The sequence below is a fragment of the Lygodium microphyllum genome, chromosome 3, assembly GCF_053477565.2.
Source record: "Lygodium microphyllum isolate KBCC chromosome 3, Lygodium_microphyllum_v1.1.10, whole genome shotgun sequence".
Lineage (NCBI taxonomy): Eukaryota > Viridiplantae > Streptophyta > Polypodiopsida > Schizaeales > Lygodiaceae > Lygodium > Lygodium microphyllum.
The window spans coordinates 105,067,664-105,139,752 of record NC_141137.1 but is presented as its reverse complement, the minus strand read 5'-3'; the positions used below and the strand labels follow the sequence as shown (position 1 = coordinate 105,139,752).

General features: G+C 41.5%; 1 protein-coding gene across 3 annotated transcripts; it reads right to left on the bottom strand.

The window, feature by feature from the left end:
• Positions 1–19,842: 19,842 nt before the first annotated feature.
• On the bottom strand, positions 19,843–65,461 carry LOC148038705 (WD repeat-containing protein 26 homolog). 3 transcript variants are annotated; one of them, XM_087674449.1, is made up of 6 exons: positions 65,193–65,461; positions 64,728–64,824; positions 63,794–64,638; positions 21,974–22,075; positions 20,596–21,222; positions 19,843–20,236 (listed from the first exon to the last, which is right to left on the bottom strand). In XM_087674449.1, the coding sequence occupies exons 3-6, from the start codon at positions 64,577–64,579 to the stop codon at positions 19,997–19,999; spliced, it is 1,755 nt and encodes a 584-aa protein (XP_087530575.1). In that variant the 5' UTR covers positions 64,580–64,638; positions 64,728–64,824; positions 65,193–65,461; the 3' UTR covers positions 19,843–19,996. The 3 variants fall into 3 exon arrangements, with proteins under 3 accessions (XP_087530575.1, XP_087530576.1, XP_087530570.1); XM_087674450.1 differs by having other exon boundaries at positions 64,728–64,815; XM_087674444.1 differs by lacking the exon at positions 64,728–64,824.
• Positions 65,462–72,089: the final 6,628 nt, after the last annotated feature.

The window sequence follows — 72,089 nt, the reverse complement described above, 5'->3', positions numbered from 1 at the left end:
AGAAATGCAAGGGCAAAGTATTACGAAGATGTGTTGTAGAAGAAAAGACTGGAATCGTGCTGAAAGCATGCCATGACAAGCCCTGTGGTGGACACTTTGCAAGAGAAGCGACAGCCAGAAAGGACTTGCTTGTAGGATATTGGTCGACCCTCCACAAGGATGCCTATGACCACTGCAAACATTGTGATGCTTGTCAATGAATGGAAAAGCCTACCAAATCCAGTGCCATGCCGCTACAACCTATCCTTTCCCTGAAGCCATTCGAGAAATGGAGAATTGATTTCATAGGCCCTATTGATCCACCAACCAGAAGGAAACATAACATATACATCTTGGTCTATATGGGCTACATGACCATGTGGTGTGAAACCAAAGCTCTGAAGTAGGATGATGGGAATAGTGTGGCCATGTTCCTGTACGAGAACATCATCACCCATTTTGGAAATCCCCTAGAGCTTATAAAGTGACAGAGGTACTCACTTCCTTAATAACAAGATTATAGAAGAATTAATGGATACGCCATCATAAGTCCACACCCTATTACCCCAAAGGCCAATGGCCAAATCAAAGTTACCAATCGCATCCTCTGTTCAATTCTGACAAGAATGATTGTTGCACATCATCATGATTGGGACGATCGACTTATAGAGACCCTCTGGGTGTACACAACCTCCCATAAAGCTTCTATAGAACAAACCCCTTTCCAACTAATGCATGGAACAGAAGCGGTCTTTCCTGTTGAACTCAAGCTACCCTCTTTACACGTGGCTATTAAAGAACACTTGGGAGATGATGAGTCCTTGCAATGCCATCTCTTGTATCTGGAATGTCTTGATGAGACTCGCAGGATGGCTCTATAGTGCATGGAAGCCATGCAATCTCATAGAAAGGCCTATCATGAGAACTTCATCAAGCAGAAGGAGTTCAAGGAAGGTGACTTAATCCTAGCCTATTATTCATAATTTTGCAAGTTTCCAAGCAAACTTCAACAATGATGGATGGGCTTCTATAAGGTACTTGCCGTCAATCCTAATGGTTATGTCCAAATCCAGACAGTCCATGCTTCGGATGATCCCTTCCTGATTAATAGGTATCACCTCAAGATGTATTACCCTCCCTAGGGATCCTGACAATCACTGTCAATAGCTCCCTCATTCCTTGCATGATGATCGTTATGGCTTTACCTGAAGCTCTTGATAACCGTTTTGCTGATCCTAATGATGTGGCTTTGTTCTGTTAGCCCCTCATAGTCACCTTCCCCCTCTTCTTACCTTCCTCTCCGTCTGATGTAGCAAAGTTGGCGAGGATGGTTCTGATACATAGCATTCCTATCATTCTCCCACCATTATATATATATATATATATATATATATAATGGTGGGAGAAAATGACTTCGGTCCCTGTCATGCCAACTTATTCTTCGAGAAATGGTGGAAACACCCTAGGGAGTAGAGCAAAAGAAAAAAAATAAATAATAATAATAACAAAACTATTATGGGAGAAAAGAAAGAAATTCCATGTCATAACAAGCCTCATTCCAAGAAAAGGTGGCACACACCCTTGGACGGGAAGGTGGCTGTGGAAAAGGTATTCTATTAAGAACTTAAGTGGGGGACGCATCCTTGTGCGGTCCACTTTTTGCATATCCTCATGGAAATATCCCTATCGGACGATTTAAGCATACCATGTCCTAGTCTTGCCCTAATGGGGTCCCTTCTGTACCCACCCATCCTCTTTTCAACCCATCTTGGGGTTGTTCCTTGTCGGTTTGCCTTTCTCCTTTGTTTTACCACTTTTCCATGTGAACGGATTCTGCATTCACCAAACTTAAAATCTAACCTTGCATCCCTATTTTTCCTTTGAACTGGCTTGTTTCTATTTTTATAGCCCTCCTTTTCGAGCCACGGATCATGTGTTATTAATTTTTGAAGAATTTTCTATCCATTTAATGTGTTTCCATGAGAATGCATCTTTTTCGCTTCAGAACAATGATCTAATGTGATAGCCCTAACCTACACTTTCCTTGGGACATTTTTCCTTTTTATTGCCCATCATTCCAATGTTTGGTTTGTCTGTTATTAATTTTCATGTAATTTCGAGAATTCTCGTGTATGTTTTTGACCTTTTCTGCGTGAACTTGCCTTAAATCCCCCCCCCGGGAATTTAATTTTAATTGAATAGACCTATCCAGCTTAGTCCCCTACATGATTTTCCTTTTTCCCCCATCCTGATCTGGTCTACTGATTTTATTTTATTAATTTTTTGTGCATTTTTGTGCTCTTTTTTCCACGTGAACGCCCATTCATGCTACCGAAAATGCATTTTTTTACCTAACAATCCTATCCCATAAGTTTGCCCTAACATTTTCTCTTTTCATTGCCCTCCATTCCAATCCATGAATTTTTTCGTATTAATTTTTGACTCTCTTTTCGTTGGTATTTTTATCATTTTTCCCATGCAAAGGCACTCTACCATCCCCGGAATTGCATTCGATCTTACCTATCCTGTTTGACATCTTCCTGGGAACATTTTTCATGTTCACCTCACTGGGGTTTTGCCTAATGGATCTTTCTATATTAATTTTTCTTTATAGTTTCAAAAGTATTTTTTCAATTTTTCCCATGTGAACGAGTGATATCCCTGTCGGAATTGCATCCTCATTTTATAGCCTATCCGACATGTCATTCTGCACACTTTTCCTTCTTTTTGCATTTCATTTCGATGGCCAAATTTTTCAGAATTACTTTTTCAATGAATTTATGTTCCAATATTACACATGTTTACGCTTGAACATCCCCACTTACGGCTTCTAGAGCATGTCAACACGTCCATCATACTGTCCTCCACCCACGTGTGTTCCCACACGCCCTCTCAATCCCTAGAATGCAATTTTTTTTACCCGCACACGCGGGCAAGAGGGGGACACCAACGGTCATTTAATTCCAAATTTTTAAAAAAAAGACACACCAACCAACCAAAACAAAAAAAAAAACACACAAAAAATGCCAAACAAAAAAATAGCCCAAAAAAAAAAACACAAATACAACCACCCCACCATGACCCCCCCCCCCCCCCCCCCGGATTTCTATCCCCCTCGCCCGTGCCACTTCCCACCTCCCACCCCCCCCCCCCCCCCGCCCCCATGATAAACCTGCACTCGTTACGCACTCAACACGGCACAGAAGGGTAACACGATATATGAGCTCAAGGTATACTCTTGTATTATTCAATCCAAAAAGTGAGACAACATAGACACATCCCAGGACTATACCCTCGTGACGCTGCACATAAGAGGGTTCACCACTGGGTATAGGGAATCACACGTAGAGTGGAAACAAGGCAAGGCTTTGAGTCACTACTACTCCCTATATAGGTGCATTCGGTAGCAACGGCATGGTACAGCTACAAAGCCCTTACACTCACCCCCGCTTCTTGGATTGCTGTCCTCAACAATCTAAGGGTAGCGTTTGTTATTTGACTCATCCGGGGTCTTAACACAGCTTTTCCTAGAAAGCTGGTCAGTGTCTGCCAGTCTAAGGGGACCGTGGGGTTTTAACACAGTCTATACTATCAAACTGGCGAGTGTCTGCCGCACTAGGACTTGGGGGTCTTAACACAGCCTTTTCTAGCAAGCTAGTCAGTGTCTACCCATCTAGACTGGAAAATTGGGGCTTTGTTTTTGGAGGTATTTGATGATTGTTACCATGCGGGTCCACCCTCGACTCGATTACATTTAAGGAGTGGAGGCACGTTGGGGTCTATGATTGAGAACCGCATTGTTTTTGGTTTTTTGGAGAGGCTCAAGGGTCGTTGGAAGGGGCAGGGGTGTTCTCCTTGAGCCAAAGGGTGAAGGCATCTTTCCGCGTTCACGGGCCTCCGCTTTTGAGATCCAAGTGGCCTCCTCGAGTGGACGCCCGCGCCACTTGGTGAGGTATTCGGGGAAGCCTCTTTTTTCCTGGCATCGGAGGAATGCTTCCACTTCGAAGGGACTGTTGGAATGGAGCATTGGTACGCGACGTCCCCATTGGTTGTCGGGATAGAACATGCGCAGAAGACGAGCATGAAATGCATTATGAACACAAACACTGTCTGGCAGGTCCAATTTGTAGGTGACTTCGTTCAACACTTGAGTGATTCAGTAGGGTCCATAGTAGCGGTGGTTGAACTTGGGGGTCATGTTTTTGGGAAGTGACATATTCTTAGAGCTAACTAGGACCATGTCTCCTTTGGCGAATAGTACAGCCTTTCTCTTCTTGTTTGCTTGCTCAGTCATGGTGATATTGCTCTGCTCGAGGCTTTGCTTAGCTGTTGCATTTCGATCTCTCCATTTCTTCAGGAATTCTTATGCATCTTGATCTTCTGCTTTGGCCGCTCCGGATGCTAAGGCCAGTTGGGTAATGACTTCTTTTCCTGTGGCTAACTCAAAGGGAGTGTACCCCGTTGCGGAGTGGATGGAGCTATTATAGTGGAATTCCAAGACATCAAGGTACAAGGCCCAATCTTTCTGGTCCACTCGGGCATAGCTTCGGAGATAGTCTTCGATGCCTTGGTTGACTCGTTCTGTCTGTCCATCTGTCTCTGGGTGGAAGGATGATGAGAATATCAATTTTGTTTCCAAGGTCTTGAAAAGTTCCTTCCACATGTTGCTCATGAATCTTCCATCTCTATCTGATACAATGGCCATTGGTAAACCATGAAGTTTGAATACATGTGTGAAGAAGAGACGTGCTACCTCCTTGGCATTTAGTGGTGGTTTGGCCGGGATGAAGTGGGCCTGTTTGGAAAAATAGTCCACCACTACAAAGATGATTGTGTACCCATGGGACTCAGGTAGTTCCACAATGAAGTCCATGCTGATGACGTCCCATGGGCGGTTGGATACCGGTAATGGTTGTAGTAGTCCTGTTGGTCTTGATCGTGGTGCTTGACCGGTTGGCAAGTGGGGCAAGTTTTGATGTAGTCTATTACTTCTTCCTTCATATTTGGCCAAAAGAGCTGCTTCCTAAGGGCCTCCAAGGTTTTGCTTTGCCCTTTGTGGCCTCTGATTTTGCCATCATGTATCTCATGCAGGATGAGTTTCTTCAACTCCAAATTGTTGGGGATATACAATCTCTTGCCTAAAAATAGGATACCCTCCTCTAAGGTGTACACACATTCCATGTGGGGTCTTCTCTGCTTCCACATCTCTGATTATCTTGTGCATTTCTTGATCTTGCTCTAGAGCCTCTTGTGCATTTCTTGATCTTGCTCTAGAGCCTCTTTGACTAGTTCTATGAAGTTGCTGTGCTGACCACACTAACAGCTTTCAAGTCAGCTTTCCGGCTCAAGGCATCTGCTATCTTGTTAGTGGATCCGGGCTTGTGCTTAATCTCCAGGTCGAATTCTGCTAGGAAGTCTAGCCAACAGGCTTGCTTTGCCGATAACTTGGGTTGAGATTCGAAGTATTTGAGGGAGATATTGTCGGTGAAGACTATTGTATGCTTGTCTTGAACATAGTGCTTCCATTTTCTAAGGCAGTGGATGACTGCCAACATTTCCTTCTCATGTATGCTTCACCTTGTTTCAGTATCGGTAAATTTCTTTGACTCATAAGCAATGGGGTGACCTTTCTGTACCAATACACCTCCTATGCCATAGTCGGATGCATCTATAGAGATTTCAAAGGGTCTAGTGAAATTCAGCACCCTTAGGATGGGAGTTTGGCTCATGCACTTCTTCATTTGCTCAAAGGCTTCCTGTTGTGTGTTCCCCCATGTAAAAGAGTGATCTTCTTTGGTGAGGTGGGAGAGGGGGGCAGTGATGAGGCTGTAATCTTTGATGAATCTCCAACAAAATATTGTGAAGCCGAGGAACTCCCACACTTCTCTTACAGTTTTTAGTACAGGCCATCTTTTGACAGCTTCCACTTTCTTGGGATCCACTTTGATTCCATCTGCTCCTACAATAAAGCCTAAGAACTCCAACTCTTTCACTGCGATCTCACATTTTTCAGGCTTGGCATAGAACTGATGCTGCCGCAGTTTCTCAAAAACTCGGCATAAGTGTTGCTTGTGCTCTTCTAAGGTTTTGATGTAGACTAGGAGGTCATCTATGTAGATAATGAAAAATATATCTATCTCCGGTCTAAAGACTCCATCCATGAGGCCACAAAATGTGCCTGGCCCATTGCTTAGGCCGAATCCTAATACTAACCACTCAAAACTACCATATCGAGTGCGAAAGGCTATTTTTGGGATATCTTCTTCGGTTATGTGGATTTGGTGGTATCCTGATCTAAGATCAATACGGCTAAAGTACTTGGCCCCGTGCAGTCTATCTAAGAGGTCTTCCACTAGGGGCATGGGGTATTTGTTTTTTATGGTGATTTTGTTAAGGGCCCTATAATCTACACAGAGTCTAATCCCCCATCCTTCTTCTTTACAAATAACACTAGGGCACCAAAGGGGGATTTGCTAGAGCGAATGAACCCTTGTTCTTCTAGTTCATGTAGTTGCTTCTTCAATTCCATGAGCTCGGTGTGGTTCATGCGATAGGGAGCTCGGGCCAGTGGGGCAGACCCTGGGATCAGCTCAATTTTGTGATCCACATCTCGCCTGGGTGGTAGACCCTTGGGTAGCTCGGCTGGCATTACATCTTTGAATTATTCAAGTATTTCTGCCACCTCTGTATTCATGTTCTGTTGTTTGGGTTTCTTGCCATTTTCTTCTCCTTCAATTGGTCGGATCATACACAGATAGGCCATATCTCCTTGTTTGACTGATTTTTCGACCTGCTTGGCACTACATGTCATGATACGTGGCCTGATAACAGTCCCTTGGACCAGTGCATTTTGGGTCTGGCCTTTTGATTGGGTTATAGTTGGCTTCACTATTTGGCATGATACTCCTGGCTTATTCTCCTTCATTTGCACTTTGATTGGGGTCCTGCCAGGTAGTTGCATTCTTTCACATGGTACTCTGATGCCTTCTCCTTGCATATCTAGCATCATTTCATTTACACCTTTACCAAACATAGCAATGACATACTTGTCATAGAATTCCAAGCCCAATATCACTTCAAAATCATCCATGGGGATTACTAAGAAGTTGAGTTTTGCTTTCCACTTGTCGGCTTCTACTTGGATTGCAAAGACTTGTTTCACTTCCTTGGCTTCTCCTTGTGCGAATGTTACTATTAATCCTTCTCGAGCCTTCAATAGTCTTAATCCATGTTTTGTTGCACACCCTGATATCATGAAGTTGTGTGTTGCTCCTGTGTCCACCATGATAGGTTGGTTTCCTTTGCCCACTCGGCCTGGTGAACTGCCGCTACTCTAGCTGCCATGCATTGGGGTCGGGCGCTAACTGTCCCTACCCTTGGGTGGTCCATGCTTTCCTCACTTCCATTTGGGATTTTTTGGATGCACGGTGGTTGTGGTTCTTCTCCTCCATATGCGGTAGTTGCATTCACCCTTGATCCACTTGATGAAGCTGTATCTTCTATTGGGCATCTGTTTTAGTAGTGTGGACCCCCGCATCTCAAGCATCTAATTCTGACGGACGGGGCTCGAGGTCTCCACCAGGATGTATTTGATCCTGCGGGCTCATACGATGTGCTAGGGGTTGGCTTGTAGTGATTGTTTCCCCATCTTCCTGCTGCTCCTCTTGGTACTAAGGCAGTTTGTGACACGGCCATGGTGGTGGTGGTGTTTTGGCTCCTTGTATGTGTGATTGCCCCTCTAGGGGCATTGGGCCTTTGGTTCCATGAGTTGTTGTTGTTGAAGGTGTTGTTGAAGTTGTTGTTGTTGAACCTATTTTGGTTCCCCTGTGATGTTCTTCTACCTTCCAGGTCCACTAGTTTTTCGGCCATTCTCATGGCTTCTGCTAAGCTTGTTGGCTCTTGTCTCTCCACATCTCTTCTAGCCCATTCTTGCATCCCAAACAAAAATCCATGTAATTGTGTCTATATCCATGTTTGGTAGCTGCAGCATGATCTGCCTATATTTACTGACATAATCTGTCATCTTCCCCTGTGTTTGCTTGAGGTTCCTCCATTCATCTCTCACTTTGAATTTTTCCATCTTTGGAATGAAGTAGTCCTTCAATTCTTCCTGGAGTTCTTCCCACGAAAAGATGGTATGGCCCTGCTCTTGTTCCAGCAGGTACCAACTGGCAGCATTCTCCTCCAAGTAAATGGCTGCCACCTCCGCCCTCTTGTCTTCAGTTATTCGTGAATACTTTAAGTACCTATCCACCTTTGCGATCCATTTCTTCAGAACCAACCCATCTCTCTCTCCCTTATACTTGGCTGGTTGGGGCATCTTGAATTTTCCATAATCATCTTCTGAACTATCACTATCTTCCTCCTCTTTACGGTTGTACTTCTTCTCCTTCTTCTTGTCTTTCTTTTTACTTCCTAATTCTACTACTTTCTCCTTCTCTTTCCTTGTATCTTGCGCCCTTCTAGATGTCTCCTCTCTACCCATTCTATCCATCTCCTCTTGCATTCTGTGTCTTTTCTCCTCTTCTTGTTGTTGTATCACCCATTCTCTATAGCCCTGCTCCACTTCTAGTTTTTTCTTCCTTTCTTCCTCCTCTTCCTTCATCTACATGTTCCTCCATATTGACTCCAGCATGCCTGACATACCATCTAATTGTCTTTCTAGTCCGGCCACCTTCTCCTCTTGGGCCACTCTCCATTCTTTCCCTCTACTCTTCTTCCTCTCCTCCATTGTTGGGAGGGTGGCATTCTCCCTTTTGTCCTCCATGTGGTTGGTGGTGGTGTCGACGCGGGGAAGCCGCGTTTCGCCTATGGTGGTGTGGGTCGTGCCGCGGGGAAGCCGCGTCACGTCTTCAGATAGTGGGGTGTCAAGGTTGGGGCGTCACGTCGGGGGCCGACGCATCGAGGGGCGACGCGACGTGGGGCAACACGATGCGGGGCATCACACTGTGGGTCATTACGACTTCAATCTCTTCGGGGCACTGGATCTTTCCTCCTACTTCCGTGAGCACTCCTTTACTCCGAGCAAGAGTCGCTCTGATACCAAGTGTGATAAACTTGCACTCGTTACGCACTCAACACAGCACAGAAACGTAACACAATATATGAGCTCAAGGTATACTCTTGTATTATTCAATCCAAAAAGCGGGACAACATAGACACATCCCAAGACTACACCCTCGTGACGCCACACATAAGAGGGTTCACCATTGGGTAGAAATCACACGTAGAGTGGAAACAAGGCAGGGCTTTGAGTCACTACTACTCCCTATATAGCTGCATTCGGTAGCAATGGCATGGTATAGCTACAAAGCCCTTACACCCCCCCCCCCCCCGATTTCTACTTCCCTCGCCCGTGCCACTTCCCACCTCCCCCCTTTCCTCCCCCTCCCCCCTCACCCACCTGCATCCTCTATCCCCCTCCCCTCCTCTTTCCCCTTCCTCCTCCCCCGTTCTTCCTCCCTCCCTCTCCTTCCTCTCCCTCCTCCCCAACTACCTCCGCCGCAAACCGCTGCCAGCAACGCCCATGGGCCCTCCATGTCCGCCATCCCGACCCACCTGAAGTGCCGTCCCAGTCCACCCGAATTGTCGCCCGCCACGTCATCTTCCGTCATTGCCCGTCGCAGTCGCCTCACCTGCCAGACACCTTGCCCCAAGGAAGTGCCAGCTGCCATGGTCGTGGTTGTTGCCACCGTTGACCCAGGTGCCACTGCCAAATCCCACTACCCACCGCCTAGCATGGCCTTCCTCTCCTCCCTCACGCCTCCTCTCCCCCCAGCACCTCCTCCCTCTCCACACCACCTTCCATGTCCCTCCCCCCCCCCCCCCCCTCAAGCCTGCCCACCATTGCCCCCTATCCCTCCCTAACTACATCCTACCCACACCCACCGCCGAGCTACCTACGCCCGCCACCCATCCCTCAAGTACCCAACCCCCTCTAAATTTTTAATTTATTTTTTAATTAAAAAATAATTTAAAAACACTTAAATTACCTTCAATTCAATATATATATATATATATATATATATATATATATATATATATATATATATATCTCTCTCTCTCTCTCTCTCTCTCTCTCTCTCTCTCTCTCTCTCTCTCTCTCTCTCTCTCTCTCTCTCTCTCTCTCTCTCTCTCTCTCTCTCTCTCTCTCTCTCTCTCTCTCTCTCTCTCTCTCTCTCTCTCTCTCTCAATTTTTTCCCATTCAAATCTCTTGTTTTAAAATGAAAACAAAAACAAACCCCACAAACAAAACTTATTACTAATCCCACCAACCCTTCTTTCTTCCTCTCCCCACCTTTTGTTTTCGGCCCATGCGTCTCTTCATCCATCTTCTGCACGTGACCACTCGTTTCCTCTGTGTCATGCGCGTGTGTTTGCCTTCTTAGGCCTTGTTCGCATGCGTGGTTGTACATCTCGTGACCAATGTTCGTGATTGCAGTTGTACACGCACGAGGATGCGCGTGTAGTTTTTCCATGGGGTGACAATCTAGTTGATATTCACATGCAGCTGACACACAATCCGAGTAGATTTTTTTGATTTTTTAAATCTTTCAAAATTGAAAAACACTTTTAAAAACACGTGAAAACTTTCAAAAATCCATTAAAATGCCAAATAAATCTAAAAGAAGTCTAAAATTTTTCTTGAATTAATCTATCACTTTCTAAACATTTTCAAAAAATTTCTCAGCTAAACATGTTAACAAAAAATTAGAAAATAATTAAAAACCTTTAAATTCATAAAAATGTATCCAAATATGCTTGAAAAATGGTTTTAAAAATCAAAAAAATCATATTCACTTTCCTTTATATTTTTGGATCACTTGCATGGATTGTGCATGGACTGAAATAATCAAAATTAATTGGGAACCAATTAATTGTATAAGAAACCCTTATTAAATGTGTAAATTCTTTGAAATTTTCTTTTCCACTTTGAAAATTGCTAGAAAAAATCTTAAAATTTTTTAAAAATGTATTGGAACTTTGTGCTTAGCTTTCAATCCACATTGATGAATTTTTTAAAAATATTAATCTAACATTCATATCCAAATTTATTAATATTGGCAAACTTTTTCAACACGTTGGATTTTCTTGTTGGATTACATTGTGGTTGCATCATCTCCATTACTGATAGCACATTCAGACTGTACTTACATACACACCCCTCCCATGTATTTCTTTTCTTTTCTTTTTACTACCCCAAAATCCACAATTAATTATTAAAAGAAATCACAATCACCACGTTTTTCATGTGCATTTGCGCCACACATATACATTTTTTAATTAAAATTAACACACCATTCACTTAGCACACATCATGTGCTATATTCACATTTAATCTTAATTAAAAATGAACTAGCCCCATCACCAAAAAGCACGCACTAGTAAAAAAGCCCCCAACATACAATTAATTTTTAATAAATGAATTTGCATTTAGAGAGCCTTAGTCAAGATTTGAAGTCCGAGTTACGCTAAAAGCACCATTTCTAACTCAATAATTTTTAAATAAATTATAACAAAAAATCGTTGTTTTCTTTTTAAGGTTTATTACCTAATAAAATTTTACCCATTATTAATAATTTTATTAAAATTAATCCTTCATTATATTTATTTCCCCTACAATGCACATTTTCCTTTTTAATGAGCGTGCTTCGTGGGGATGCAAACGGTGGGGTTTTTTCTAGTTCCTCTTATTGATGATGGTCAATAGTTCGAGTGTCATATCGGTATGGTCAACTCTTATATGATTCTATATTTTTTTGTTTTTCTCATGTTGGCGAGTCGGGGTACAATATGTATTTTTCTTTTTCTTTCTACATGATATGGGGATTCAAGGTGTTTGTTTATCTACATCACATGAAGCTTTCGTCCGCACATGTATAGAGGCCATGCCGGATTTTTCCTAGGATGTGGATTGCTTTGGTTAGTTATTCAGTCGATCAAGTCGTGTGAGTTTATTATGATCAATATCTTATCTATCTTATCCTATTGTTTTACAAGCATTCATTGTGACTGTATGTGTGTGTGGTGTATGTGTGTAACCCATCTAAATGGCACCTCGAACCCCTCCCCCAATCCAATATGTGCCTTTAATATCACATGATTATTCATTGTTGCTAGATTCAAACCTTGTTGCGAAAGCGGATTTATCCAAGTTTGTGGTCCTTTCCTTACCACATGTTCTAGATGATCCTGACATCTGTGAGTTCCTACTCCTCCAATTCCAATTACAATTCCTACTCAATCTTGCAGCACAATGCATGCCTCTCTTCAAATGCCAAACCTTTTCAGAGCCCATAGGGATGGTATGCTGGACATTTCTATTCCCTCTGGTGCAACGCCTGGTAACAGGAGATACCATTCCTATTTTGTGCAAGGATATCTAGAATTCAATTGAACTTTCAGTTACTACCTCTATCCAGTAGCTTTCTTCTTCTTTTTATGAAGAAGTTCAGTAGTATAAGGAGGAGCTATATAAAGCTAATATTGAGTCAACTTTTATTCAAGAGAAATTTTCTGGCCTCTCTATACAAATGGAGCAGCAAACTAAGGTCATGGATACACAAAAATATGAAATCTCTACTTTGACAGCTCAATTGGTAGAAACTCAGTCCCAAGTTGTTATTGTAACAAAGGAGAGGGATAGGTTACAAAAGGAGGTTTAAGAGATGACAGCTCTGATAGTTGCCCAAACAAAGAAGCTTCAATCCATTACAGTTATCCTAGACCATAACAATGCTTAGATTCAGCAACTCAAGGATCAGTTGGCTCAGTCTCGCTCTTCTTCATAAAGTCCTATGCAACCAGTTCCTTCTTTGTCCCTTGTTGCAAACTTAGCAGTTCTTCAAAGACAAGCCACATTATGCCCTTTGTTCTAGGCCAAGGTGGTCATCATTTGAGTAGTTCCAGGAAATAGGGATATTTCCAAAGTGATATGGATCCATGTTTATACAAGAAAAAGGCTCGTGATAGCAGCCTTATATTTTTGACCCTCTACATGGATGATATTTTATTATTATTAGAAGTGCTCATGATGAGTTGGATGCCTTGAAAGGTCAGCTCAAGAAGAGCTTTGATGAAGGACATGGGATAGGCCTCACATATTTTTGGGATGTGTATTGTACGTGATCGCTCTAAGGGGCTTCTCTACTTGTCACAAAAGAAGTACATCTAGAAGGTCCTTGAGCGATTTCATGTACAAGATATTAAGCCTACTGGATTTCCTTTACCTTCTCACGTGAAGGCTAGTTAGGCCGATTGTCCACTGTTTGATGAGCAAAAGGCTGAGATGGCCAAGATCCCTTATGCATCCACAGTGGGCAATTTAATATATGCCACAATAGTTACTCACCCTAACATAGCATTTGCAATGGCACCATGTGATTCATGCTATAGAATCAAACCGACGCCACTAAGAGCGACTAGTTTAGAAGGTTGAAGTGAAGGAGAAGGAGCAAGAATTCGAGCAAGCAAACAATTAGTAAGAAAATCTCCCATTCTTTCTCTCTTTCCCTTAAATATCTATGGAGGCGCTGGAAGCAGGGTGGAGCAAAAAAGTTGGTGAGCAAGCAAAACAATGTATATCTAAAGTCATTTTGAGCCATGTTTTAGCTCCACATAGTTGTAGACAACAATTTTAGAGCATATTGTAATTTCAACTATGTCGGCTATTCTCTAGTGCACATGTTACACATTTCAAATCTATAAGTTCTAAGGTGTTTACCAATACATAAACACAAGGTTTATATGCAAACAAGTTGCATATTGTATATATTATTGAGCAATCAATGAAAAAGGGTACCCGCTTTATTATTATGCACATTTTTTGAAGGGTTGTAAAAGTTTTACTTGTTTTTTAATACATATCGGATGAGAACTATAAAAATCCAATCATTGAGAAGCTAGATAAGAACAACTACTCATCATGGAAGTTTCATGGGACGAACTTTCTCATTGGAAAATGTATTTACACATTTGTTTTAGGTGAAGAAAAAAAATCAAAGCTAAGTAATCTTAAAATTGTAAAAAAATTAAATGTATTAAAAGATAAAAAGATAATGTATTGGTTATCTACAACCATTGATAACACTATACTAGGACACGTAAAAAATATAGAAAAACTTCACATGCATCTTTGACAACATTTGAGAATATGTTTTCAATAAATACAAAGACACAGAAGATTCAACTCAAGTAAGAGTTAAATACCTTGAACAAAGAAAATATGTATGTAAATGAGTATGTTTTGAAGGTGAAAAGCATTACGAATGCCTTAGCAGCTATTGATGCAATTCCTAATGATGATAATTTGGTCTCATCTCCTTTGGGTGGTCTCAATAATAAAAACGTTTAAAAATCTTTTGTTACTTATATATATATATATATATATATATATATATATATATATATATGTATGTATGTATGAAAGCCCTTTCTAAATTTTGACAAGCTAGTCTTTCTTTTGATCACTAAAAAGATCAACATGCAAGGTGAATCATCTGAAAGAAGTAATAGATAGATCCAAGCATTCAAGTTCAAGTAGGGCATGCAGAAAATTCTCTTCAAGAGACCCTAGTATGGGCCATGCTAGTGATAGCTTGACAAAACAAGTTAAATCAACAATTTGATGATATACGAATTGCTGAAAGTTGTGGTAGTTCTAGGGACAAGGGGAGCTCTAGAGAAAGCGATGGATGGTAGAATATAGAAGTTCAAGAAATTTTGATATTGTCTAACACTATTGTGGGAGAACATGTCATATTGGAGCCTATTGTTTTGATAAGGATGACATAGACATTCCCATTGGCAAGTTGCAGCAAGGAAATTATGCATTATCTTCAAGACAGAAAGATGATAAAATGAGCATTTGTTTGCCATATAGCATATGATAATATTTCTTTAAAAAAGTATACATATAATGATGTATGGTATGTTGATTTTGGTGCATCTAATCATATGACTAGCCATGATGAATAGTTTGGAGAGATAGAGTTACAAAGTCCAAGTTATGTAGGGAGAGGTGATTCGTATCATCTGATTTTACATATTGAAAAGGTTTCCTTACCCTTGCATGATGCTCAGACATTGTGTTTGTTAAATGTTTTACATATAACATCCATCACAAAGAATTTCGTATCTATAGGTCAAATGGTGGAGCAAGGGCTATAGGTTATATTTATTGCAAAGGGCAGTTTTGTTGAAGACTTTAATAATAAGTGTAGGTTGATTGCAAAAGGAAGTAGATTTGGTCGCATGTTTACCTTGGATGCTAAAATTTTTGTTATAAATATTGCTATATTAGCTAAATGCAAAGATGTTGTAGACATTAAAATATGGTACCGACATATTGGATATGTAAATCTACAAAGGCCGAAATTACTACAATCCAAAGGGTTGGTTATAGGTTTGCCTACATTCAAAGTTACAAAATTAGATAAGGTTTGTGAAGTATGTCAGTTTGGTAAGCAAGCAAGACAAAGTTTTCACATTACAGAGATGCAAGTAAGAATATACTTAATATTGTGCATACAAATGTTTGGGGGACTATCCAAAATGTATCTCATGATAATAGTAAGTATTTTGTTAAATTCATGGATGATTGCTCTAGGAAACTCTAAATATATTTCATGCAAGAAAATAGTGAAATATTTGAGAACTTCAAAAATTTCAATGTTATTGTTGAAATTAAAAAATGCTTGAAAGTTAAGTGCTTAATATCAAATGGAGGGGGAGAATATTTTTCAAATGAGTTTAGTGATTTTTTTACGTCTCATTGGATAAAGTAACTATTTACATGTAGGTACATCCCACAACAAAATGGGGTTGCCGAAAGAAAAAATATATATATTGTAGAAGTTACACAAGTATTTATGGCTGAAAAGAGTATGGCTGAAAAGAGTATCCCTAAATATTTTTCATCTAAGGTTATTCATACTAGTATCTACATTATGAACAAGATTCCCAGCACTAGTTAATGATATGACTCGTGAAGAATGTTTTATAGGCAAGAAACTTAATGTAACATACTTAAAGTGTTTGGTTGTATTGCATATTTTCATGTGCTTGATTAGCTAATGAAAATATCGAACCCAAAGGCAAAATATATATTTTCACTGGATACTCTATTGAGCAAAAAGAGTATTATTATCATAATCCTATTACTGGTGAGTTTCAAAGCATGAATGTTATTTTTTATGAGATAAGCAATTGCTATGCATATAGTGAACATGCGTTGGATAATATTGATGATTACGATAGTCATGTGCATTAAAAAAGTAGGAATCGCTTACTCTTAATGGTCCAACAACATCATCTAATAATAGATCTATAGTCAATCCTTAGTTTGGGAGGCTAAGGAGCAATCCCATATCTTCATATGCGTCTGTTAGTGTATTAGGTAATGACAAGGGAAAGAAGAAAGTGTTTAATGGTAATAATGCGTTTACTAGTCATGTGGTTCTTAATGGAGACTCTAGTGGTTCAAGGAGTTTGGATGATGAGCTTGGTATTCCTTCAATCAAGACACTAGATGTACAAAGATCATATAATGATGTAAAGGCCCCATTGAGTGACCTAGTGATTTATGCAAGTCTAATAGAGTATGATAACATGTTAGAATATTTGGTTTTGAGGGTTATGCAGCTCACTATTATGCCTATATAGTAAAGGTAGTTGAGGATGCAAGGTCCACTTATTTTGATAAGTCTATTGGTCATGCTCATTGGGGTGCATCAATGGATGTGAAGATGATTGCATTAGAGACCAACATGACTTGGGATCTAGTAGAGTTTTTCAAATACAAGAAAGCTACTATTTGTAAGTGGATATATAAAATAAAACATAATATAGATTGCTCTATTTGCAAACAGAACCAGACTAATTGCAAAATACTATGCACATACACATGGCATAGATTAGAAAGAGACGTACAATCTTGTTGCTAGGATGGCAATTGTGAGATATGTGGTTACTTTGGCATCATCCAAAGAGTAGAGTTTATAGTAAATAAATGTTAAAAATGTGAAGCATGTGATTTATAGTGAGAGGTATATATGGAGCAATCAACAAGTTATGAGAATTTAGAGCATCCCACATATATGTACAAGTTAAAGTAGACACTATTGATTGAAACAATTATCTAGAGCATGGTTTAATAAGCCAAAGAGTATCTTATCAACATTGAATTTTATGTTTCAACGATAAATCACTCACTTTATGTGAGAAAGAATGATGCACGCTTGGTTGTCATAGTTATCTATGTGGATAACTTAATTATTACAAATGATAGTGACAGTAGGATTGCTAATATCAAGTACATTTTGAAACAAAAGATTGAGATAAATTATTTGGGTAGACTGAGATACTTCCTTGATATTGAGATGATCAAATGTGTTGGTGGTAGATATAGATGTCTCAAAGATAGTATGGCTTAGATATATTATCCAAGTACAATATGATGGCATGTAAGCATCTTTCAGTGCCATTAGAGAAAAATGCAAGGTTAAATACTAATGTTCATGATGAGATAAAAGACCTTACTATGTTTAGAAAGATAGTATAAAGTTTGATATATATAATTATCACAAGGTCAAATTTGAGTTATGTTATTGGACTCGTAAGTCGATTCATGCAAGTATCTAAGAAGTCTTATTTGGATGCAATCGATCGCATATTCAAGTATACGAAGTCCACCTTACATTATGGACTTTTGTTATAAGACAGATAAGAATATATTAGTATTTAGATATATATGTGTAGATTGGACTGGTGACAAGTCTAATAAAAGATCTACCACTAAATTCATGTTTTTCCTTGTTAGTATATAAGTTACTAGAAGCAATAAAAAGCAACCAATATTATATCGAGTACAGAGCTTCTATGACACCATGTGAGATGATATAGCTGCAAAAGTTATTAGGTGATTTGAATGTGCAAGGAGACAATCTAGTTGTCATTCACTATGACAACACGAGTAGTATACAATTGGCTAGAAACCAATGTTATATGCTAAGACAAAACATATTAAGATGCATTATCATATTGTAAAAAAACATACTTACAAGAGAGATTAACTTAATATATATCAACACACAAAATCAAATACTTAACATTTTCACAACGGCATTGGTACAAAGAAGCTTTGAAAATCTCAAAGCTTACTCAGAGCTATAAATATATATTTAAGCTTGAGAAAAAATATTGAGATAACAAGCTCAATACGTACGAACATTGAAAATGAACCACTTACTTAGGTTTATACTTGAGCTCAATACGTACGAACATTGAAAATGAACCACTTACTTAGATAGGTTTATACATCTACACTTATCATACCAATGGTTATTATGATCCTTACATAACCATTGACTTATCACTTGTTATATTTAATTAATTACACCTATATAAATCTAATATAATTATAACACCAATTAATTAATATATTCAATCACATACTATTTAACTTAATAAACCGCTTTTTTTCATATAATATTTTATCTATACTTTGTATACATTACATTGTCTAAGAAAGAAAAAAAAACAAAAAAAACATTTTAACTTTCATCTCTTATATTCTTGAGTGAGCTTTCTATTGTGTATTATGCGTTTAACACATGATCATTATAATCCTCACATGACCATTGACTAATCACTTGTTATATATAGTTAAGTACACCTACGTACATCTAGTATAGTTATGACACCAATCAATTAGTATAATCAAATATATACTAAACTTAATATGTCACTTCCCTTCATATTATAACTTATCTATATTTTGTATACATTACATTGTGTGTAAAGAAAAATAAAAAAACCACCAAGAAAACATTGTGACCTCCATCTTTCGTTTTCTTGAGTGAGCTTTCTCTTGTATGTATTGTGTGTGTTCAACGAAATACCTCAAGCAAGTGACCCCACCACACGATTCGTGAATAGATAACTAGAGTTCATTCAAGTGTCGGTATGGAAAACGAGTAGACAACTTTACTAAAAGAAGTGATATATGGAAGGGTGAACATTGTAGTATGTTGTAAATGAGAATGTAGTCCATGTAATTTGATTCTAGTGACAAAGTTACACGTGCAAACAGTACCGCCACATGCTGAACCAAAGAAACCACTCCACTAGGAATATGATTTGGACAATAAAACTAGCTGAACCCCAACTCATGTTTAGCTAATATTTCCTTCAAAAACTATGAAAGATGAGTTTCATACCTTCCTTAAAACGGTATGTGGCTCAAAAACCACTAAAGATTGCTTCAGCTCCCAGCTTACTTTTGTCACGACTTGCTCTTTTTTGTCTCTGCAGCTTTTCATCTACCTAGCCACAATTTAGCTGATAGCCCTCTTTTCACCATGTATTCAATTTGCCTGTGCAGTTGCAAGCTCTATTATTTCTTTGCGTGAGTTTCATGGCCAAGAAACCTAAATGCTTCATATTTAGTAATTTGGCCTGAGGCAATTCAGCCTCCACCTTTCTTAACCGCAGTTGTAACATCTAAAACACAGAACTCTAAAATATGTTCTACGGTTGCACAAAAACAATGTTAAGGAGGAATCTGGCATGATTTGGAAGCAAGTTTTGGCCATCTAGTTCCAACCAGCTCCTTACATGCAGTAGCAGCTAGCTTGTACTTCATACACTTTGATACAATAGCAAGAGTAAGGAAAGGAATGAACATCGAATGAGGCTGATTTATGCTCCCAGATATGTTTTAACATAAGGTGTTCGATGCTGCAGAAGTTCATTCATATCCTTACTTCGTTTTGTTTAAAAACCTGCTCTTGACATTTTGTCAAGACAACAGCCTTGCTAATATAATGCTGTAAAGATCTCGACTGGCACACAAGTTTTTCAGGCTAATCACCAATTGAGAAACAATGGTATAAAAGACTTGATGACTAATCAGAGAAATGTTTACCAACATAATTCACTTTGGGCCCTTACAGTTCAGACCAAGAAAGAAATTTACAAATTGCCTTACATATCAGCATAACTTCTTGAATCCCTACTATCAGATTTGCATGGGTGGGACTTGGCCCCCATTGACTTCATGGACAATGCCATTACTAGTGCTCACGTCCTTAGGTTTGTATGCATGTTTAGCCAAACCCCATATGCGGATGGTGTGATCATCACTGGCTGACGCAAACATGTATGGATTAACAGGGTTCCAACTGACAGAATTGACTGTTCCAGAATGACCAGCTAAAACTTCCAGAAGCTCCCCATTGCCTCGATGCCAGATGTATACCTGCACAGGTAAGATAAACCAGTTCCTTCAGAATATTAGTTCCGAGCCCAATCCCAATTACTAAATATAGCATGCTTTATCATTACAATGCCAGTGGCAATTCAGAAGTAGAATTGCAATGTGATGAAACAAACAACTCTAACAATCACACACTGCTAAGTACGTACTCCTTCAGGACAGAATATATATGATCACTAGTGCTAGCGTCCCTTTATTCATGAAAATAGACATCCATTTCAGGCTCCTCCAGAAAAAGGAAGATACAAAATACAAGCGTGCTAGATTGTGATTACGTCACTAAGGCCACTAAAAACAGAAAATAAGCAAAGCACATTTACACAATGAGGGAAGAAAATGACCTGTGAATCTTCACTGCCGCTTACAATAAATACTTGATCAGAACCTCCAAAACAAGATCTGATCACATAACGTGTCTGCTTATGCCCTTTGTATTTATATAAAAGCTTAGAGTTGTCTGTGATGTCCCATAAATGTATTTCCTGATGCACAAGGTTAACCAGTAAAGATCTTCCATCCTTCGATACAGAGAGGGATGTAATAGGCTTCTCTTCACTGATCACTCGTTCTACTTTTGTATCCAAATTATAAATCCTTATATCCTTGTCACAGACACTGATCATATGCTTACCATCAGCGGTGACAGTTAGATCAACTATTCGAGGCAAGCGTGGCCCCTTCCATAAATCTATCTCTTTTCCATCCACATCCCACACATAAATGCATTTATCACCACCACCAGAAATAAATCTTTTCCCATCAGGAAACCATGCACACGCACAGAAATTGCTGTTTGGTCTATCGAAAGTGCGTCTGCACTCCCCTGTCTCAGTATCCCACAGCTTGACTAACTCTTCGTTACCACAAGTAAGAATCATACTATCATCTGGGCTCCATGCGACAAATGAAACTGGCTTTTGATGACCTGTCAGAGTGAACTTCAACTTCACAAGCTCCGATCCTACAACCTAAGCCCGATACAAAAAAGCCATAACCCATCACACAAGTTGCCACAAACTACATGGAGAACCAAAAAATAGCATAGAAGAACCAGAGTCAATCAGGACAAAATACAATATCAAAACCATAGCGCAAAAACATAACTATTTTAGATTGATTAGCAAATGGAATGGCACTTCATAATTGATTTCTAACCTCTTTTACAAATAAAATATAACTTGCCTCTAAGAGAACGTGATCATATAATCAGCGGAAGTGATCAATTCTCAGCACCTGTTTGACCATGTGGCCTCCCTAACATGTTTATGACACTTTGATTATGTATAGATAAAGAAACACGAAACTGATTCTATGTGAGGATATGATCATGCAAAAAAATAAAAACGAATACAGATTAGTCCACAAATCATGTATCATGGTACTCGTGCCCCAGTATGGCTTCGGAATCTCATGACTACTTTGAAATAAGATGACATGTAACAAACCCATTCAGGTTTATTTGCAGCTGATGTCCAAACAGTGAGGTGGGCCAAGAAATGGCAGACTTGATCAAGAATAGAAACTATGCAAACAAAAAGACAGTAAACAATTCAAAAAAACCAAAAAAAAAAAGGGGGGAACTCAAAGAATTGACCTCGTCTTTGAGCATGCTTCCAATCACATGGGTAAAAGAAGCAGCATTCATTCAAAGTAAAAGAAACAGAAACTGCATTTCAGATCACTACAATAGAAGCAAGCACACATCAGCCCGTGGACTACCTCCCAGATAATTGCTGTGCAATCTTTTGAAGCAGAAGCTAAATGTTTTCCATCATGTGAGAACTGCAAAAACCACACTTCATTCGAATGGTTCTGCAACACCTGAAAAACACACATTCTCTGTCAGCTTAACAAAATAAGTTGCAACTTTATGTCAACTAAAGTCTTAAAAGTAGAGACTTTCAAGTTTTTTTCAACTTTTGCACTCTGCAGGTCAAACATGCTGAGGTCCCCCATCAGTTGCCAAACCATACAAAAGGGCAATTTTAATGCTGTTACAAACTCCCCAGATTCTGAAGTCTATGTTCATCTGTTTAGATGTACATGAATTTTTCATACAGAGGGCAAGTTTATTGGGGTCACCCCTCGGCATACCCCAAAGGTATTTTTCACCACCCCAATTTTTTTTATATTTAATATCTCCATCATAATTTATTATGATTTTTCCCAATTTTGAACACAAACTACTTCAGTCAGAACTCTCACAATACAAAACAGGCTGCAAGGGTCTCAGTGGTCAGTGTGACGTTGTTCAATCTGACTACCTACTCAAAACGCCTAATGATTGAAATGCTGAAACCCCAGAGATGATCCCATCCGTATCCTGGTGTGCACATGTGGTAGCCCAAAGCCATTTTTGTTTCACTCCCGAGAAGTTGCTAGAAAATTTATGGCTTCAATGTGCAAAAACTATCACTCTTAATTCACCAGAAAATTGACAGTAGTCATATAATGAGCCACAAAAGTGGCAAAGAGCAACCATTAGTGCAGATTTCATATATTAAAGTGTACTGTTAACTGTACTTGAAAAATTGGCCAGCCTTAAGGTTATACATGAAATTTCACATGATAAAGCAAGCTTGGCATGTTCTTCTGCTCATCGAACTTCAAGAGCTTCAAATACTTGACCATTCTCCCTCAATGAACATCAAATCCATAAGAATCAGTTGCAATATGGTAATGCTTGCACGCAAATTGTTTAAAAAGGTCTTTTGCGAGAGTTGTGAACAAAACATTCAGCTTATTTGTTGTATGTGTAGCAAGGAGAAGAATGATGTGAATCCTAGGGAACTGCAGAGTCTATGATTGTGACATGGGGGATGGTTGCTTGGGTCATAGATAAGAGGCCCAGCCTACGAATATAAGGATGTACAAGGATGTCTGGCTTACCTTGTTTCGGGACAGCTTGTGAGCAGGGTTGCTATGCCAGATTTTTCACAGACTGTGTAGATTCAGGGACATTTAGATGGGATCTCAAAGCTAGCATCATAGCTTGGTATAAATGGACCGCCAGAGGCAACCACACTATAGATCTATTGGATATCCACTGCACATACTCTCCAAGAACTGAACAAAGATTCTCCACTCTCCTTGGGAGATGGGAGAGAATACAAGGCAGCTCGAAGACTCTGTGGTCTGGCACTAAAGACCTCCTGATTGGTTATTTATTCAGGCCTTGCTATAGACTTTCCCCTTTGTTGTATATTTTTTGTTTTGGAAGTCCTTTACACGGCTGTACTGTACTTTGCCTTAGGATACATTGTCCTCAGAAGATTTATTAATAGAGTTTTCTCTTCTCGGGAAAGAAAGAAAAACAGTGTGAATATTTGTCAATAAAGTCTTTTAAGAAATGCTTACGCTATTTAAGCAACACTTGTGAAACTATATGACCCAAAAACCTGTGGCAAAACATCAAGCGTATCAGTATGGTCATCCTTGTATATGGAATAGATTGATGCCTTTGTCAATTTGCAACGGCTTTTCAAAAATGCTCATTCAAGCAATACTTGTGCATAGTGCACACTTCCACCTATTTCAATGCCTTGAACACAAATAATGGATTAATGCCCTGAAGCATGTCTAGATCAACCAAGATAAGCATTTGCAATCATAAGATGACCCAATCATGAAGTCTGGAGTGTGTGTGTGTGTGTGTGTGTGTGTGTGTGTGTGTGTGTGTGTGTTGAATTGAAGAAGAGAAATAAATAGAGGTCCTTCCGGCTAAATGGGAGAGAATATAAAGCAGCTCAAAGACTGTAATCTGGCACTAAAGACCTTCTGATTGGTGTTATTTATTCAGGCCTTGTTATAGACTTTCCCCTTTGTTGTATATTTTTTTGTTTTGGAAATCCCTTACAAGGCTGTACTTTGCCATAGGATACATTGTCCTGAAAATATTTATTAATAGAATTTACTTTTCTAAAAAAAATATATAGTGTGAATATTTATTGACAAAGTCTTCCTAAAGATCAAGCATATAAGTACGGTCAACCTTGCATATGGAATATAGATTAATGCCTTTGTCAATTTGCAAATGACAGCTTTTCAAAGATGCTCATTCAAGCAATACTTGTGCATTGAGCAACACTTCCACTTAATTCAATGCCTTGAGCATGAATGATGGATTAGTGCACTGAAGTGTGTCTGGATTCACCAAGACAAGCATTTGCAATTGTAAGATAACCCAATCATGAAGTCTGTGTGTGCGCTGTGTTTTGAATTAAATAATAGAAATATTTATATAGGTCCTTCTGGCTAACCAATCAATGTCAAAGACACGTAGGAATCAACACAAGAATCCACAAGGTTATAATGACAAGAAATGAAACTCACGAAGAGGTTACAACCAAGGTAGAGATCATGTGTGTTCCATCTGCAAATCAGCCACCTCTCTAAGGACCACACTACATATTACATATTTTATTTGGTTTTTCTTTTTGGAAGGATCCCTCTTGAAATCTAAACGCCTGAGTTGCATGGCCAGTATGTGAAACCGACAGGAATGCCTAGTGAGTCAAGACTGGACAGTTAAGGTCCAGTACAAGTCTGGAAGAGACTAATGGCACTGTAGATTGACAAGCCTGGAAGAGACTTGTGAAAGTGTATATGGACAAGTGTGTTGAAGAACTAGCCTGGAAGAGACTAGTTCAAAGTAAAGATGGTCAAATCTCCAAGAGATTAGTCCATGTGGGGTCATCAGTGAAAATTCACTTTCAGTTGAGCTACATTACAAATTTGGATGTAGCCATAGTCTGCAAAGATGGTCAGAAGACTAGTGGGGATGCAATGGAAGCAACTCCTAAAATTTAGGGAGTTACTATTTTTGAACCCCAGAATTTGTTCGCGTCATTATCTTCGTTTTTGCATGAGGATTAATCCTCTGGTCTGTGCCGAGGTCAAATTTCGCACTGAGGATGGAGAATTTTAGACCGGAAGGTTAGAACGGGAAATATCTTCCAGTGCTGCCATTTGGCACAAATTGGTGCACTTACCTCTTTAAAGAGGGCTGGCGTGCAGTTTTTTGGGTCTTTGGGGGCTCATTTGAAGAGGATAGAGGAACAGTTGCTGATGGAGAAGATTTGAGAGCTTGCCTACCTTGTCCATAATGCACAGAGGCTTGAGCTTGCTCCCTACTCTCTCTCTCTCCCTGACAGTATGGTTATGCTTCAGAATCAAGGGCCTTTCTTCTGATTCACGTACAGTTGTGTGGGAATACGCTATCTTTGCATGAGGCAAGAGCCTCCTTTCTCCAGGAACAGGAGCAGTTGTTTGCTGCCCACAAGCAGGAACAGGTAAGGGTGGTAACCTCACCAAGAAAGTGTCTGAAACAGCACTAAATCAGTACTGATTCTGGACTGTTCTTAGGTTATTTCAGAGCCCGATTGATGCCAGAATCAAGGGACACTTGACACAGATGTTGGAGAACAGTACAGGGAACAGTACGAGCTGAAAACAGGTTTCAAAACAGGTCTGAACCAGTAATTACAGCGGGCTGAAATGGTCAATTCTGCACTCCAACCAGAAGTTTCAGACTTGGGCAGAGTTTCTCCTCCTGGTCAGCTTGTTTTGGGTCAGTAATTGTACTGTTATGCTGCCAAATTTCACCCAGAATAGGTGAAAGACAGCCCATTGTACTTTTTCTCTTTTTAACAATAAAGAAATACCGCAAGGGGCGCCTAACTGAGGGGCCAACAGGGTGTCTATTTCACAACAGGAGCATTCTAGCTTCCTGTTTTTCTTCTTGATTCTGTGTCTTTAAGTTCAAGTAAAGTGGGCGATTGTGAATTGGGTGAAAGCATTTAAATATTTTGGTTGTACACTACCGCCCTTCCCAGTGAACAAGCCGGTTACACTAGCAGATATTATGAACTCATATACCACAATAATAGTCCTTGCACTCAACCCACATAGCCACATATACATAAGGCTAATAGAAAATGAAGACATTACTCTAGATATGCCAAAAATCAATCCATCCGACTGTCAATGGCATCTTGCCCAAAACCTAGGATAGGATGATTGTACATTGCCATGTCTCTAAAGACCATGCTCAGGTAATGAAACCCTAGACATGTCTAGCTCCCAAACCTATCTAGGCACCGGGTAGGAAATGATGAGATAAGAAAAAGTCTCATCACAAGGTGCAAAAGGCACATCTACCATGGGAACCCTCCAAATAAAGACTCTTCCTTGATAGGATTTAGACCACTAAAGTTGAAGCACGTGAATATTCACCTTCTTAGTCACTCATCTCCTTTTTGCTACCATCTAATAAACCTGATTGTCAATGTGATTCCAAAAATCCAAATGCACAACCGCCCAATCCAACCCTGGGGATGGATCTTGCAATCCAAAGGAAATGCCAATACAATCATTCCTCCAAATTGGTTCAAATCAACTACTAAACCCGAGGAACCCAAAAGTATTGATGAATATGGCAAAAAGAGTAAACTCCAGACTAACGAGAAATGACTTCATCTCCAACAATCCTCAAACCCAACCATGCCATCCTATTAAACTTATTGCATTCTCTGTGTTTATCACGTTTGGCAAGCAATTTGGAGGTGACCAAAAACATAGCTTGAAGGGAAATAGCCTCGTAAGTCAAAGGGGGGCAAAATCGTGAAATATAGTATGCCTTCCCAAGAGGCAATCAAGTAGGAGAGTAGAAAAGAAAGACACTGGCATTTAGATTTATTGAGTCAAGTTCAAGATATACCCCCATAATGCTTGGATTTAAGTATGACTGTGAGAAACCAACCTACTCGAGGAGAGTTGTAGCCAAATTCACCCAAGTGTTGAGAAACCCTTCACCCGCAGTTTGCGTTTTGCATTTAGGGTTTGCAACCTCAAAAAGGGGCGCCATCCTAGACCGACTATGTCTATTTATAGGCCACTCTCTCATTCATTCCGCACGGCTGATTCATTCAGTCCGTCACCTCTTCTCTCCACCCTCTCCACTGCCCTCACAACCCTTCATGAGGACATTATGGTTCATGGTTTGTGGCTGTCTTCATCATCTTCCTTATGCTACAGCACCCTTGTTCCCTCGTATCACATTCACTCCATGATTCAAAACTTCATCATTCCATTCATCAAAGTTTCTTCTCTCTTCTCTTTTTTTCTCCATGTTTGCCGAGTTCACTCCATGTTCCTCTCTGCAAACCCTATTGTCTCACTAGTACGTCATCTTTTGACATGGTATCAGAGCTGGATCTGCTCAAACAACGGCAAAGATCCTCCACTCTAGTGAAGGCAAAGACCGGTGGTGGGTTCCGCATCCACTTCTCTTCTTCCACTGCATCAAAATCTCATTTTTGCGATTTCAGGTGTTTTCGTCTTGCTGCCCACACCCCTTTTGCCGAGGACATCGCAATCTCAATTGTCCCTTGCTGTCATCTACAATCTAGTGCTTGTTTCCAACCCTCCACCCGCAATTCGCAGCTGTTTACAGTCCGGCGACTGTTGCTAATCACTCTCCATTCAGAAAACATCTAGTTTTTGCAGATTTCAAGTATTTCAGCTTATTGCCCACACCCCAGATATGGAGGACATTGCGATCCAAGCTAGCCATTGCCGTCTACAACAATTTGGCACTTGTTTCCAGCCTATCACACACTGTTCGGAGCTGATCTTGGCATGCTAATTGCTATTGCTAGTTTTTTCCTGTGTTTTGAGTCTTTCTCTCTCTTACAGCCTGCGTTTTTAGCCTTTCTCTTTCCTCACCTGCGTTTTTAATATTTCTCTCTCCTCACCTACGTTTTTCTATTGGTTGCAACCTCTTGCTGCTGGTCGCATCCTCCTCCCACTGGCAACTCACTTCCGGCCCTTCCATTGCCCTCCCACCCCTTGCAGCGAACATTGCGGTTCATGCTTCACACTGCCCTCACACCCCTTGAGGCAGACATTGCAGTTCATGGTTCGTGGTTCGTGGCTAACCTCTTCCTTCTTCAAAAAGGCACACTGATACCCATGGATTCTTTACCAATAGATAACCAGACTACTAGGTGCTCCTACTATGGCATCGCGGAACACACCACCGATGCTTGCTGACTTCACCCTTTGCTCCCCACCCCCCAGAGTATATGCGTCCACTAGGCATTCTCCTTGTGCCACCTCTCCTTTCTGGGCCACAGAGATCGTTCTGCATCGGCTATCAGATTACTATGCTCGAGGCAATCAGACACATCCAATGCGCACTAAGTCCTTTCTAGCCCATGGAGGATTGATTGGCGCTACAACCGCCTGGAGATAGTCACAATGCCAACGGTAGTCTTCTTCCACCTATTTTCGGGTACAGTGGCTACCACAGCCCGCAGTTCTACAATCCACTCCATCGAGAGACAGTGATTGTTTGATATAGTCTCCTCATCAGTCCGCCCCTTCGAGAGACAGTGGGACTACTCGACTCCTTCCTCTTATTCGGCTTCCCGGTCCACTCCATTGAGAAGTAACAATTGTTACCCACTCATTGCTCAGTCTAAGCCCCACCCTTCTCCACCCTCGCCTACTCACGTTCGATAGGCCACCTCTTGGAATTCTTCACCACCCCACATACCTTCTTCGACATGACTGGCGTCACTTCCTTCATCCTCAAACATTTCGGAGTCTGTGATCCATGAGTTTTTGAATTCCCTATTTACCTCAGAGGGGGACTCCACGACTGGTGGCACTTCCTCCATCCTCAGACATTTCCGAGTCTGTGATCCATGAGTTTTCGAATTCCCTATCTACCTAAAAGGAGGATGATCTTTCTTTGCCCTCCGAGGGGGCATCTACATCTACTACGACTTCAAAGGGGGCTCCTATTTCTCCAATTTCAAAGGGGATCCCCACCCACCACTCAATCCTTCGCACACCTTGGTGGAGTCCTTTTACCTTCTTCTTCTACCCTTGGATGGGGTGGCTTCCTTCCAATGGTCATCTCACCTATTGATTCCCAAGATCTCGAGGATCTACCTAGATCGAGGCCTTGTAGGTTCAATCGGGCTTGGTAATGAGGCCTTTGTATTCCTTCCTGCATGGATGCACGAAGCTAGTGGCTTCTCTCCTGAGGTTGAGTTTTGGGTTCTCCAGTTCACTCTGTCTATTGTTCTTTACTACAGGTTTCCTTTCAGTTGGAAATCTTGGATCTTAGGGATCCCCTACATCTTCTTCCTCCTCTTCTTCTTGCCTTGGTCACTTGGTTAACGTGGAGGCAACCCCCGAGATCGAGTACGGGCATATCATTATGGTTCTTAGTGTCAAAAGATGACGTACCAACGAGACAATAAGGTTTGCAGGGAGGAACACAATGTGAACTCAGCAAATATGGAGAAGAGAAGAGAGGAGAGAAAAAACTCTGATGAATGGAATGATGAAGTTCTGAATCATGGAGTGAATGTGATACAAAGGAACAAGGGTGCCGTAGCACAAGGAAGATGATAAAGACAACCACGAGCCACGAACCACAATGTCCTCCTAAAGGGGTGTGAGGGCAATGAAGAGGCTGGAGAGAAAAGGTGACGGACTGAATGAATCAACCGTAAAGAATGAAATGAGAGAGTGGCCTATAAATAGGCACAATCAATCTAGGATGGCACCCCTTTTTGAGGCTACAAACACTAAACGCAAACCCTAAACGCAACACGCAAAAACGCAAACTGCGGGTGAAGGGTGAAGGGTTTCTCAACACCCCCTCTCAATCCCAAAAAGAGAAACAAGAGAAGAGTAGGGTGGAGATGCAATGCTATATATTGAAGAATGCTCATGCAGCAGGTGCCACTTGGATAGTGTCCCTCGTGGGGAAATTATTCACTTACCCAAGCGCCCTAGTACAAAGATGATAAAAACATGCAATGCATAGGAGAAATATCGAGCTTTGTGTGGTGCCGAGAACCATAAGGATATGCCCATACCTATAATCTAAGAATATCACCTAAAAGGAGACCTTTGAAGATAGTCAGGAGACTCGATGAACTGTAGAACTTGAAACTCACCCTCGGGAGAGAAGCCACTAGCTCTGTGACTCCATGCTGGAAGGAATACAAAGGCCTAGCCACCAAGTTGCTGCTGAATATCCGAGGGCCCCGATCAAGGTAGATCCTCTAGATCCGGGGTATGAGTAGAGGAAATGATTGCTCAAAGGAGAGCCACTTCTCAAAAGTGAAAGGTGGTGATATGTGAAGAACTTCATGGCACATAGAGTCTCTCTCTGAATCAGAAGAAGAAGTAGGAGCCCCTTGTGAAGTTAAAGAAGAACTGAAAGCCCCCTCTGAGGGCGAAGTAAGAAAATCCCCCTCTCAATCCCAATCTGAGAGAGAAAGAGAATCCAACCACTCATGGCTCACGGACTGCGAAGCATCTGATGATGAAGGAAGTTCCCCTGATTGTGCCAAAGAAGGTACCTATGGCTCAGAAGAAGAAGCCGAAAAGCACGCAGAAGTGGCCTCTCGAACCTGAGTGGAAGAGGGTCAGGAAGGAGAAAGCTCAAGATGAGCCAAGGGTAGGGAACAATTGTAGGCTCTCAAGAGAGTGGACTGTGAAGGAGATGTGGGCCGTGGAAGCCACTATACCTCGAAGTAGATGGGGAAAACCTCCGCACAGTGGGGTGGTCTCCAAGAGGGCTTATCGCCTTGTAAGGTCTTATAGTCTCCATGTGCTCGAAAGGACTTAGTGCGCGTCAGGTGCGGCTTATTGCCTTGAGCATAATACTCTGATAGCCGATGTAGAACGATCTCTATGGCCCAGAAAAGAGAGATGGCACAAGGAGTGCCTGGTGAAAGGTGCATATACTCCGAAGGGTTGGGGAGCAAAAATCGATGTCGACAGTCTTCGGTGGGAGGACCGTTCATGCCACAGTAGTAGCACCCAGTAGAAGGGCAATCTATCGATGGAGACGCCATGGTACCAGTGTGGCAAACTAGAGAAGGAAGGATGGGAGGGAGAAAAAAGGATATCTCCCAATGCGCGGTGGAAATGATAGAGAAATCAAATGTTGATGCCGAACCCACCACCAGTCTTTGTCTTCTCTGATGAGGGGAGCGAGAAACTAAAAACGCAGGCGAGGAGAGAGAGAGACTAAAAACGCAAGAAAAACCAACAGCAGCAATCAACATGCTAAAATCAACTCCGAATAGTATGGGATAGGCTGGAACAGGCACCACAACAATGGCCAGCTTGGACCACAATGTCCTCTGTGTCCGAGGTGTGGGCAGCAAGCTGAAATACTTGAAATCGGCCAAAACGAGATAGTTTTCTAAATGGAGAGTGATTAGCAATAGTCGCTCTGCTGTAAACACCTGCAAATTGCGGCTGGAAGGCTGGAAACAGGCACCAAACTCTAGATGACAACAAGGGACAGCTAAGACTGTGATGTCCTCTGCGAAAGGGATGTGGGCAACAAGCTGAAAACACCTGAAACCTACAAAAACGAGATTTTGATGCAGCGGAAGAAGAGAAGTGGATGCCAAACCCACCATTGGTCTTTGCCTTTACTGGAGTGGAGGATCTTTGCCACTGTTTGAGCAGATCCGCCTCCGATACCATGTCAAAAGATGACATACCAACGAGACAGTAGGGTTTGCGGAAAGGAACACGGAGTGAACTTGGCAAACATGGAGAAGAGAAGAGAGGAGAGAAAAAACTCTCATGAATGGAATGATGAAGTTTTGCATCATGAAGTGAATGTGATATAAGGGAACAAGGGTGCCGTAGCAAAAGGAAGATGATGAAGACAACCATGAACCACGAACCACAATGTCCTCCTGAAGGGGTGTGAGGGCAGTGGAGAGGCTGGAGAGAAGAGGTGATGGACTAAATGAATTCAACCATAAGGAATAAATGAGAGAGAGGCCTATAAATAAGCACAATCAGTCTAGGATGGTGCCCCTTTTTGGGGCTGCAAACCCAGAACGCAAAATGCAAAAACACAAAAACGCAAACTGCGGGTGAAAGGTGAAGGGTTTCTCAACACTCAACACCACACAAAGTCCGACATTCCTCCTATGCATTGCATGTTTTCATCATCTTTGTACTAGGATGCTTGGGCAAGTGAACAATTTTCCCACGAGGGACACTGTCCAAGTGGCACCTACTACATGAGCATTCTTCAATATGTAGCATTGTATCTCCACCTCACTCTTTTCTTGTTCCCCTGTTTGGGCCTGAGATGGGGTGTTGAGAAACCATTCACCCGCAATTTGCGTTTTTGTGTTTTTGCATTTTGCGTTTAGGGTTTGCAACCCCAAAAAGGGGTGCCATCCTAGACTGACTGTGCCTATATATAGGCCACTCTCTCATTCATTCCTCACGGCTGATTCATTCAGTCTGTCACCTCTTCTCTCCAGCCTCTCCACTGCCCTCGCACCCCTTCAGGAAGACATGGTGGTTCGTGGTTCATGGCTGTCTTCATCATCTTCCTTATGCTACAGCACCCTTGTTCCCTTGTATCACATTCACTCCATGATTCAGAACTTCATCATTCCATTCATTAGAATTTCTTCACTCTTCTCTTCTCCATGTTTGTCAAGTTCACTCCGTGTTCCTCCCCGCAAACCCTATTGTCTCACTGGTATGTCATCTTTTGACACCAAGGGACATTGTTGCTCTTATAAGGACTATAACAAGGCCATCCATAGAGCTGTCAGATGAATCTGAATGTCCAACAAAGCGACTCCACCCATACACTTTTGACACCATAGTAGTTGCCAAGAGACCTTGAACTGGCCCCCAATTTCCCTAATTCTTCCATAGCATAAAATGGATGTGTTGCATCAATTCTTGCAATGACTTCTAAGTAAAGGAAGTAAAGGCAAGAGGTAGGAGTTCATGCTGATCATCACTATCTAGCCCACTTTGAGGTGCACATGCAAAGGCTAGCCCTGAGATATCCAATATATGAACTTGTAATGAATGCATGAAGACATCCAATCAATCAACACATGAGGAGCCACATCCACTCCAATGGAATATCCACGTACATAGTGATCTCTCCATGGGTTACAATCCTAGCCTACCAACCCAAAGCATGCAAATCTCTCACTTCACAACATGAATGTACACAGCTCCCATGGGACATGTAGTGCTATTGGACAAATACTGATATCATCACAACAGCTCGGGATTGAGATAGGACCATATACACATGTCTAAGGATGCATGTAGTAGCTAGCTATACTACCAAGAGCTTGAGTCTAAGGAGCACTTTATTTGCAGATGTATTGTGTACTATGAGATCAAAAGGCGACTTCATTGCCTTTTTTGGGATGTGTTTGGGCCTTTCCGTAGGGTAATGGAGTACATAGTTCAAATATATCTAGGGTTGTTTCTACTGAAGCTCCAAAGTCCAAAGAGAGAAAAACTTTTGAGGAGTAGGAGACAAAGGTCCAACCAATGAGCCAATGAGGTCTAGTAGATTTCCTCAACGCTCGCTCTAGAGCTTGCTTGCTTGTGAGACACTACCACAACAGCAGCACTAACACACCATCCATGAGCAAGAAGGGTCACAATAGATCACATAATCACACTTTGCAAAGCACGGTATCCATCACACCATCATCATTCCTGACATCCTTACTTTGACAAATCTAAGCCATCATTGCTCACCATTGAAGACGAGCACCTCCTCTCAATAGACTCATTGTCTTGGATTGCCCCATGATAGATATTATTGCCTTGAGGAGTGTATAGCGTTTCTAGAGATTCTTATTGACCAAATTGAGATCCAATAGGTCAACTAGAGGATCACTGAGAAAAGAAATTTGTACATGATAGGAGCCTACGCTTGCAATCCTTAGATGGTAAGCATCAATATACTGAGTTGTACTTTGTTTTCATTGTTGTTCTCAAGTCAAGATGGTATGATTAGACAAACTCGTTTCTTTGTCTCATGGGCCATTTTGGCTTTTGAAGGAGTAAATGCTTGTTACCCCCCACCCCTGTTCTCTCTCTCTATAGGTATAGAGGATACATCATCATCATTGGCGAACCCTACCTTGCCGCTTCAGCCTCTCTATGTTAGGTAGACCCATGAGAGAGAACTTGGTATGAGAGTACCCCCACAACAGTTCCACACTGCATCTGGTTTTGACATTATTTTGTATCCTACCTTGCCGCTTCAGCCTCTCTATGTTAGGTAGACCCATGAGAGAGAACTTGGGATGAGAGTACCCCCACAACAGTTTCACATTGCATCTGGTTTTGACATTATTTTGTATTTATCAGCTTTGTATTATTTATTCTCCATTTAGTTAGTCATAGCATTAGAATTTAGATGACAGCTATTTCGGAACTTGGAAAAATTCCCCAACTTTCAGATGTAACACTTTGGTCTCATTGGCTGACTTGGCCTTTTGTAGACATTAATGTAACTACTCTCTCTCTCTCTCTCTCTCTCTCTCTCTCTCTCTCTCTCTCTCTCTCTCTCTCTCTCTCTCTCTCTCTCTCTCTCTCTCTCTCTCTCTCTCTCCCCCCCAAAAAAAAAGATGAGGAAGATCCCCTAGCAACATGAGCAATACCTGACTGGGCTCGAGGATTAGTCCAAATGCTACCCACACACTATCTCGATAGGGATATATGACAACATGTGAGCTACGTTCAAAGACTACTACTATGGCAACTAGCTCCAACAATTTGTACTAATGTCGTCCTTAAAAATGGGGTCTACTCCATGGGTAAAGATCATATGTTCCACCTTGGTTGTACCCACTTCATGATTTCCATTTCTCATCTTTGTAGACTTGTGACTTCCTATGTTATTTCTACATGTCTTTGACACTTCCTTATCGGCAAGAAGGCCCTTTATAAAAATCTTATGATCTTTAATGAAAAATCCTTTACAAAGCCTGCACATGAGAGAGAGAGAGAGAGAGAGAGAGGTGTTAACATCTCCTAGAGGCCAAATAACCCATGAAACAAATACCAACACATCTAAAACTTGGGGAAACCAAATGTCCCAAGCAAAAGAAAAACAGTAATTGAAAAAGATAAATGGCTAACTACATTTAGGGGCCAAATTAAAAGCAATAGCTTGATAGAAAAGCTAGGATTGATTAATAAAAATACGAGAGGAATGTGATGAAGCATTTGAGCCTCGTCCCATGATGTTTGGCATGGGTCGATCAAACATAGATATGGTGCCATGTCAAAATTGCATTGATGCTCTAATGCTATCTCGATTGTGACCTCAATCTAATAAGTCACAAGCACCATTCTCTACATAGCTCTCCTCTTATATCTATGGTGACCCCTCAAGGTGGCTAAATGGGTCCAAAAGGCTCCAAAAGTCCCTTGATCACCAATTTCTAAGGTCACTAATGCACTAAAGAAGCCAATGAGACGGCGTTGACCAATGTGTATGATGAGCCCCTTAGTCTTTTTCTTGATCGTAGAATGTGATCTTGATATTTGCAAAACTCAATGGGAAAGAGCCTAAGGCAATGCTGACTTGAGAAGTCTGTCACTCTAGTCAAGGGGTTGAATCCATCCCCCAAGAGGCAATGGAAGCGTCCTCCAATCTCATAGCATACTAGGCAACAACGTATATAATGATTCTCAATCTTTGGCTCCAACTCACACAACTAGTAGATCAAGTCCTCATGGGTAAGGGGGGCAGTTCTATATCAACCAATCTCTACCCTAAGTTGGTGTGAGGATGTATGGGTATGGCTGCCACATCTAGCTTCAATGAAGAGATTGTAATCTTCGTCCCTAGTTGCTCTATGGGTAAGACCTTGGGATAAGGTTCCCCTCTCTTTGGCTTGGAATGTGAGTTGAGGGCATAGTCCTTTGTGGGTTTAGAGGCGGCCTAATGAGTAGAGTAAGTTCTGATTCATGAAGTTGGTTTGTAAAGTGAGCAATAATAAATGAGTGGTTTAAGACTAGTAGTTTGCACCAATTTTTCAACTATATTTGACAAATCATATCTGCCACCAAGTAGATCATCATCTATTGCTGCTGATTGTATTAATCCAAGCCAAATCGTACTATCCTTAATGTTGATAATGATGTTGTCCATGCTAGTAATGCTTTTTCAAGCTGGTGATGGTATTTTAGGGCGGGAAAAGGCTTCTCCAAGTAGGTGGCAGATCTCAGCGATGCAACGCCTCTCTTGGTGCAAGCAATATTGCCCCAAGTTGGGCAATACTCTTCCAAGGCTGATTGTGTGGCTCAAGAGTTGTTTTCTATTCTTTTGCAGGGTTTTGCATTGTTAGAATTTGCCAATTCTAAGTAGTGCCTAATGTACAAATGTGTGGTGTGACTAAATCAATTGTGTCACTATCTCTAGAGAAAAACTAACTTTAGTTGAGTTAGGTTTAGATCTAACTTAAGACATATTATAGTTTCATCATTCATTACAATACTTGCAACTTTCAATGCGGAACTATTGTCCACTCTCGTACATTGTCTTGTGTTGTCTCTCATCTCCATCTCCAACAATTGGTATTGGAGCCACACATTCAAGTTCCGTCTTGTCATTGCTTCGTCAGTGCCACTCACCCAAGGTTCAAGAAGCACTCCCAATCTTGTGCGCCAACCAGCTACCTCCTACATTTACATGTGGCATAGTTTGCCCACCACCAACTGACTTGCAAGAGCCTCCTACTTTGCCTACACTTGCACTGGTTGTGGCACCTACCACCGACGCCACTTGGCTACTTAGCAATGCCACTTGGATACTTAGCAATGTCGCATGTGGTATGTTTGTCACTCTCAACTTGTCTCCAACCATCCACCACAGAGCCAACGCATTCCACATCTCCCTACACATCTTGAAGACTTGAAAATTTAATGCTTTTGCTCGATTCGAGGTCCTTTGCACTCATCATCATCAAAAATATCAACATTATGTGATTTCATCAACATTTGCTAAAACAATTTTGGTCTTTGGCTAGAATCGACTCCAATTTTTGCTAAAATACACCAACATGGGCTATATTTCTGCAATTTCTCAAAATTTTGGCAAAAAAATTTTGGAACTTGCTCAAATGCCTTCAAAGGCATATTACAAGTGGGTGGTACAACATTAAATTGATGTTTCGATCAGCTTGGGCACGAACATCAAGGCCTTGACAACCATTGTTTGGCTACGCAATAGTGATTCAACATAGAAAGTGTCACGAGGAAGTGAAAATTTGATGCTTTGCTTATGTTTAATTGACATTTGATTAAAGGATTAATCAAATGTGCAATTAAAAATGCACATGTGAGGTGCAAGCTACTTTTTTTATAGTTGAAGGCCCAAGGACCCTATGAAAAAGATGAGTGTCAAAGGCAAAAGTTGTAACAAGTTATACTTGTTAGGTTCTTAGGTGAACTATGGTGTCAGTTTGCCCCTAAGACCATTATTGGCCATTAAGTGTCATTGGTGACACTAGGGACTAGACATTAATTAATGGATTAATGCTTGTCCAAGGGTCAATTAATGCATGGAACCACTTGGGTTGCAAATGGCCTAGCCAATTAATTTTTGGATGAGCAAGGTCAATTTTCTGGGCATGGATTAAGGGCTGAATTAATATTCAGAATTAATTAATTCTGAAAATTAATTAAATGACTGGAAATTGCTGAAAATGGATTAAGAAAGCTGCCACTTGGCAAAACTTTCCCATGCAAGTGGGGGAAAGGCTAAATAAGGCTGAAGGGAGAGGGAAATCTCGTTTTTTCATTTTGGAACTGTTGGAAAGAGGTGTTGGACTGTTGCTGCTAGCTTTTGGGGCCATTTCCCAACCATTGGAGACCATTTTGGTGATGGAGATTGGGAAGCTGGCAATTGCTGCTGACGCACTTTCTCCTGAAGATTGCAATCTCTGATGCTCCTATTGTTGTTGGTGCATCCGTTTGGGGCTGGTATAGCAGGGCGACAACTGATTTTGATTAGTTCTTCACGACAAATCTCAAAATTTTCTCTCTTTTCAGCATTCTCTTATCTCCTTCAGCCTATGCTCAACCATTCTCAGCAATTCTCAGCCGTTCGGAGGAGATCTCAGTCATTTTTGGTGGGCTGATCTGAAATTTCTGCAGTAAACCCTAATTTAGGGCAAAAATTAGGATTTAGCAACCAACTTGGGATCCGTGCCAGAGATTGAAGGCTCAAGGGACTGAAATCAGCAACTGATAATTGAAGATTATTAAGGGATTTCAAGAGCCAGCCCATCCTGAATTGATTTGGGGAAGCATTTGGCCAGCCAAGGGTCAAATTGGAGAAGAAGTCCTGGGTGAATCAAGGGGCAAATGACCCAAAAGACTTGCTGGTCATTTATGACAGCAAGAGCAATTGGTTAGCACGAGGAGATTGAAGAATCGCAAGTTGTACTCCTTCCAATTGAATGAAAGCTAAAGAAATACCACAAGGGGCACCAATTTTGGGGCCAACAGGGTGTCTACTGTCCAAGAATGTTATGGTAAAGTGTGTATTTCATTTTATGTGCATTTATTTATTGCTGTAATTAACTCTTAAACCAGGTTATCACCACCCATTCCAAGAAGGAAGGCTGGTTACAGAAAGCATACTTGTTTGCATTAGCATCCCAAAGAGGATTTTGTTCATTTTACACCTCTTCCATGTTTAGAGTTCTGTTTATAGCTTTCATTCAGGTTTTTTTGGTTCAAAAGTGGCAAGGAATAACAATGATGCTCTTGGCATTCTCAACAATGAGGACAAATTGGACAGTACGAACTACTCCCTTTGGAGTTTCGTGACTTGAAATCACCTTGTGGCCAAGAATCTCAAGGATTATGTCACATGAGGTGAAGTTCGACCCACAAAAATTGCTTCAAGTACACCTCCCCAACAAGGGAGAGATAGAGGACAGAGTATTGGTACCCCCATTGTCGTTACACCTATGCAAAAGAGATGGAATTCTTGCAATGCACAAGCTTTGCCATTGATAGCTCTATCAGTGAAAAGAGCTATAGTACTTGACAACTGGTCTTGCAAAACCTCACACTTGGATTGTCTTGGAGGAGCAAATATTTGTAGCTACAAATGAGACCCACACTTCTTTCTTGCAAAAAGAGTTGACCAATGCTCAAATGAATGAGGGTGATTCCATGACAAATCACATCACATACATTCAAGATTTGCCTAAGCAACTGCTCAACGTTGATGAGGTGATTCAAGATGATGAGATGGTTAGCATCATTTGAACTCTCTTCCAGAGTCATATATTGGTTTCTACACTCTCACTGGACATAAGATCTTCGTGAGTAGAGATATCATATTCTCTAAATATTCAGCACATATACGTGTAACCACATCAGAATCTTTTGATGTATTTGAGGGTCTTCTTCCATATGCTATTGGTTCATAAGTTGATTATCATATAGAAAAACAGCAATTACAGCATGTCCCACCTGCCCCATTTGCCCCAAATCAGCTTGTCCCAATCATAGTATGTTCAAAAGTTGCTAGTATGGTTTAACATGCAAGATTGTAAACCTATGAGCACACCTATGGAAACGAGGCTGAAACTTTCAATACATGGTGGCAATGATCTATCAAATGTTGTATTTATAGCCACACTATTGTTTGCATCATCTATTTATGCAACACTCGTCCTGACATACAGTATACAGTATCACAAGTGAGCAGATACATGCACAATCCAAGGACACTACATTGGCAAGTTATTCAATGAATTTTTCATTATTGGCAAAGAACGCACTTGTATAGCTTGCTATTTTCCATTTTTGGGGGGGGGGGGGGGGGGGGGGGGGGGGGGGGAGACTTGCAAGCAACAAATGCATGCTTACAATGATTCAGATCAAGTTGTGATCACGATACAAGGTAGTCTACTAGTGGACATTATTTCTTTCTAGGCCAATGGTGCATTTCCTGGTTAAGCCTGAAACAACCTACTATGGCTAACTAGTCTCGTGAAGCCAACCGCATGGCAACTTTCACGATGACAATTAAATATGTTTGGTTACGCCATTTGGTAATCTTCATGTTCATTTGAAGGAACCCACTCCAATTCTTTCTAATAGTCTGAGTGTTATTGCAATAGGCATGGAATCTAGTGTTTCATGCTCGTACTAAACACATTAGATACATTATAACTATGTCAAAGATAGATAACATGCAAGGGCGATCAACGTGATCTACAATCCCACACGAGAGAATTGCAAGTATTTTTACCAAGACATTGTCATGTGAAAAGTTTGAGAAATTTTGAAAATCCTTGAAAATTCTAAGCAGTACCCACTATATAAGTAGGTGTTGTAGACACAACTAAGTCAGTATGTTGTGTCACTATCTCTAGAGTCACTTTAACTCTAGTTGAGTTAGATTTAGGTCTAACTTACTTTAGACCTATAGCACTAGCATTCATTCATTCCAGTACTTGCAGCTTTCAAAGTGGGACTATTTCTCACTCTTGTACATTGTCATGTATTCATTGTCTCTCACCTTTTTCTCCAACATGCACATTTCCTACTAGGATTAGTGTCATCAGGAGAAATCTTGTCCTAGGGTTTTCTTTTGCACTAATTGAGAAGGATCTTAACAAGATTGTGATCTCTACAAAGGCCAAGTATTGAAGTGTTTGCGCCTTCCTAGCAATATAGAGAGAGACATCTAGCAAGACCAAATCGGTCTTCTTGTGCCTATGTTAGCAAATATTCTCAAAATATGCTATTCTTGGTCTTGGTTGAAGAGAGCACTTGGAGACAAGTACTTGAGCATTGCATATCAATTAAGCAATTATACTACATTGGCCTTTCGAAGGCTAGTTTGAAGGTCCAAAGATCAAAGTTCTCCAAGCAACTACACCAACATTTTAGTAAAGAATATCACAAGGGAAGCACCATGATTTGAAGTCAATATTTCTTTGTGTTGAGGTATAGGAGTATTCTAGCTTCATTGTTTTTAATTGCTTTTTGTGTGTGTATGCAAGCATATTTAGCCATTAAAAAATATGAATATATCAATTGCTAAGCTAGCTCTTGGTACAATGACTATTGCACCAACAATGAAGGATTTCACATTGGGCATGCAATGGACAAGTGCACATGCCATGTGGTACAAGGGTAAGACAAAAGAAACAAGGTGCAATGTGAAACTTTTATTAAGTTGAAAGTTTCCACCTAAGAATTGATGCTCATTTGAAAGTTTCACCCAGTAAGCAGCTTACTTAGGTTGTAAAACAAACCTAATATGCTTAAGATTCACCTAGTGACCGACTAGCTTGTGATTAATCAGCCATTGATTAATTAGCCCTTATTCAAATTCGAAATTTAATTACCGAGCAAAGTGCCATGAATACTCATTGCTTATGAAGCTTATAGTGCATGCATGTATAAGTCTGTCTATACATGACCTATATGTAAGAGTGCTATGTCTTATTATAGTAAGTGACATGGATGAATAGTAGGGGTCAATGCAATGTCAAGACGAGAGGGCAGGCCATGTCGACGATAATGTTCAAGGCTGGAAATAGCCCAAAGGGCTATTACAGCAATCCGCCTGAAAGCATTTCTCAGCTGTCCTAGTCCGATTCAACCAAGAAAGACAGGCCAAGAGCAAATGAGTAGGTCACAACCGAGTGCCACCTAAGGCACATGGCTTGGGTAGCCATGTGTGAAGTGTATGGGAGGTCAAGCAAGTGAGTGGCCTCTTGGATCGAGAAGGATAATCCAAGCCGAGAATCTAAGCTAAGGCTAGAAGCTCAAACAAAGCCACAAGGGTCAAAATGTCCACATAGTGACTCATTTACAATGTTGATTTGGGGTATTTAGTTTTAAGACAGCCATTCTTCTTTTCTTTGTTGCAAAGGTTGCAAGTTTTAACCATGGAACATAAGCTAACAGCGTGTATGGAGTGAGGAAAGCAACCAATCTAAAAGAAGGGAGTGTAACCACAAACCATTATCCATTCAAGTACTTGCAAATTTTTAATGTGGAAAGAGAGAAAAGCTCTTGTCATAGTGGATCCCTATTCCTGGTTTACATCTTGTGCATTCTCTCTTTCTTTGATCTTATGTCTTTCATGATTCCCATGTGTGTTTTGCTCTTTTGACAACTATAGCACAATGGACTAAGATTCTCTTTTTTTTTCAAGGATCTCGAGCCTTGTACACTTTTTGGATAAATTTGTTGCAAAGAAAGTCATTTTTGTGAATCTCTCTCTATTTGTGAGAGGAACAATGTGAGATAGCATGGGGATTGTGCAAGGCAACTGTCAAAGCAACTATTCCGAGAAATTAGCCTCAAATGGTAACTATTATTTTTAGGATTTGGAAAGCTAAGGTATCATATATATTTTGAAATGCTTTGAAGTTGGTTGCACACCAACATCAAAGGTACCTAAGATCATTAGGCACCTAAGGATTAGATGTGTCAAGTGAAATCGCTGAAGTACAGCTATTTGTGTTAAATTGGGGCATACACAAGTGAATTTGCAGCTCTTTTATCACAAGAAACGCATTATCGATTAGGAGAATAGAAGGCAAGACCTCATGGAATACATATAGTAGGGATCAAAGCAACTACCCTTTGTTTTCAAGCATGAATTGAATGTTGATTTGCTATGGCAACAATGCAAGTCTAAATTTACTCAATTTCATGGTTGAGGCTTTGTAAAGCGGATTTGATCAGCTTGGAACTAAGATTTGCATGTATTACACATTCTTTGCCGTGCACAACAATATGGGACCAAGTTTGCACCTTCAATGTCACTTTTGTCTGTCAAATTGGATTATGTACAACATATATTCATATACATTACACTTATTCAAGTATGAATGAACAAAATTGTTATGCATGTGGTCAAGGTTGGTCACAGCAACCGAGCAAACCACGTTAGAAACAAGTCTTGGCTAATTTAAAAGCAAAGCGCTCACTCCATTAAGAGAGAGTTAATTTGTGACAAAAAGTCACTCATGCTTCGTGTAAGCTTTGAATAATGATAAATAAATACCATAAAGGGCACCAACCTTTGTGGTCTAAAGTGTGCGGTTACCATGCAAAAGCATTCTAGCTCTCCTCTTTAATGAGCCTTTTGTTTATTTGCTGATTTATTTCATGTGTGCAAGTTAGTTAATATTCACTGTCCTCTAGATTATTTCCCAAGGCTGGTGCAAAGTCCAAGGCATTGAGTGCATGTTTGTTATGCTTTTATATTTAAGATGTATCACCATTGTGGATACCTTAGGATGGCCATGACCGTAAGTCTTGTGAAGCAGCCATAGCTATGGGCATAAGTCTTGTAAAGTAATTGCTATGGGTGACTAAGACATCTAGTAGAGTATAATGTTTGTGAAAGCATAAGAGTGTCGAATGTGGATTCATCCATGGTATTCTCTTTGGTTCTTGAAGAACAAGCAAGCGATGTGACAATTTTGTCATATGAGGTATCTTTGCTCGTAAACCATTTCTATGCTTTTTGGAATGCACTTGAGGATATTGCTTCTATATACGTTGTTGGCAAATGCATGTTTACACAAGGTTTAGCTTTGGGATGGCCACAAGATAGAAAAATGACATTAAGACATCAACTATTGTCGTCTAGTCAATTACAACTTACCAAAGCCTTTGTGCCCATAATCTTGCAAGCTTTAGTCTGCGAACTTGTGCTCAGAGCTTTTGAATATGTTGGTTGGCTGTTTTTGTACACACGATCTACTAATCAAAGGTGTAAGCTTTTTGAGGATGATACACTATTGACATGGGAGTGGGTGAGTCTCTCGTGGCAGCTTGGTGTGTTTAAAACTCTAGTAGATAAAGAGTACACCATGGTGAGTGTGACAATTGTGAAGAAAACTGCTAGGGTTTACACTCAAGACACAGAGTGTACAACCACGACAGAAACACAAAGAGACAGACACAGACACAAAGGGTAAAACTCAAACCCTAAACGCAAAACTCAAAACTCAAACACAAACAAAAGAAGGGAGAGAGAGAACACAACTCTGAAGTGAATACATGTTGTAGATCAATGTAAGAGTGTATAGTGCGCTCAAGGGCAGCGCGATGTCGGAGTGTGACGTCCACCAAAGAAGGATCCCAAGTCTGTGACCACTAGTCGGAGTGTGAAGAGAGAGGAAACTGGAAAACGCTCACACCAAGGGCTGCCAGATGACACTAGGCGGCTCCAGAAGGATGCAAACGCAAGTTGTAGGATGTCATCTGATGTTGGAGATGCTAGCGATGGCAGCTAGAGGCCAAACGCAACCTAGGAGATGGCGTCTGACAGTAGGCGACAGCTCGAAGAAGGCGCCAGGGCAGTGCGAGGCTGGAGAGAGAGGTGGCAACAGTCGCGAGGGCTGGACAGCCACGTGGAGGTAGACTGATGGCTGAAACCTGCACTAGAGAGTGTGAAACCTGCACAGACGGAATGAGGCTGAATAGGGGCAGCCTGTCTATTTATAGATGTGGAAGGACATCCCAAAAATAAGATTTTTCACTGAACTCTCTCGAAACGCTTCCCGTTTTAGGGTTTTACTCTAAAAGAGCATTTTATAGTGTGTTTTGGAGTTCTTTAAGAGGCTAATCAGCAAGTAATGCATGTTTTAGCTCAACACCCCCTCTCAGGCCCAAAACTAAGCCGAAAGGCTAGACCAACCACTGTGATGTTTATTGACCCCAAGGCGTTACATCCCAAAGCAGCCAGGGCATCGGACAAAGGGTGCACATCGACTGCCAAACGGTCTACCAAGACTAGTAACTACAGAGGCAATGGTTATCTTACCAAGGGAATCCAAGTAGTCACCCCAAAGAGGATAGGGCATCGGACAAAGGGTGCACATCGGCTGCCCAGTGGTCTACCTGTTAGCCTGCTCTTCTTCAGTCTCAGTCTGTCATCTCCTGGTTGTGGGCTCCTGTCAGAGTCTGACAGGAGACAGAGGAGCTCTGTCAGGACATTTTTGTGGCTGCCCTAGTCAGCATGCAGTCCTGGGTTTGTTACACCCAAACTGGGCTGTTTTTGTCCAGACTGCCCATTTTTCTGGGCAGTCGGCCAGATCTGGCCAAAGTCGGCCAAATCTGGCCAGGTCGGCCAGTTTGCTGGCCCGAGGGCTATTTATAGCAGCCCCCCCAGTCAGTCCAACGTTGTTCTCTGCAGGTACAGCACTGCTTCCTCCGTCTCCGTCTCCGGCATTGGTGCTGCCACTGCTTCCAGTCTGTCCTGGTTCCCTCACTAACGCTCCGGGCTGCGTGCAGGGACTGTTCTGTCCATTCCAGTGTATTCAGCATTCATCTCAGTCAGTGCAGACTTTCTTCCTTCATTCTCTGCTTTCTCTCTCCTCTCCTCCGTGTTCGTGTTCTTCCGTTGCGCACTCTCACATGGTATCATCGCCTGATTGAGAGCACGGAGGACATACCTTCAGGAGAGAAATACCTTACTGCTGCTGCCATCTCAATCCACAACAGCCAGGCGACTGCTTCAGGAGGCTGTACAGCCTGCGTTTCCTGCCCACGCTGACTGCAGAGGCTGCCACGTCATCCAGCGAAGCAGCAACCCTGCGTTTTCCACCAGGCGGCCTCTTCTGCTGCTGGGCGACCTCGCTACAGGCTGCGTTTTGCTGTTCTGTAGGTCGCTTCCACCTCAAGCGGCTCTTTTCCTGCTGGAGACCTCTGTCCGGGCTGTTTCCTGGTGCTGGTGGTCTCTTCTCTGGTGTTTGACATCAGTTCTCTTTGCGTTTTGCAGATCCAGGTGTTTGTAGGCACTCTTTGCCTGCGTCTTGGTGGTTGGTGACCACATTGCTGGTCCTATTTCGACAGCGGCACAACTTTCTTTGGTATTTTTGCAGATTGGAAGATGTCTTACCAGTTTTCAGGCTTTGAAGACTCAAAGGATGAGCTTCTCTCTCATCATTCCTCTGAGCGGAGGCGGGATTATCGTGAAGTTCGACATCGGGAAGAACCTCCTCGCACTCGTCCTTCTTCAGTCCATGCATCTCAGAGGGTTCCATCTACTGCAAAGGTTTCTTCAGTGAAGACTGCTTCAGATGTGCGGATGCCTTCCTTGATTCCCTCTATACAGGTGTTGATTCTCCCTTCCTTTCCGAAGGAAGATAAGTTGGATGGTTCCAACTACTCCCTATGGTCCTGCAAGGTGGCTTGCATCCTTGATACCTTTGACCTTTGGGAGCTTGTTTCTTCGCCCATCGTCCGACCCCCCGTGGATTTGTCCGATGGCACCTCTATGGACCGTGCAGCCTTATGGGATAGGCTCAACTCTCGAGCCCGTTCTTTTCTTTTTATGAGTCTACATGATTCTGTTCTAGTACATGTTCACAAGTTACAGACCGCGGCGGAAGTGTGGACAAAGCTTGTGTCTTTGTATCAGCACAAGACATTTGCTCACAAGATTTCCCTGGAGAAGAAGTTGCGGATGCTCAGTCTTGATGGTTCTTCTTCCATGAAGGAGCACATCACGAAGATGGAGGATATGCGAGGCGAGCTAGCCTCTCTTGGTCGTCTGATATCGTCTGAGGATATGGCGATGATTCTGTTGACTCAGCTGCCATCACCCCGTTATGATGTCTTCTACACCAGCCTCATCACTTCGAGGACCCTTGAGACACTCCTATGGGAGGAGCTTTCCCTACTTGTCTTGGAGCATGACGAGCGACTCAAAGAGGTGGGAGCCAGTGGCTCCACCAAGGCATTTACGGCCGGCACAGGTGGCGGCAAGAAGAAGAAACAAAAGAAGGAGAAGGCCAAGGACAAGGAGGAGGAGGACAAGAAGGATGCGAAGGAGAAGAAGCCCAAATGTCCCCATTGTGGGAAGGGCACTCATCCCGAGGAGAAGTGTTGGCAGAAGTATCCCCATTTGAAGCCTAAGGAGAAGGACTCGAAGGCGACCCCAACCACAACAGAATCTGCGTTTGTGCATGTCTTTGTTGAGGAAGACATTGCCCTAGCTTCTACCACTCAGGAGAAGCCTTGGCTCGTCGACAGTGGAGCATCTTCACATATGACCTTCCGTCAGGATTGGCTTCATGATCTTCGTTCCAGAGGGGGTACAGTCACCATTGGTGACAATTCTACAGTTCCTGTTCGAGGCGTGGGGACTTTACCTATGTTTTCTGACAGGCGGTCTTCCTCCGCCAAAGTTCTCTATGTCCCTGATTTGGGTTTTAACCTATTATCTGTGCATGGCCTTACTCAGTTAGGTACCCGAGTCATTTTTACACAGGATGCAGTCACAGTGGAGGATGCTTCTACAAGTGATGCTCTTTGGACAGGTACACAGGAGGGTGGGCTTTATACGCTCACAGCCTTGGCTGCGCGGACTTCCCATGAGCTTGGGCTGCTTTGGCATGCTCGGTATGGTCATTTGAATCTTGATTCTCTTCGCCGGGCTTCTAGGAGGAAGATGGTGGAGGGACTTCCTGATTTCCCTCCTCTTCACACTTTGTGCCCTAGCTGCTTGAGGGGCAAGCAGCACCGGCAGCCTCACCCGCAGGTTGCTTCTAGGCGGGCTACTTCTCCGCTTGAGTTGGTTCATACCGACCTTTGCGGACCGATGGGCACGGCCTCCCTTGGGAAGGCCAAGTATTTGATGCTGATTGTGGACGACTTTAGTCGTTATGTGTGGCCTTATTTCTTGGAGTACAAGAGCGAGGCGTACTTCCGTTTCTGTGAGTGGCAGGTGTTTGTGGAGACCCAAACAACTTCCAAGGTTCGTGGTGTTCGAGCTGATCACGGTGGCGAGTTCACTTCTCACCTTTTCTCTCAGTTTTGCAGGGATCATGGTATTCGGGTGGAGTATTCCCATCCGAACACACCATCAGAGAATGGTGTGGTGGAGCGTGCGAATCGGACCATGATTGAGATGGCCCGATCTATGCTGGAGCATAGGAGTCTTCCTCATTTCCTTTGGGGTGAGGCAGTGGCTACAGCGGTGCATATTCGCAACCGCTCTCCGACTTCGGCATTACAGGACATGACTCCGTATGAGGCTTTCTTTGGGAAGAAGCCTTCCGTGTCCCATTTCCGCATCTTTGGGTGCGATGCTTTTGTCCATGTGGATAAGAAGAAGAGGAAGACGAAGTTTGACTCTAAGTCGCGAAAGCTTATCTTCGTTGGTTATAGTACGACCACGAAGGGATATCGGCTCTATGACCCGACGACGCGGACGGTTGAGGTGAGCAGGGATGTGATCTTTGATAAGGCTTCGGCCTCTGAGGATCCGATTGATTGTTCTATTATAGATGTTTCTTCATCCTCGACGGATCCCCCCCCCCCCCCCACCTTCTCTCCCTTCCCTTCCTTCCAGGATGCCCCTTAGCACCCCCCCTCTTCCTCCTCCTTCGGCTTCCCTTTCCCCTTTGGTGGATGTGCCTTCGTCTTCTACGAGCTCTTCTACCGCCACTTCGGGATCTTCACGGGATATACAGCCTTCTTCAGATGCGGCGGAGCTACCTTCACTCGGTGAGGGGGCGTTCCTCTCCGATTTGGGTGCTTTACAGGTTCCAGAGACCCCCCGGTCTCCCTCACAGCAACAGGAGTCTCTCAGGATTCCTTTATGGTATCGCCGGCTCATGCAGGATTCAGGTGTTACTCACTTTCCTGCTTCTTCTTCAGGTCCACGTCGATCAGCACGTTTACAGGCCCAGCGGGACAGTTCACTATGTGTGAACTATGCTCTTATGTCACAGATTCTTCAGGATTCCGAGCCTTCCACTGTGGAGAAGGCTCTTGCACAGGATATTTGGAGATAGGCTATGCAGGCCGAGCTCGATTCCATCGAGCGAAACCATACGTGGGAGCTTGTTCCGCGTCCCGCGAAACGGAAGGTGATTGGTGTGAAAAGGGTCTTTAAGACCAAGTATCTTGCAGATGGCTCCTTGGACAAGCATAAGGCTAGGCTTGTTGCCAAGGGTTTTGCTCAGCGTGCAGGGTTGGATTACTTTGAGACTTTTGCTCCTACAGCCAGGATGTCTACCATCCGAGTTCTTTTGGCTCTTGCTGCTCACCACCGTTGGCCTGTCTTTCAAATGGACGTCAAGTCTGCTTTTCTGAATGGCGTTCTTGAGGAGGAGATTTATGTTTCACAGCCTCCTGGTTTTCTTGTGCAGGGGAAGGAGGATCATGTCTACAGGCTGCGGAAGGCTCTTTATGGCCTAAAGCAGGCTCCTCGTGCTTGATACCAACGGATTGACCGCTTCATTCTACACAGTGGCTTTGCGCGCTCCGCTTATGATCCCAACCTCTACTTACGGGTTGTGGATTCTCTTTCGGTGTTCCTTATCTTGTATGTGGATGATCTTATCATTACAGGGAGCGACACTCATCAGGTGGAGCATACACGGTCCATTCTTCAGCAGGAGTTTGACATGACGGATCTAGGGATCCTTCACTTCTTTCTAGGTCTGGAGATCTATCAGATGGCACAGGGCATTTTTATCTCGCAGCACAGGTACATCTCTGAGCTTCTTTCAGAGTTTGATATGGCTGAGTGTCGGCCTATCTCATGCCCCATGGACCCTGAGTCCAAGCTTTTGACAGCTGGAGTTTCTCTTACCGATCCCACCCGTTACAGGTGCCTTATCGGCTCTCTTATCTGGCTGCTTCACACTCGGCCAGATATCTCTTTTGTGGTGGCTTTATTATCTTCTTTTATGCAGACTCCTACCCAGGATCACTGGCAGGCGGCCTTGCGGGTTCTTCGCTATTTACAGGGGACTCGATCCTTCGGGATCATGTATGGAGATGGGATTACCCTTTCTGGATGGAGTGATTCTGATTGGGCAGGTGATGTGGATTCGCGACGATTCACTACAGGTTATGCTTTCACCCATGGATCTGGTGTTGTCTCTTGGAGCAGCAAGAAGCAGCCTACTATGGCACTTTCTTCTACAGAGGCTGAGTATCGGGCCCTATGTTCGACCGCTATGGAGGCAGTTTGGCTCCGTCGCTTACTCGCGGAGATTGGCTTTTCCCAGATCGGACCTACGGAGCTGCGCGTGGATAACCAGAGTGCTCTTGCTCTGGCCAAGAACCCAGTGTTTCATGCTCGCACGAAGCACATTGAGGTTCAGTATCACTATGTTCGAGAGCGGATCGTGGATTCAGAGCTGGTGGTGGTCTATTGTCCTACAGCGGCCAATGCAGCTGATCTCTTTACGAAGCCGTTGCCTCAGGCTTCTTTGCTTCATCACATGCGGTTCTTGGGTCTTCAGACTCTCCCAGGAGTTGAGAGGGGGTGTTAGCCTGCTCTTCTTCAGTCTCAGTCTGTCATCTCCTGGTTGTGAGCTCCTGTCAGAGTCTGACAGGAGACAGAGGAGCTCTATCAGGACATTTTTGTGGCTGCCCTAGTCAGCATGCAGTCCTGGGTTTGTTACAGCCCAAACTGGGCTGTTTTTGTCCAGACTGCCCATTTTTCTGGGCAGTCGGCCAGATCTGGCCAAAGTCGGCCAGATCTGGCTGGTCGGCCAAATCTGGCCAGGTCGGCCAGTTTGGCTGGTCGGCCAGTTTGCTGGCCTGGGGGCTATTTATAGCAGCCCCCCCAGTCAATCCAGCGTTGTTCTCTGCAGGTACAGCACTGCTTCCTCCGTCTCCGTCTCCGGCATTGGTGCTGCCACTGCTTCCAGTCTGTCCTGGTTCCCTCACTGACGCTCCGGGCTGCGTGCAGGGACTGTTCTGTCCATTCCAATGTATTCAGCATTCATCTCAGTCAGTGCAGCAGACTTTCTTCCTTCATTCTCTGCTTTCTCTCTCCTCTCCTCCGTGTTCGTGTTCTTCCGTTGCGCACTCTCACACTACCAAGCCCTACAAAGGCGGATGGAACTACATGGAACTTTTTTTTTGTGAATAAGTGAGGTAAATTTTATGGGATGCGGCCGATTGAGTAATAGTGACCCAAAAGACACGAATGGGAAGGATACACCCAACACATCACAAAACAATACAAGCTAACCCATCCAAATCAGAGTGTCGATGACGAGGGAAAATAGGTGATGAGGTATCCATGTGATGAAGGGGTATGGTGGTGTGGTAACAACAGCCGTCAATGAAAACAGCTTAGGATCCACTCAAGTGGTGCTCTACACAATGAGATGCAAAGTATGCTACATGTTGAAGAATGCTCATACAGCAAGTGCCACTTGGACGATGTCCCTCATGGGAAAATTGTTCACTTGCCCAAGCGCCCTAGTACAAAGATGATGAAATTATACAATGCAAAGGGTAAGGTACAACACGGGGAAGAAGCCAATGTCGAAGATAAAGTGCTGAAGCCTGTAGAATACCAAGAAGGATAGGAACCCCCTCTCAACCTGGATGTAGATGCCGAAGAAGAAAGAGGAGCATGATGTCGGTTTTCATATGGTGTCGAGAACCATAAGGAATGAAAAAAGATGAAGTGGATGAAGCACCCCGCTAGAAGAGCAAGGCAGAAGTCGCCGCCATGATAGCATCAAGAGAGATGCTGCATGATTCGCCTCGGGAGGGGGAACCGCCATGCTGGAAGAAGATCAAGCACTTTGAGGATGATGAAACCATGAAAGGAACGATGCACATCCCCACATCTCTAGCCCAAATAGGACCAAAGCAATATGCAAGTTAGTCCTACATTGAAAGACAAAACCCTGCAAGAGAGATGAGAATCTCCAAACACAAAGGTTAGTGGTGAGATACTCCAAAGAAAAACATAATAGAAAGAAAATCTAACACAAAATAAATACAATGAATGTGTATATATATGAGTAAATGCAACCGAAGACAAAAGAATGGAAAAGCTAAATACAATGAATCCTATGGGCCCGACTCTTAAGAGTGCGAAAAATGAATGCTAAACTGACCTAGGGTATCCGAAAGCACCTAGAGACATGCTAGTCTAAGAAGGTAGCAACCATCGCGTACATCCAGTAGCAAGGCTCTACCAAGGGAATGCTGCTGAGGCTGTACAAGAGCCACATGTCCAACAGCAACGACGGGTGCTGAACGAGCAAATGAAGCAGGAGCGGAAGGCGTAGCCCCACTGGACTGTGCAGTCGCAATGGTCAACTAAGGCTTTTTAGGTGGAAGACCTTGGGCCTTGGAGCGACACTCCTCGTCCACATGGCTTGCTCTCTGGCAATTATGCAAAACCGGTTTTGTTTAGAGAGTTGTTGCCAGATAGGTCTAGATTCTTTGGTTCCATCTGAGCAAGAGGAGTCACCCTTTGATTGGCTTATATTCGCATCTTGCGAGTTTTTGCCACTAGTGGTTTTCCCTCCCGAAGAAGAGGCAACCAACTCCCTCTACTCTAAATAAGGTTGTGATGAGCATTTCTTGTAGACTTGATCATGCAGCCTTGTGTAACGCAAGAACTGGCACTCAAACTCGTAGAAGGTTGGCAATCGAGGTTGAGAGATGATGTGTTGAATGAAATTGAAATACTTTTCGGGCAACTTATTCAAGAAGAATGTAACCTGATCGTCATCTGACTTTGGAGAGCCAGTAGTGGCGAACTCAGCAAGTAACTGCCTATATTCAGTTAGCTTGACTTCAAATCATCCCATTCCTTAATGCAGAACTCTTAAAGCTCAATGTCAAGATTGATGCGCCGAGTACGATCACAAGCCACATAGCGGTCGAGAAGGTGACTCCAACGCTCTAACACGATCGGCACGTGCTGCAATTGAGAGTGAAACTCAGGAAGCAATCCCTGCATCAGCTCAACATTGGCTATGGCATTGCGAGCTCTACATTGACGGATGTAATCAGGGTGAGCTAGTCAAGGGTCCGGCATAAGCTCTAGACCAATGACGAGGTCCCAAAGACCCTGAGACTCAAGCACTTATTGCATGAAATTAGACAAAGTAGTGAAATTCAACCCGTTAAAACGCGTCTTATCCGTGAAGGCATTCTTGGCCGTTGCAACAAGAGTAGTAGTGCTCAGAGATGGATAGCATGAAAAAGTGTAGTGGGGGTAGGATGGGGGAGTGGAGTATACTTGGGAATGGGCCCCGGAGTGCTCACCAGGCATGCGGGTAGTGTGCAAGGTGGATCCATAGGTAGGAATAGGCTGACTAGGCATAAGCATGGTAGCCACATGAGAAACCCAAGGGGATGAAATGGAAACATGGAAAGCAGAAAATGGGACTCCCTGCATAGATGTAACCCGAGGAGAGTGTGAAGACGCACCATAAGCTGAGGATGGAAACCCCTGCATTTGAGTGGTCATGTGAGATGTGAAGCTAGGAATAGTGAGGGGGATGCCCATCACAGTCGACCCAAGAGTTATGGGTGTGCTCATTTGCTGAAAGGTGAGAGGCACTATGTTAAAGAGTGGCATTCCCCCTAACGAAGTACCATGGTGCAAAGAGGTAGAGAAAGGGGTGGAGAAGGAAAAGGTGCTAGGAGCGAAGATGGAAGATCCAACCCCTAGGGTGTGTGATGCAGATGTGAAGTGTAATCCAGGGTTTTGAAAAGATGATGAGAGGTGATCAAGGTGTGATATAGAAGAGGGTGGCATGGAAGGGAAGTGAGAAGAGTGTGTGATATGCTCAAATGAAACAGAAGTTGTAGATGTACCTAAATTTCGTATGCTTCGTGAGCCCCCTCTATTGAAGTTTACATACACAAAGCCATCCAGATCCTATACCTCAAAAGAAAAAACAGGTGAGGGTTTTAATTCATGCAACACAAAAGAATTATACAAACCTGACATTGAACTTGGCTAAAATGATGAAGATGGATCGCCAGACGTTCCCAATGCCATATATCCTCCATGATCGGAGAGGTGGCCAGCCTCACCAACCGGTCTAGATGTGGTAGCAAAACTAGTAGGAGGGGTGTAAACATCACCATACTTATTGCAATAGTACTCCTCAAGTCCTCTGCCATGTTAGTGAAATCTGGTGAAATAGAGTGCCGTCCTCCTCGCCGAGTCCATAATATCATCTCAAGGCCTCTAATGATGGAGAAGCCTGATAAGACACCATAGGAACTCGAGAAGAAGATATCTGGGACATTGTGATTTGGTTATAAGTCATGTTGTGAGCCTCGCACAAAGACTAGCTCTCCACAATATCCACAGGATACTCTTTACAAGAGCACCGGCTCTCATATCATGTGAAGAAAACTGTTAAGTTTTGCATTGAGGACACAGAGTGTACGACCACGACAGAAACACAAAGAGACAAACATAGACACAAAGGGCAAAACTCAAACCCTAAATGCAAAACTCAAAACTCAAACCCTAAACGCAAAACTCAAAACTCAAACACAAACAGAAGGGAGAGAGAGAACACAAGTCTGAAGTGAATGAATGTTGTAAATGAATGTAAGAGTGTACAATGTGCTCAAGGGCAGAGCAATGTCGAAGTGTGATGTCCACTGGAAACGAATTCCAAGTCTATGACCACCAGTCAAAGTGTGACGAGAGAGGAAACTACAAAACGCTGACACCAAGGGTTGCTAGAGATGGAGGCGACAGTTGCAGAGTGACGAGATGACACTAGGCGACTCCAAAAGAATGCAAACGCAGGCTGTAGGATGTCGGAGATGTTGACAATGGCAGCTGGAGGCCAAACGTAGCCTGGGAGATGGCGCCTGACAGTGGGCAACAGCTGGAAGAAGGCGCCAAGGCACTGCAAGGCTGGAGGGAGGGGTGTCAGCAGTCGCAAGGCTGGACAACCACATGGAGGTAGACTAATGGCTGAAATCTGCACTGGAGAGTGTGAAACCTACACAAACGGAATGAGGCTAAATGGGGACAATCTATCTATTTATAGATGTGGAAGAACACCCCAAAAATTAGGGTTTCCACTGAACTCTCTTGAACCGCTTACCGTTTTAGAGTTTCCATTGAGCTCTCTCGAACCACTCTTAGTTTTAGGGTTTTACTCTAAAATAGCATTTTCTAGTGTGTTTTGGGGTTGTTTAAGAGGCTAATCAACAAGTTATGCATGTTTTAGCTCAACAACAATTGGATAGTCTTTTTCTTTAAAATGTATGGTTGTATTTGGCATCAAAAGAAGTTGTTTTCTACAGTTGCAAAACATCAACATACTAATGCTATGAGAAAGCAATTCAGACTTTTTTTGGCCAACTTTGAGACAAGAGATAGATACTAAATGAAGCTATTGGATTTTTTGTACCCTTTTGTCTTAGTAGACTGTTACTTAGAACCATGGATAGACCTTGCCCTTTTGTCTTAGTAGACTAGTACTTGGAACCATGGACAAACTTTTTATACATTGCCAGTACGTGGAGCAACAACAAAGTGCTCAATTACTTGGAAACACATATAGACAATTATACATTGAGAATACATGCAATTACAACAATATGTTTGGTTATGGAGAAACATACATTGGTCATTTTGTAAGACATGTTGAATCTTAACTACATGCAATCAAAGTCACTTGCAAAGTTTCAAGAGGGAATTAAGCTACCAAAATGAGAAATGGGCTTAATGATTCACCTTTATTTGCAGCCCAAGTTTAGAGAGAGTTGTTCTTCTCTTTGCTACAAAAATTACATGCTTCAGCTATGGAACATGAGCTGATAATATGTATACCCTTGTTTTTTATCTAGATATCAAAAGAACAAGTTATTACAATACTTCGGGATAAGGATCTCTCTTCTACTTTGAGAACTCAAACCCACTACATTTTCTAAACAACTTTGTCACGAAGAAAGTGACGGTCTCACAATTTCATCACAAGAAATCTCTCTATCTATAAAAGAAACACTATGGGATTGCATGGAAACTATGCAAGACAATTGTCTAGGCAAATGCTCCGTGAAATTGGGCTCAAATGTTGGCTATAATTTTCAAGGTTTGGCAGTCTAGAGTGTTCATGTGTTTATGTGTGTTTTTAAACACTCTTCATTGCCTTGAAGGCCAAACGTGAAAGATGACAAGGTCATTGTTGAAAGCAGCCTTTCTTTTGTAAATGGGTGGTAAATCCCTAATTACAGCTTAATTACAGCAGCAAATAATAAATGCAAATCTGAAAGTACAAATTTACCTACTGATCTTGGACAATGCATACCCGATTGGCCCCAAAATCGGTGCCCCTTTCGGTATTTCTTTAGCTTTATTGAAGAAGAAGTTGATTTACAATGAGATTCTCCCGATCCCCTTAATCCAAACTCCCCTTGCTGTCCAAAGTGACCAGCAAGTCTTCAATCTGATTTGCCCCTTAATTCGAGCACTTAATTGGCCTTTGCCCACTTCATATACGATGGAAATGCCCAAAATTCAATGGTTGGCTAGTCCTCCACCCAAATTGAGCTGAAATTCACCTTCAGCCCTGAAAAATCCATGACTTGGAGCTTTCAATTTCTGGCACACTTCCTGAGGCTACTGCTAAACCCTAATTTTTGCTGTAAATTAGGGTTTACAGCAGAGAAATTTGCAATTTCTTAGCCTCCAAGGATCCAAATGCTGAGATCTTCGGAGCAAGTCTATGAAATGGCTGGGAGATGAGAGAGAAAGCTATAAAGAGAGACAATTCAGAGTTTTGTCGTGAAGAATGACTGAAAATCAGTCAAATGCAGCTGCTGCCCTACCACAACAGCATTAAATGTTGTTGCCTACAACTGAGACATCCAAATCAGCTATCACCTTGTACATGAATGCAAATCGCCTAGCTATGGAGGGTCCGAATCTGCAATTGCCTCCTCAAAACTCACTCGTGGCTAGCTGCAATGGCTGAAAATAGGCTGGTCATGGCTGCTCACAACTCTCCCACATTTACTGCAACAAGAATGATCTCGTTTTTCCTCTTCTTTAGCCTTTTACCAACCTATGTGGGCAAGTTTGCCAAGTGGCAGCCTTCCCAAATGGTTTTTCCAACATTATCCATCATTAAATATTGATTTTCAGCCTTTAATTACTCAAAATTTATCTAATAATTATTTCAATGCCTAGAAAAATAATCTGACTGGCCAATAATTAAATTGGCTAGGCATCTTCCATTCTCGAGTCTCTCTGTGCACCTTTGACCATTAGATCGGCATTAGGTACCATTAAATGCCACATCTCTAAGTACCTGTGCAACATAACTTATAGCAACTTTTGCCTTTGACATCCCGTGATTTTCTTGGGTCCCGAGCTCATAAATTTACTCTAACCCTAGTTGCACCTTACATGTGCAGCCTTTACTTAATCATGTGATTAAAAATTAATCCACATGAAAGTGAGGTTTCAAAAATACATGTCCTCATGACAATTGTGCACGTACGGATCAATTGTGCTACATGAAATGGCTTAAATACAACTATCCTATCGTAGGAAATACATGAGAAATCCGAAGATTAGGGAAATGCAAGGCAATACCTAATGGAATGCATATTATAGGAATTGAAGTAATTGCCCTTTGTTTTCAGACATGAATTGAATGCTAGTTTGTTGTGGCAACAATGGAAATTTGAAATCCAACTATGAATTTACATAGTTTGACAACCGATGGGGTATACAAAGGTGAGAGCTAAGCACTGGAATTGATGCATGAGTAGGACTAAGCCTCCATACAGCAGACTCGATCAGTTTCGAACTAATATGTGTGTTTTATGCATTGCTTGCAATGTACAATAGTATAGGACCAGCTTTGCATCTAAAATGTCACTTTTACAGATCATTAGATTAGGGACAATATATATTCTTACGCATTACACTTGTTAGAGTATGAATGGGTAGATTTGTCACACCTTTGGTCAAGGTTGGTGACAGCAACTAAGAACACCACACAAGAGATAAGCCTAGGTTGATTCAAGAGCAAGGCACGTGAAAATCACTAGCATTAAGAGGGTGCTAGTTTGTGATAGCAAGTCACTTGTGATCTGTGCAAACTTTGAACAATGTTAAAGAAGTACCAAAAGGAGCGCCAATATTTGGGACCTATCATGTCTCTCTACCATGTTAGAGTATTCTAGCTCTTCTAATCAATGAATCTTTTGTTTATTTACTGATTTATTCCATGTGCATGCTAGCTCTCCTCTTCAATGAGTCTTTTGTTTATTTGCCAACTTATTTCATGTGCATATTTGCATTTCTTTTTGGGCATTTGAGGTTGTCCTAGGTGCCTACATTATGGGCCTAGTTTGTTACCTATTGTGGGGCCTAGCTAGTTAGTTACCGATTGTGGGGCCTAGTTTTTCTCTTAATAGATAGCTTGCCTCCTTTCATCCATGATTTTCTTCAAAGATGGAAAGCATCTGGGTGAAATTGGATGGCCATTGAATTGAAAGTTTAAAAAGGGTGTTATGCAGAAAGGGGTAGATGGAATGGATGTTAAAAAGCAAACATTAGGTTATGATCATTACCCTCTAGATTATTTCCAAAAGCCGGTTTCAAGAATCTTCACTCATAGGTCCATTCTTATGCTGTTTGGAATACACTTAGGGATATTGCCTCCATTTGTAGTGTTGGCAAATGCACATTTGCACAAAATATAACCTTTTGATGCCCACATGATAGAGCAATGATACTATGACATCTACCATTGTTCAGCACTTCATTACATCTTGTCAAAGCCTTTGTGTTCATGATATTGCCAACTCCAATAATGGACTTGTATTGAGGACTTTTGAATATGTTGGTTGATTGTTTTGATACACCTATTCTATTGATCATAGATATAGGCTTTGAGAATGAGCATATAATTAATGTGGGAGTGGATCTATCATGAGGACATGAAATTTTATTGCTTTGCTTAGCATTTGATTAAAAGTTAATCAAATGTACTAATGTGACTTGCACATGTGAGATCATGGTAACCACGAAACGCATTTCGCTTGTACTAAAACGCGAAATGCCCAAAACACTTGAAACGTTTCGCTGAAACACAAATCACCACGAGTGAAACAACTGACTAAAACATGATTTTTTAAGTAAAAAAAATATTTATATTTTTCTTATTTTTCCAAGATTTTTGGATACACTATATGTAGATTATATATCATTTGTTGATATGAAAGGATTTACATGGTATAAATATCTAAGTTGTAACTCATTGTTTATAAAGAAAACCATCTCATATGTATTATTCAACCGTTTCACTTGGTATTTTTCTTAGGACTTGCCCAAAGGTGAAACGCAACATTTCAAGGGTAAAATGTTTCATGGTTACCTTATGTGAGCTACGAGTTAATTATTTCACAACATGGAATCCACAATCCCAGATATTAGTTGGTGTCAAAGGCAAAAGTTATAATAAAGTATGCTTATCAAATACTACATAGTGCCTGATGTTAGATTTTGGCCTAGACCAATTTATTGGCCACTAGTGTCAATGGTGACATTAAAGACAAGGTATTAATTAATTAATTAATGTAAGTCTAGGGATCAACAATTGCTCAAGGATACTTAGGAGACAAATGGCTTAGCCAATTCAATTATTGGTTGGTGACATTATTTTTTGGAAACTAAAATAATTACTAAATTAATTTTCAAAATTAATATTCTAAGCCTTAATTTAATAAGCTAGATAGTGCTGAAAAATGGAATTAGAAGGTCGTCACTTTGCTGAAAAATGGGATTAGAAGGTTGCCACTTTGCAAAATGGGATTAGAATGTTTTTGGACTTCTGGCAAGTAAAGCACACATACTATGCTTATTGGCAGCTAAATGGAATGGTTTTTAAAAATGCATGGCGATCTTTGATCTTAAAAGAAGTTGTGGTCTATGGTACCAAGGCATTCCAATATCAATGCTATCGAGGAGCAATTAGCACTTTCTTTGGTCAACTTTGAGACAAGAGATGGATGCTTTTGTAAGTACTATGCATTGTCTAAATGAGGCTACTAGGTTTGTTGATGTACCCTTTTGTCTCTTAAAAACAATGAGCTTCGAAACTTCCGTGATCAATGTGGACTATAGTAAATACTTATATTCTTGCAAATATACTCAGTTATTTACTTATTCAATGTGTATCACTTTGATAGCTATGGATTTGTACAATTGTGACTGGTTGTTTACCGCTACAATGACTTCCATTTTAACAATTGTATATTGCGAGGACATGCAGTAGCATTAGTGTACTTGTTGTTACTTTCATGTGAGGACTTACAAAATACACCAATTAATGTTGAGAAAGTGAATCTATTTTATAAGCAGTATAGTAGCTAGGAACTTTCATGTCACGAAAATTAAAAATTGCCACCCCCCATAGCATGCTATGATTGCAAAGTCTCAAAAGATCATGCCTCTCCTAAACTGCACACATTTCTAAAGCATCCGCACCCCTTGATCATTTATAAATAATCTCCATAAAATGGTGAAGACTTGCAAGACACACCAATAAAAAGTTAAGATAGTGGGTCTATTTTATATAGAGAAAAGTAGCCAAGAACCTTCATGTGATAAGAATTAAAAATTGCCACCCCCAATAACATACTATGACTTCAAACTCTTAAAAGATCATGTCTCTCCAAAGCTGCATATATTTTTAATTCATTTGTACTCTTTGACCACTTGTAAAAACATCTCCATGAAGAGATCATCTCTATGCATTGCAAAGTATCCTCTAAGTATCAAAAGTGGAGCAGAAATCGAAGTGTAAATATCTACTATAATAAACTGCTAAAACACAATACAAAAGAGAAAGGGAAATAAAAAACATTGAAGAACACAATACAGATGAGAACTCAAATATATGCTCGGAAAATGGAATCCATATATCCAATACGAGATAGTCGTATACAACAGTGAGTCACTGGCTGCGTGGGCACCAACACTACCTCATCTCTCCACGGAGTCTCCACATATGTGATGACAGATGAGTAACTACATGAGGAGGAGCCTGAATATATAGGACAAAAATATGTCCTCGATATGATCAAGTCGGTGTACTCTGATACAATACAATGGTACAATGAGAATGAATCATAAATCATACAACATAAAACCACCAAGTAAAACCATAGATACCCAAGCAGTGTGTGATTAAGCCACCACCAAGGTGCCTCAGAAAAAACCTAATGTTAAGGTCGATTGTAGTAGCACTTGAAAATAGAGAAAACCATAGCATATCTCTATGTTTGTCCCACTATCTCTCAGTAGCATACATGACCAACCTATCAAAAATGCCTATGGAACATACATGACCATGGATTCCCAGCCCTTGACCAGACCGCCAAAGTGTCCCCTGATATGAGCTCAAGTCTAGGAGCCAAGCCGACTCTCTGTCAAATAAATAGCCCATCATGAACCTTAATGTCAATCCTAGCTCCATAATTTAAACCTGCTAGACTTCAATGATAGATGAGGTGTGGCTACCCCATCTCACCACCCTCTCCCACTCCCTCTTTGGCACTAGAGAGTCGTGAGGAATGCCGTCATCACCACCACTAGAAAGCAATGAGGAAGAGCCATCAATCCCTTCCCATGATCCAGAAAAGCTGATCCTTTCCGCGCCTTGGGCTTCTCCTTGGTCGAAGGATCATAGTGTGAGTTTGAGGCAGATGATGACTCGTCAAAGGAATCCACATCTCACTTCGTCTTCTTCTCCTTCTTCTTCCTGGAAACCGCTAACTCGTTGCAGTCTTTCCGTAAATGAACTTTCTTTCCACAATGGTAAGACTAGGTCTTCAACTTCTTCAAACCCCTCTCTAAAGTTGCAAGAGCCTCACTAGAACCTAACGAAAGCCTCCCCCATAACCGCAATGATGCCTCATGCTCAAACAACATTGAGGTCGTACATGTAAAACTAATAGGAGTTGATGATGTCTATGCCCTCAAAGCATTCACCACTCCATCAAACACCAAAGGGAGTTTGGAAAATACGAGTCCAATAAGATGAGCCTTTGAAAGGTCAAACTGCATTTACCGAAGCTGATCCTCGATTCGGGTTACACAAAGTAGAAAAGATTGGATAGTATCTTTGGCCTTGAACAGAATTTATTGGAGTTGTCCATAAAGAGTAATTGCCCTCATAGTGGAAGGTGCCACATACATCAATTGCAACTTCGTCCATACTTCAGAAGATGTTCTGTAAGAGATAATCACAGGTAGGACTTCTTTGAAAATACACTGAAGCAAGGCCGAGTAAGCACCAGCATCATCTGAAACCCATGTAAGCATTGCTTCCTCGTGGTTATCTTCATCAAAATCAATTGGAACAAGAGAAGGCCGTTGAGGACGTTCAATAGCTCCACAAACCACATACCATAACCGCTTATGTATAAACCAAGCCTTCATCATAGCACTCTGTGTAAGATAATCAGGTCCATGTAACTTATCATCACATTGGATGTGCACGGAGGAGGCATCAAGAGAGGATTTAGAAGAGAAGTAGAGAAAAGAAGATATTTGGAGAGCAAACACAGCCAGACCACAAGCACAAACTGCAAAAAATGAGCATTCACATGCAATATTTACCAAAATCTAACCAAAACACGAAGAAATCTGCTGCAAACAGTCAAAAAATCAGCCAAAAACTGCCTGAAACAACAAAAACCGCCTGATAATGCAGTCGCCCAACCAAGAGGAGATGCAGAAACATCAAAACGCAAGCTGAAACTAACACGCAGGCAGGAGAGGGGCTGACGCAAGCTATACAGATGCTGATGTCGACAAAAACGCAGAAAAAATAAATCGCCTGGTTGGAGCAACAATTACCTGATCAGCAATGGTCAAAACAGCCTTGAAATCAACAAAGAAATCACAACAGGAGGACAAAACCTGAAATCTGATACCATGTCAAAAGTGGAGCAGCAATGAAGCATAAACGTCTGCTGTAATAAACTGCTGAAACACAAGACAAAAGAGAAAGGGAAAGAATAAACACTGAAGAACGCAGTAGAGATGAGAACTCAAATGCGTGCTCAAGAAATGGAATCCATATATCCAACACGAGCAAGTTGCATACAACAGTGAGTCACTCGTTGCATGGACACCAACACTAGCTCCTATCTCCATGGAGTCTCCACACGTGTAATGGTAGATGAGTGACCAAGTGAGGAGGAGGAGCCTAAATATATAAGACAAAAATATGTCCTCAATATGATCAGGTCAGCCAGCAATAAATGCTAAATATGACCAAAATGAAGACCACAAAAAATGCCTAAAATATCCTAAATAATGTGTCCAAACTCTGCATGCACAGACTCACACATGAGCTAACATATCCGCTAACACTAAGGAGCTGTATGGACAAAGCACTGCCCCTCAACTTCATAGTTCTCTCTTTAGGGCTTGAGTCATTCAATCTTGATTGAGACACTAAAGACCACAACATCAGCATTACCCAACTAGCTTACAAAGATTTGTTTACACTTCGAATTCATCCATTTGATCTTGATTGAGGCGCTGAACAATGCTCTAAAAATCATGTTGACCAGTCCCATGGACAAAATAACAGTTAGCCATGCATGCCCCATGACAGATTAGCCATTGTTGACACTCCCCTCAATTCCAAGTATGAAGGATGACCTATTGCTAAAATGAAGGGGGCACAATCCATAAAAACAGTAAAGACATTTGAATCAAGATGCAGATCGTGTGTTCCCAGGCTTGAAGAGTATACAATACATAAAGACAACAACAAAATTTGAATCAAGATGCTGTGGTCTGTTCCCATGATTCTTCGTCCAGCTTATTGTTAAAGCAATCATAAAATGAAGAGTTATAATAAAACAAATCCAATTTTCCAAAACAAAGTTGCCCAGATAGAAATGAACCTGCAGAGTCTGAGATGGGATTTGATCCCGGTCGCATCTGTGATCCACATACAAAGATAATGGCTGATCCACAGAATTATGAAAAATGCATGCCTTCTTTTGTACATCCAATGCCTGCTCTATAAGATGCTCCAACCTTCTCTCAGGAATCATGATTGATGGTGGCAGAAACCCTTGAAGATCTTCAAGTAGCTGCAACCTAGGACTAATACCAGTTCTGCCTTTTGTGTTTGAAAGCAATTCAACCCTAGATGGGCAAACTATACAGGAAGCAAGCTTGTGCAATGTTTCCTTCTTTATCTGCAAAGGTGAGATCTCTGACCTCAATGTCTTCAACGCTGTTAAGGTGTCACCTTTGCTCAGAAGTTCAAAAAATTTCTGTTGCAAAATAAGTGAGGCTGCAGCCTTGAAGCTATGTTGATCCAAGAGTCCCATGTTCCTGAGAGTAGCAACACTTTCATCCCATTTTCCATCAAGTATCTGCTGCCTGAAGTTTGTAACCACCGCAGACTGAAGTGGGATCCCAGACTCTTCCTCAAGAAGGGCTGCTGCTTTCTTATAACCCAGTGAATAAAGCGACTGTGTTATTATTCTAATAAGCTCCACCCTCTTGATAAGACCATTTGGACCAACCATTGTTGTGTCATCTGGCCCCGGCAAAGTTCTGGCCATCGAAAAAGGAGAAGCACTTGCACTTGGAAGTGGTTTCTCTTCTTCAAATGAAAGGTTAGAAGAAAGCTTCAGACGCTTTACAGGCGGTGGGCCATTCTCATCGATTCCTCCCATGAAAGGGCTCCCGCCGGGCTAGCCCATAAATCCAAAAAGGTGCAGAAATAGAGCAGATCCTGCAACCAAGAGAAAAGAATCTCATGTCATGCCCTCAAAGACGAGGGCAGACCTTCAAAACAGCTCAAAACAGGGCAGCATAGGTCACCTTCATGTTTGCAATGTGCTACTTCTAATTGACTTTTAATCTGAAAGCTCTTGAATGGTGCTCTTTAACGCTCTAAGGCTTAGCTTGTCTGCATAAACTGCTGATGATGTATTATCTCAACCACCAAAACATCTCCCCCCCCCCCCCAAACCCACACACACACACAACAAACACGCACACGTGCGCACACACAGACTCTCTCTCTCTCTCTCTCTCTCTCTCTCTCTCTCTCTCTCTCTCTCTCTCTCTCTCTCTCTCTCTCTCTCTCTCTCTCTCTCTCTCTCTCTCTCTCACTCTCAGAGATAGCATATGAATCAACCGTTGCTGCTGGAAGGAGAGAAAAGGAAATTACCAGCAATCATATAACGCAAGTTGTAGAGACAAAATGACACTATGGATTGGAGGCAGTACACTCAGATTAGGTCAAGATACAGCAACACAAGCACAGGATTCCGAATTACTTACTAGGCGACACCTGCTGTGAGAGGGCGCAATTAAGCCCGAGAAGAGTGAGGCACACTCCGTCCTGTCTCGGAGAGAATCTCACGCCGGCACGCCACCTCCAGCAAATATAAGAGACTGCGCTGACACAGAATGCCCTGCCTTTGCTGCTACTCTGTCCTGCCCTGCCCTGCCTCTGGCATACAAGAAAGAAAGAAGTCCTTTCTGCTAGCTCTAAACAACCCACTTCGATGTCCTCCGAATAACACACAACTAAATAATGGGTTCATATATCCATCTGCGTTCATATGTACATCTGCAGAAAATCAAAAATTATGTCCTCGTGTGTGAATAGCACTTAATCCTTTGTATGTGTGAAGAGCGCCTTGTAAGACATGAGTGCCAGCATTTTGGCCTTATAGCTTTAGCATAAGATTCTTTTCAATCGTTGTGCCAACCCCTTTTCCAAAACTTTACACACTTAGTCACCCTAATTCACACGGTTGATGGGCTTTAAGTAGATTGTGAATGGTGTTCGAGATATGCATTCATTTGCAGTTGTTTTCTCTGTGTGTGTGTGTGTGTGTGTGTGTGTTCATTCAGTGTGAAAGCTTTAACAATCTTTCTCTTGTCTCTTTGGACCAACACACATGGCATGTGTGGATTCAAATACTATGTTGTTGTATGCAAGTTTGTTGTTTGTAAAAGCTTGTGGGGATGTGAACTTGTAGATTCAGATGTTAGTGTGCGTATTCGTCCATTCATTAATTTCTCATACCAATCTAAAATCCATTTAGAACCATGCATTTTTTACTTGTAGTTGACATGTGTACGCTCGAGCAAAAAGGATGTCAAGCATATAAACTCCTTTGAAGCCCTTCTTGTCAATAAGATGCATGGTAGCTCACATTGTGATTGTTGAAGAAATTGAACCATAATTTGATAGACTATGTATGAACTAATTGAATTACTCACAAAAAAAATAGAGCGATTGATCATAACTATCAATTTGACACCACTTCAGAAATACCTTCTAAGAATCAAGTAGGTTAGTAAACAATCTAATTGGAATGGTGATTGAAAGAGTCTAGGTCATTGTATGATCAACTATGATTCTTATCAATACAAGTCTTAGCACCTAAGTTGTATCCTATACAAATATTTATGAACTTACTATTTTCAATTCAAGTACCATTTTTTCCTTTCTTTCTATTGAAAGAGCACAATCTCACCATACCTTTGAGGTTAGAAAACACATATTTAGCATTAGTCTTTAAGTCAAAATGAATCGTGAGCAAAATAAGATTGCTTGCCCACAAAGGAGACTTGTTCATAGTTAATCATGATCAATGTGGAAGAGAGCCATAAGTTAAAACGTGAGAGATTTTATTAGAACATAAATTGAAATTTGTATTAGCCATGGTGCCCTTTAGCTACACATAACATTATCCAAACTCATGAGTTTGAACCAATAGAATGTATCACCCACATCATCTTTAACATCATGCCATGCTGAATAAGTATGTACCCCCATACTTTTCACAATGAACTACAAATATATGTATAGCAATATTAGAGGTTTATGTTTTTAAACAACCACAATGTAAGCTATAAAAGTTAGATTGTTGTCCCAATTATGGAAATCATACATAGACCCTGTTCTCCTTGGGGATGTGATGTGCAAAGTCCGAATTTTCCTACTTGAAAACTAAAATTTGAACAACATTCCTTGTTTAATTTCAAATACACCCTATAATCATATTGAAAAAATATTTAAATTGCTTCATTTATAGGGAAGTGCTTTGAGCTTCAATGCAAATCACCAAGAGAACAACAATGGTGCTTCAAAGTTTGGCATGAAGCGCCAAATGTAGGTGTGTAGCACCAAGAGGAGACTAGGCATGGAGCACCTAGTTAATCTTTAAGGCAAAATGAACAATGAGCAAAACAAGATTGCTTGGCCACAAAGGAGACTTGTTCATAGCTAATCAAGATCAATGTGGAAGAGAGCCATAAGTGAAAACAAGATAGATTTTATCAGAACATAAATTGAAATTTGCATTAGCCATGGTGCCCTTTCAATACACTCTTGTACACGTTTTATGCACTCCCAAAAGGCCATTCCTAATTCATCTCCACCTCTCCTAGCAATGGAGATACATCCCTATATTCATCCACCTCATTTGATGGTACAAGTAACTTTGTTGCCTCTATCCTTTGTTTGTGGTTTCTTGGAGTAGAAAACTATATCTACTATTTGTTCGGTGTCAGCATGATGTTTGAGCTCCTTCTTTGTAAAGCAATGATGTAATGTTTTGTGGTAATTACTTGCATATTCCTCAATGTGCCTTTAATTGAAGCAAACTCCTTAGCTAAACTAGCTATGAGCATTGCTATAACATCATTCTTTGGAATTTTAGCATATATTCCCTCGAATTGGGTTACAACGTTCCTCATGTTATCTATGTGCCTAGGTAGTGAGTCAATAAACGTATGTTTAATGCCATAGAATTCTATCTTCAAGTGAAGCTCTTGATTATTGGATGTAGATCCAAAATTTTGCTTTTAAGTCTAAGTTTCATTGGTTGTGCTTTTACCATTTATATGATGTATTAGGCCAAGTGATAAGTGTGGAATTATCACTAATATCAAGAAAGGACACACAAATTTGCTTAAAATTAACAAAGTAGTTCTATTGTTTATGAACTATGTGCACCCCTACAACCACCTCTTGACTTTTTTTGTTGCCCTTGGTAGAAAGCACATTTGTGTGCTTTATATGGTTGATAATGTGCAACAACATTGTGGCCCCTGAATGTCTTTTCAAGAGCTTTAATCCTAGCTATACATCTCTCCAAATGCTAGACTATAGAGGGAGAAATCTTGGAAAGATATACATTCTACATGCTATGACTACCCAAAATTTCAACTTGATTGGAGGCCCTTAGAGGATGCAAGATTGGTATTTTCCTAAGTAAACCCTAGCATGTTTGTAGCTGCATGGAAGCTCTAGTAATTTAACCTAATAGTTCAATGATTGGCCTAGAAAATTAAAAAAAACAAGGTTGATATCCTAATTGATAGTGATTATGGAATTAGGGGAGGCAAGAGTGAAACCCTAGTTTAGATACCATGTTCAAATATCATTGGAGAGAGCCATATATGAAAATGATGAATACTTCATCAAAACACATTATTGAAATTCACATTAACCATGGTGCCTTTCAATATGTTATTTCATACATCTGATACAATTACATGGACCTAAAAGGCATTCCTAAATCATCTCCACCTCTCTTGCTAACGTGGATAAACCATATATTCACTCCACCATCTTTGAATGTGGTTCATCAAGTATCATTGATGAATTTATCGAGGCACATCATCGCTAACATGGATACACCATATATTCACTCCACCACCTTTGAATGTGGTTCATCGAGTATCATTGATGAATTTATCAAGGCACATAATTGAAGATAATGATTGCATGCTAATGATTAAGGTCCTAATGACCCCTAATATATCCTTCTTTCTTGATTGAACCCCATCCACTCCAACTAACCTAAGCATCAAAGTATTAAAAGTTTTCAATCCAACATAAAAGTGGAAAACCCATAACACACGTTCTATTACATTGACAAGTATATGGTGTAATAATATGCTTATGGCCAGAGTTTTATCACATGCTTGGTGCACTATTGCATATTCCAAACTATACCAAAAAAACATTGGTCATGTGCTTAGAGCTTGGAAGCACAAACATGAGATAATTGCCTTGCACAAAAGACTCATAGTGCCAGTATCTACATCACGTATAGTTTTGGGAAGACTGGTAATCTTGTTAATAATTGAACAAGCATCATGAAATTTTTTGCGGAATATCTATTTGCAAATAGAATGAATGCAATATGAATTCACAATATGGACCACCATCATCCTTGCCAATACTATTCTCAATGCCCTCTATTGTGTCACCAGTTTGGCAGATGTTCTCCTCTTCCACTCTAACAACATTTGACCCATTACTTGGTGATTTTCTACAAGCATATTGAGGGTTGAGTTGGACCACAATGGATGCAAAGGGTTGCAAATGCCATATAATCACGAGGTTGAACATAAAGAAGGAAAGCATTGTTAGAGTGAAGTTAAGAAAAAGGTTAAGGATGTGATTGGTAGAACAAAAGGCAAATCTAATGACACATTCTAGGTGCTCTTGTCTTGTAGATATGCAAACTTGGGAATGTCCATCATTGCTCACCATCCCTTATATAAGGATATTGCAATGTTGATTTTGGTGTGTTGTCCCATTACACACAATAGGGAGTTGGGTTGCTTTTCTATAATATTTTTTAAGACAATATGAATAATTGTATTGAAATTTATTACCACTTTTCATGAATCCACAAATATGTCCTCTCTTTGTATCCTTACTACCATCCCATCACCAATTGGGGATGTTACATTATGTATATACCATGAGAGATTCCTTCCCACTCAAGGTTGATCTCATTATTTGCTTTGAGATCACACATGCGCGCCCACACACACACACACACACACACACACACACACACACACACACACACACACACACACACACACACACACACACACACACACACACACACACACACACACACACACACACACACACACACACACACACACACACACACACACACACACACACACACACACACACACACACACGCACACACGCACACACGCACACACGCACACACGCACACACGCACACACGCACACACGCACCCACGCACCCACGCACACGCACACGCACACGCACACGCACACGCACACGCACGCACGCACGCACGCACGCGCGCGCGCACACAATTGAACCCCATCCACTCCAACTAACCTAAGCATCAAAGCATTAAAAGTTTTGAATCCAACATAAAAGTGGAAGACACATAACTCACGTTCTATTACAGTGACACTCGTACGGTGTAATAATATGCTTATGGCTAGAGTTTTTTATTGAATACTCCAAACTATACCAAAATCATATTGGTCATGTGCCTAGAGCTTGGAATCACAAACATGACGTAAGTGCCTTCCTCGTATGAGAATGACTCATAGTGACAATATCTAAATATTTATGCTTTTGGGAAGACTAGCAATCTTTTATATGGAATTATTGAACAAGCACCATGTAAATGTTTGTGGAGTATCGATTTGCTAATAGGATGAATGCAATATGGATTCGCAATATGGACCACTATCATCCTTGCCAATACTATTCTCAATGCCTTCTCTTGTGTCATGAATTAGTGGATGTTCTCCTCTTCCACTTTGACACCATCTGACCTATTACTTGGTGATTTTCTATAAGCATATTGATGGTTTAGTTGGGCCACAATGGATGCAAAGAGCTACAAATGCCATATAATCATGAGGTTGGGAACATAAAGAAGGTAAATACTATTAGAGCAAAGTCAATAAAAAAGTTAAGGATGTGGTTGGTAGAACAAAAGGCAAAACTAATGACAGATTCTAGGTGCTCTTGTCATGCAAATATGCAAACTTGGGCAAGTTCATCAATATTCATTGTCCCTCATATTGCAATAATGTAGCTTTTGGTGTGGCGTACCATTACACGCAATGGGAAGTTGGGTTGCTTTTCCATAATATTTTTTAAGACTATGAATAATTGTATTGAAATTCATTACCATGGTTTATGAATCCACAAATGTGTCCTCTCTTTGTATCCTTGCTACCATCCCATCACCACTTGGGGATGTTACAATATATACATACCATGAGAGATATATTTGTTTTGAGAGAACTGTGTGTGTGTGTGTGTGTGTGTGTGTGTGTGTGTGTTTCTCTCTCTCTCTCTCTCTCTCTCTCTCTCTCTCTCTCTCTCTCTCTCTCTCTCTCTCTCTCTCTCTCTCTCTCTCTCTCTCTCTCTCTCTCTCTCTCTCTCTCTCCCCCCCCCCCAAAAAAAGTGACTGTGAAACTCTATGAAAGCATGCTACACAATGTAGATGTTTTCATTCGAAATGGGCCCTTTTTTATGTTCATGTTTCCAAAATCTCAACATGCACATACACAACATGCTACTACAAGGTGGAATACAAAATGTCACAGCTTGATGCCCTCACATGAAATTTGCACTTATCGAAGCACCCTTTTGTAATAGAAGAATGATGGAGGCAATGAGGGGCTATAATGGGAAAAACAAAATCAATGTCGAAGATAATGGAGACAAGTCAAAAATTGAATGTACCAAGTGGGGAAGGCAACCACCTCTCAAACCATGGATATTGACATCAAAGAAAGAGAAGGAGCTAAAGTTAGCTATAGTGTCATGAACTTGATGTAGAATAAATACACGAAGCACCTTGGCCAAAATAGTTGTGTCAAGGAAGTAATCTCCATGAGAACATTAATGGCTACCTAAAGCTTGGTCTTGGGAAGAGAAGCCTCTCTATCACTTGACAAAGTAGGGGAAGCTTCTTGCTAATCAAAGATGTAAGGCCCAACTAAGAAAGAACACAAAGATTCAAACAAAAGGCTAAAAAGTTGTGCCTCTAGAACATTCAAGTCCAATAGAGTTATGCAATATTTATTTAATAGAAATCCAAGCCCAACATGTAAGTACTAAAGAGACTAGAACTTGCATACCAATGCTTATATTGAGATGCTTTGGTGTTAGATTATACATGCAAAGCTAATCTAAAAGAGGACGTGTAGTGAAAGATGAAAGTATGAAAGAAATGAGGCAAAGTCCTAAAGAGGTGCTTAGCTTAAGGGTAATCAATGTATTGTACTAACTTGATTGGCTTTAAGAGTTATGAGAAGAATGATCTAGACTAGCCTTCAACCTACTCTAGAGGGCTTGAGGCATCTAGCCTAAGGGCTAGGTCTCACCATTGAGCACATCCTTTGGCATGT

What these genes read in the sequence shown, in the direction of transcription:
- LOC148038705 (XM_087674449.1), bottom strand. Translation starts at nt 64,579, where the DNA reads ATGGGAGGAATCGATGAGAATGGCCCACCGCCTGTAAAGCGTCTGAAG. An exon ending in TCCCATCTCAGACTCTGCAG is followed by an intron (nt 22,076 to 63,793) that starts GTTCATTTCTAT and finishes TGTGTTTTTCAG; the next exon opens with GTGTTGCAGAACCATTCGAA. An exon ending in GCGGCAGTGAAGATTCACAG is followed by an intron (nt 20,237 to 20,595) that starts GTCATTTTCTTC and finishes TTACCTGTGCAG; the next exon opens with GTATACATCTGGCATCGAGG.